Raw genomic sequence first — 72,089 nt, 5'->3', positions numbered from 1 at the left:
TTTGATTGCACAGTAAGAACACTCGAAGCACAAAACATATATATCCATACAATCCAGTCAAATCCAAAAATTTTTAATTTAACAAAATATTAATGCAATACAGAAAAATTAAATTAAATTATGGCAAACTTAGAAACCCGAGATAACTACAAGTTAAAACGCAGTCTAAATATCAATTGAGTAAGAAGCCATATAAATATATATAAGCTAGCAAGAAACAGGAGATTTGGAATCTTTCAATCGCAAGATATCGGATTCACACTAAAGTCATCCTGTGATCGGAGAATTTTAAATCTTATATAAAGACGTCATTCCTTACGAGTCTTCCGATCTTGAGGCAGTTAGGTAGCTATCTACCTAGGAAGCGGGAATCCGGCAGCTGGTGGCGGAGAGGCTGCAGTGATCGTCGTCGGAAAATGCGACGGAGGAGGAGGAAGAAGAAGGGAAGGCGGAGAGGCCGTAGTTCCCACACTTGGCGACGGTTCTCACGCTCTCAATCAGCTCTTGGGTAGAAGCCTCTCGGGACAAAATCTGCAGCAGTTGTTCTGGGCTTATCACCAGCTTCACCTTCCAAATTCCGCCGCCATTGAAAACATTATTAGTGTTCTCGCTTTTGTTATTAATAATTTTGTTGTTATACAGAGACGAAGAAGATCGGGAAGCAGAGACCACTTCCGTCTGAGACCTTTTCAGCTGCATCAGTCCTTGGCGGTGGCTGGGATGGTCGAACGACATCCTGTACGGAGCATTCCCCCCAAACGACGTCGTTGTTGGTATGCTGTTTGATCTCACGTGCCCCACCTGTGCTCCAATACTGTGGTCTTCCCCTACCCCTATAATATATGAAGGGTAATTTTTTAGCCACCCTAAGTATAAGTGTAAAGAAATTTTTTTTTTATATTATAATATAAATATTATATTTAATTACCAAATATTATACCATTTTTACCTACTCATTTAAATAATATTTCTTTTGATGACGTGGCAACTCCAGCCACCAATGAACCCTTTAATTTGAACCCCCGGTGCGGCACTAAACTCACGAGGGTGGAAATGTTTTGGCTTGTCCATTAATGGATTCCTAATAATTGACCGAACAAATCACAAATGGGGAATCGAACTCGTAACCTTGTAGTTATCAAAATCATAAGTTTGCCCAACAAGTCCGACTGAACCATTCTTTTAAATAATTATAAAATATATATATAATACAATACCCATAAAGCAGTAAATAAATAAACGGATGACATTTATGATAATATAAAAGTCTATGTAAAACATTTGGATTGATTTATGGGAAGACATTCTTCACAAAAATTGAATACTTCTTAATATGTAATCCAAATTCGAGTTAGTCAATAGAATGAAAATAGACATATATATATATATATATATATATATATATATATAAATAACATTAATTCATCATATTATGTTAGTATTCTTTTTTTCTTAAGTAATATTTACTTGCCTTTTAAGTACATATATAATAAGCTCCACCTGAACTTAAATGATTTGATTTGCAAATATCATTACTCTTTATTTGAGAGTATTGAATTCAAATTATAAATTTAAATTTGTATTGATTGAAAGTATAAGCCTAACTAAAAAATTGTATTGAATTTCTTTCAAATTTATGCAAATCTAAATTCAAATCTTGAAATTTATTTTCCTAAACACTACTTTGAAAAGATATAAAAAAAAAACACTTATGTTGTAATACAATTTATAATATAAAGTATATAATACAAGAATATATATTCAATATTGCCATAAACATATTCCAACTAGCGCCATAACAAAATACAAAAGAGATGCAATTAAGACACCACTTAAGATGCATTTCTCAATATTTTAATTATTTTTTAGTAAAATATAATATTCTTCTATCCTAAACTTAAATTTGTTTCAAAATCTATAGTTATGTAATGAATCCTATTTGTACGAAAGAGGGAAAAAGCTGATGGGACACAATGAATTAATTATGTATCAAAATTAATTTAGAATTTGTTACAGTAAAAGAGTTCTTTAAGAAGAAGAAGAGACATTCCAACAATTATAGCATGAGACGATTCAATATTTCATATTAGTGTAAGGGTCGCATTGTAGATTTCAAATTAATTTTGAAAAAGGTGTAGCCATAAACAATTATTATAAGACTGGTTGGGAGAATGAAATTTGGATTTTAAATTTGAATTTGAAAAAAAATTCAAGTTCATGACGCTACCAAACAAACATGGAATAAGCGATTAATTAATCAAATATGGTGTTCACCTGTGCCGTGGGAGGAAAGGTCGAGGACGAGGGGGAGGAGGTAGTAGGAGTGGCCGGGGAGGAGGTGGTGGTGGTGGGGGAGCGGTTTCCAGAAGAGGTCGTGGCTTCTGAAAATGCCGTGCCCGGGAAACTCCGCCGTGATGCATTCCGCCGTGATGGGCGCTCCCAGCTCCATCACGCCGCCGTTCCACGTCACCACTCTTATTGGTTCTTCTTCTTCGCCGCCCATTCCCAGTCCTCCGAACAGACAGTTCCCCATCGCCTAGCTAGCTGCTAGCCTGATTAATTGCTCCTATACATGCATATACCTAATTTAAACACTACCCATCGACCGAGCGAGCTCTCCTTCCTCCGGCGCGCGCTAGCTACCCCCTTGCTGCTTGATCGTATGTGGGTGTTGCGCGCTTTTATGTTTGTTTGGAGGGAAAGAAAAAGGAGACGGAAAGTAAAGTTTAGGATATAAGTGCCCAAAGAGTGATCAGGAGTATCATACATGTACGCATAATGTATATATGTCTGTATATCGTCGGTGGGTTCTTCTTTTTGCTGTTGATCATCGACGAATTGAAGATCGAGTCTCCTCAACCCGGCGTCCAACACGTGAAAAGAAAAGAAAAGAAAGGAAAAGAAAAGAAAAGAAAGGAAAAAAGGACTGTGTCCCCGATGGACGGCCCTGCATTCCTGCGGTATATATGGGTTGGGAGATTAATTCATGCAGGACAAGATCTCAGAGAGAGAGAGAGAGAGAGAGAGAGAGAGAGAGAGAGAGATTAATTTTGGGTTGGGAGGAGAAATAATGGATCATGATGGATATCGAGCATGCATGCGAATGCCATGCATCGCTGGGAATTATGGCTGTTCCTATATAGAGCTGGCTAGGCTAGTGAGCTAGCTCTACTATTATAGCTCTACTTTTCATTAAGTTTCACGTACGATTTTTTTAAAGGTTGGTGGGGATGGATAAAAAGCACAGTCAAAAATTAATCGGTTCGTTTTTTTGGTCGGTCAAATATTAATGGACCAAAAGCAAAGCCCACTTAATGATGCACACGGGACCACTTGCCCCCTTTAATTTTCTTCTTTTACTTTATTCCACGGTTTTCAAAATCGAACCGACCGGCCGACACGGTCCGACTTGATCATAACCGGTCAACCACTTGGTTCAGGTGAAACTGAAAATTTGAAAATGCACCGATCTAGTTTAGAATGGGACGATTCAGTTTACGACTAAATGAGTTCAATTTAATTTATTTTAGTTTAAAATATACATATTTTTAAAATATTATTATCGAAAGAGTAAACACATAAAATGGTAGAAATTAAATTTTGAGTTCTAAAGTATGTATTTTTAAAATATTAATATTGAAAGAGTAAATACATAAAACGGTAGAGGTTAAATTTTGAGTTCTTAGATATTTTTTAATTTTTTTTATTTATAATTACAAATTTATACATGGATAATTGATTTTACACCATAAATATGATGATGTCACGAGTTCAACAATCGAGTTGACTCATTGGTCTGCCTACTCGATGGCCTTGTTGGGTTGGTTGTCGAATGTGATTTTTAATTAAAATCGTACCTTATTCTATCATGAAGAGTGAAAAAAATTAAGAATGATTTGGGAGTTGGATTGTTGATCTTTGCATGTCTGAATTACCAAATTATCCTCCTTGAGATCTCATTAATTCAATTAATGATTAGGACATAATTAATATAGAAGCTTGCACGGCACTACATAGAATTTATTAATGAGTGAATGTGGAATAGAATAAACAAAAAAAATTATAAAATGAATATATAAAATTATACTAGTCTTTAATTCTAGTATATATTCAAATTCCAATCTATTTAACATACTAAACAAATTAACTCATATATAATTTTATTTCATTAGCCTAACATTTTTTTTTCACCAGTGAAGATCACTTATCAAAGAATTCTACCTCCTTTGCTTGCAGTAAATATTGTAAGTCTAAAATCTCACTCGTTAGAAAAACATTAATCTAGAATAATAAAATTTTCCCTTACCTCAAAGTGAAAAATGAATTTTAGATTTGTGGGGCTCAAGTTTCTATATATATATATATATGAAATTTAAACCAATTATCAATAAATATTATAAATGAGTCGAACTTTAAGCCTAATCTTCATTGGTCACGGCTCCAAATTAAGGAGTTTGAGATTTCTTGTCACTATAGAGGAGAAAGGTGTCGCAACGTCCCAAAAAAGGGTCTGAAATTGCAAGAAATAATAATAATATAGGCTCGATGGAGTTGTTACTAACCTGTTATTTTTCTAATTAAGTATGGTTAGTTTATCTCATTACTACTTATAGATTGGTCTCTAGACTAATCTTAGTCAAGGAACCAAATAGTCTCGACTTACATTTACCAGAATTGCGATTAGGAGTTTAGTTATGTGAGGGGAAGGTACTAGCACCCCCTACATACCCGTTCTATAAATGGTACCTAATTAACCATGAATTATCTCTAAATTGAATCTAATGATTTTAATTAACTTCTTAAAAAGTAAATAAATATTAAAATTTTAAAAGAAAATGTAAATTAAGGTGCAATTTAGGAATGTATAATAAGACCTCTAAAGGAGAGGATCTTATTAGATAAACTCCCCTCAGAACTAATGTAAGTGAGGTTTAAAATACCTATTTATCTTTGTTTATTTTTCATTTTTTTGTTATCTAAGTAAAAAAAAATGACTCAAATAATTTTTATTTATATTTTTCCTATTTTTTGATAATTTTTTTCTGATTTTTCCTAAATTTTTTTTTTACTATTTTTCTAATTTTTAAATTAAAAATTAAACTAGGCGATCGAAATGGTCAAACCAATTCAACTGATCTGAACCGAATCAATGGGCCAACTTTGGTTGACACAAGTCAAATTGAGTTAATTAACTCGATTGGGAAAGAGGGCTATTACGTGTCTGCCTACGGTGACAACATATGGCACAAACTGGAGGAAAGTATGGAGGTTCTTGAGGCTCAGCTTCAGGAAGGGTATTCGCCCAAAACTGAGGAAGATTTCTTCCTTACTAAACTTGAGTTGGAAGCATGAGAAAAGAGGGAGGAGATTCATATTTCTCAGCAAGCTAAAAAGAAGTGGTTGGAGGTGGGGGATAATAATACAAAGTTCTTTCATGCATTTGTAAACCAAAAGGGGAAGAAGGCTATGATTCATTCGTTGAAGCTTCAGAATGGAGAAGTGTTGGATTCTATGGAGGCTGTTCATGAGGGTGTTGTAAGGTATTTTCAATCTTTCTTAACAGGTTTAGGACCCAGTCGAATAGCTTACCTTGATGATATTATATCTCCTATGGTTTCTGAAGAGGAGAATATTGCTCTTTGTCGTGCACTGCCCGAGGTGGAGGTAAGGGATGCTATTCTTTCTATCCCAAGAAATAGTAGCCTAGGTCCGGATGGTTTTGGTTCGACTTTTTTTTCATGATTGTTGAAATATTGTAAAAGAAGAGGTGATCGATGTAGCTGGAGATTTTTTTGCTGGGTCTCCTCTTCCTAGATTTTATTCTGTATCTTATATTGTTCTAATCCCAAAAGTTCAAAATCCCAGAGTTTTGACAAGTTTAGACCTATAAGTCTTTGTAGTGTTATCTACAAAAAAATTTCAAAAAATATTGTTGCAAGGATGACAGGTTTATTGTCTTCATTGATTTCTCTGGAGCAGTGAGCTTTCATTCCCGGTAGAAGTATATTTGAAAATATTACATTGGCACAAGAAATGGTTCATTCACTGCATAAGAAGTCTAATGGTAGAAATGTAATGATCAAAGTTGACAGGCTACGGCATATGATCAGGAGCGATTGTGATTTTGTAAACTTGGGTCTAAGCGTTGGATTCTCCCAGATATTCTGTGGTTTTAGTGGCAGAATGTGTTTTCTCTCCTTGGTTCTCCATATAATGAATGACACTTATAAAGGTTTTTTTTAAAAACTTTGTGTTTTTGAGGCTTCGCGAAGGGAGACCGTTCTAATCTCTTATCGGTTTATTTATTTTGCATGAAGTTCTTTTCTCGCTTATAAAGAAAATTGTATGGAAAATAAGTTAAGAAGGCTTTACTTATTATTGTGTTAACCGTGAAAAAAAAATATAATAATAAAATAATGAAAATTAACATAATTAATTCATTAATAGTAAAATGAACATAATATAAGGAACAAATATAATATATAATAGATATATCAATATTAAAGCATTGTATATTATCTATAATATATATGATATGTGTGTTGTGTGTGTGCTGTTGGTGTGTGTGTGTGTATATATATATATATATTATACTATATAGCTATATAATATATAAAAGTATGAAAAGCTCTTAAGTACCTTTACTTTAACTTTACTTTATTTAAGGTTTATATATATATATATCTATATTATTAATTAGCACAAGCTTCTTACATACGCTTGGAAAATCAATTTTGGATATTGTTTGCAGTGCTCTCTCTCTCTCTCTACTAACTGACACGGACTCTCTCTCTCTTCGATTCCGTGCTATTTTACGTTTAACGCCGATCGACAAAACCGAGCCAACCACGACGCGCCTGCAAAGTTCTCTACAAGTCTGCTGGAACGGATCATCAGCGAAACGAGTTGGATTTCCATCCCCAATCCATGGTAAGGCTTTATATCATATTTAGATTTTTACAGTTGAAGAAGTGAGTATGCATAAAATATTGAATTGTAATACTGGAAATTTGCAAGTTCCAGGGTATTTGATTGGAACGTTGGAAATTATCCCTAATTTGATGTAAGACCTTTTTAAGTCGATTTGACTTAGTGGTAGTTAAGAAAATGTTGTCCGTACGAAAATACTAAACTTTAATTCTGTGAGTTTTCATTTTCAGGGTCTTGATTAGACCTGTGGGTACGGGGAAGATTTTCTTGGGGCTTTTCCGGAATCAGGTAAGGGGAGAACTAAGCTAGTTTTGTGTTTTGAGAAAATGTATGTCTATATCTAATAGAGCATCTGTTTCAGGAAAATAAATATATTTATATATATGATAGTATATTTGGAAATACTGTTTTAAATTATGATATGTTGAATAGCGTAGAAAATGTGGTTTATGTGGCATGATTCTAATAAAAATTTTGTGAAATACTGTTTTTTTGGAATGGGGACGATATGGTTGTCTAATGATGGAAAACCACGGCGTACGGGACGAGATATTTGTTTATAGTATATGTGATTTGCCGGCGTACGGGCTTTGCTATGTGATTTCCAGCGTACGGGCTGTGCTATGTGATTTTGCCGGCGTACGCCGTGCTATGTGGTTTGTTTTTTTTCCAGCGTACTGTGCTGTGCTCATGTGATTTGCCGTCGTATGGGCCGTGCTATGTTAAAATGTGTCTCCGGCGTAACGGGCCGATGATTTTCATGATACATTAAATATTAAAATGATATGATTGATGTGTAAATAAATTATATGAGATATTTATGTATCACGGTTTTAGTATATGTTATATGATTCAGAACTTGTTGGCTTGGTCTAGGCTAGCCTTGCACGGTACCCGTTGCTCTGTTTTCCATGGTCTTCGTGATCATGAGATCTGGTTAACGGCCGCTGTACGGAGTGGGTGTGAGTTGGATGGTCGATGTGGTATATTTTTTCAAGAAGTGTGCTGTTATCCGCCCCTGGTGTACGGACCAGTCTGGGGAACCCATGACATACAGACTAACTGTTTGTGACGTGGCATGTGGTCGTCCACCATTATCAGGGTCCCGCCTTCGGGCCACACAACCCAGTCAGTGGGGGTAATACATGACAACAAGCCAGCTACCTACCCAGGATTGTTTTATGTTATATTAGTAGTGTATGAGAGGAAGATATTTTTTGAAAATGCGTATATCTGTTATGTGTTGGTATATATGTATGTTTTTCCCAATTTGGATAACAGTATTGAATATGTTATGTATGGTATTTTAACCCATAATCACTCATGTTGCCACACACTGTTTAGTTTATTCCCTTAACTGAGAGGTGTCTCACCCCGAAATCTTACCATTTTTCAGGAGCCCCTAATAGGAGAGCGGGAAAAGCCCCCGCTGATCTAGAGCAGTTGTTTGCCTTTTGAAGGGTACGTTTTTGGTAGGGACAGTTGTTTTGTGGGATGTCCCTATATTTCATATTTTGAGAATGTTATACTGTGAGATAGTAATTGTATGACTTTGGTATGTGGTATGGCACTTTTTATGATGAGATGTATATGATTTTATACTTTCTGCTTGCGTAGGCTTCTGCTGTATGTATTTGTTATATCCCTGGTAGCCACGGCCCAGGTGGATTGTGACCTGCTGACTGGGATGTAATGATGTTATGATAATTTATTTATATATATAAAAAAAATATGTGAAAAGGAGCAGGTCGTACAGTTGGTATCAGAGCCTGGTTGCTAGGTTCTGTAGACGTTAGAGTGCAGCGGAACAATACCGAGTTTTAGGACATGATTTTGAATTATGTTCTACAGTATGAGGCAGGACCTGCCGTGGTAGTTTCTGTGTTTTTTCTGGGTGACGATTTAATCAGGAACCATAGTAAGCTATTGTCGGGTTGTGTTCCTAGAATGTAGGATTGGGGATTCGCAAGAGTAGAAATTTGAGATAAGTGGTGACGGGATAGGTGGGTAAATTCCTCAGGATAGGATACTGAATTCAACTGCTATTTTCTAGGATGGATCCCGAAGGAAATAGTGCCCGGCTAGTGCAGTGATGAGGCATGACGCATCAGGTGCAGCTATGACCTGACCTGAATGGCGGTGTTACGGTGCGTGGCTCATCAGTTGTGGCTGAGATTGCTAGGAGCTCGAGGGCAGGTGGTCCATCTATAGGCCATGGTGTGTACTATAGAGAACTTTACGAAGATGAATCCTCCGCATTCTCATAGTTGAGTTGATCCTGTAGGCCGCTGAGAAACATGTGTTGCAACAGTGATTGAAAATCTTGGGCTGTGTCGGCAATGTACTGTGAACGGTCCTCTTTGCCACCTATAAATTGACAGGGGGGGGGGGCTAAGTTGGTGGACCTGGCGGTGAGAACTATTAAGCAGCAAGGGTGACTCCAATAGCTATGACATTGGTACCACGTTTTTAAAGATCTGTTCTTTGTACAGATAATTTTTCCACTACTGTGAGGGAGGCTAAAGATAGAAGATTTCACGAGGTCTGAAGCAGGGCCAACGCTATCCATCCAGCTATGCAGCACGTTTTATTCGAGCTCTCTTCTATTCGCCCCATCATTGTTCCTGATGAGGTAAGAAGGCGGCAAGTTTGAGAAAGGCTTGAGGCGAGTATTTTAGCAGGTGGTGGTGCTGCGGATTCAGGAACTTCGCTGAGTTGGCGACAGGGCGGCCTTGCAGAGATTGGTTATCGTCTTGAATGCGATGGCAGGGACCGAGGAAGAGATCTTTCATCTACAACCCCCATGCAGGTCACAGGCCCGTGCAGTGGATGAGAGGGTATCCTGGTAGAGGCGGAGACAGGAAACGGGAGGCGTCCAGTTCATACATGGCAGGTCCTCCGGTTTGTCAGACTTGTGGTATGAGACACTGGAGAGATTGTCCCGAGCTGGGTGGTTTAAGTGTGCTACTGCTGCGGTAGATCTGGCATATATGGAGAGATTGTCCTACCCCGCTCAATATGCAGCTTCCGGTGTGCTATCGCGCGGTAGATCGGGTCACTGGTACGAACTGTCCTACTCCACCAGATGCAGTTCCAGCTCTAAGACATACCGTGGAGGTGTATAGCAGGCACCACGAGGGGCCAGCAGAGTATACGGCTCTCAGCCAGGGTGTTTCCTCTGACCGCCGGGTGAGGCCGGAGGTATCAGGTGACGTGGGTGACAGGTATGGTCATGATGCTTTCGTTTAAAGTTTTTTGCTATTATTTGATTCGGAGCTACAACACTCGTTTGTTGTCCTTTGGGGTGTATAAATGTATTTGAGGCGAAACCAATCATTAGATGTTGATTGTGGTATCTACACTGATTGGGTCAGTAGTGCGGTTGGTAGGGTACTTCCGCACTGCCCAGTAGAGATTCAGGGGGAAGACATGTCTGTTGATTTGATAGTGTTAGACATGCATGGGTTTGACGTTATATTGGCATGGATTGGCTAGCGCTAATTTTGCCAGCATAGATTGTCGTGCACGAGAGTTGCTATTTAGGACCCCCGTGGGAGCAGAATTCAAGTTTGTAGGGTCCCATGTACATCCCCCCCGCCTCAGCTAGTTTCAGCTATTCAGGCCCGGAACTTACTGCTGAGTTGTTGTCATTGGTTTGTTGGCGGTTGTGAAATAGTATGTCAGAGTGAGTCGAAACTTGCCTAGCACGCTTTTAGTGAAGGAGTTTGTGGATTTTTTTCAGATGAGTTACCAGGCTTTGCCCACCCTACTTGAGTGATTCTCTATTGATCACCTCCCGATACGCGCCGATATTCTAAGTTACCTATCGAATGGCGCCAGCGGAGTTAGCAAATTGAAGAATCAGTTACAAATTTGCTAGTAAGGGCTTCATACGGCCCAGTGTATCTTCTCCGTGGGGACTCCCTTTTTATGTGTGAAAAGAAGACGGACCCTATGGAGGATGTGTAATACTTAGGAGATAAATAAAGTGACAATCAAAGATAGGTATCCTCTACCCCGTATCGATATTTTTTTGACCAGCTCCAAGGGTACAACGGGTGTATTCCGAATGATTGACCTCAATCTGGCTACCATCAGGTGAAGGTAAATCCGAAAACGTCCAAAGACGGCCCTTCAGACTAGGTATGGGCATTACGGAGTTTCTAGGATGCCGTTTGGTTTTGACGAATGCTCCTGTCCTGCGGTATTATGGACTTGATGAATAGAGTCTTCCACCAATACCTAGACCATTTGTGTGGGGGGGTTTTATTGATGATGTCTGGTCTCATTCTAGGAACTATGATGAGCATGAGACTCATTTGAGTCAGGTTTTTGCAGAATCTCTCGGGAAAAGATTGTACGGCCAAGTTCAGTAAATGTTAATTTTGGCTGGAGAAGGTCGTGTTCTTGGGGCATGTTGTATCTGGATGCGGTATTTTCTTTCTGTGGATCCTAGCAAGATTGAGGCTGTAGTGATTGGGCTAGACCGAGAAATTTCAGGAGATCAGGAGTTTTATTGGGGTCTAGCTGCTATTACCGTCGTTTTGTTGAGGGATTCTCAGTCTTTGTTTGTCAGTGGCCTTTGACACGACTGAACGAGGAGAAATGTTAGATTGAGGGGGACGAGAGTTGTGGAGTCAGAGTTTTCAGGGAGCTGAAGCAGAGACTAGTCACAATGGGGGGAAACCACCAGTGTTTGATCATCCTATGTGGGGGTGAAGGGTACTAACCATTTACAGTGATGCTCCTTGAAGGGACTTGACTTTTTCTAATGCAGCATGGAGGGTAGTGGTGCGTATGCATCCAGGAAATTGAAAGAATATGAGAAGAACTACCTACCCATGATCTTAGTTTGCTGCAGTGTACAACACACCACTGAAGATTTGGAGGCATTCCCTGTACTGTGAGCAGTGTGAGATCTCTCTTCTCGACCATAAAAGTTTGAAGTATTTCTTTACGCAAAGAACTGAATATGAGGCAGAGAAGGTGGTTGGAGCGGATTAAGGATTTTGATTGTACATCAGTTTATCACCCAGGAAAGCACGTGGTAGCGGATGCGTTGATTAGGAAATCCAGTCAGGCCAGTGTTGGCGCTAATGGGGATCCCCGCATCCGATCAAATGGATCTAGAGAGACTCGGCATAGAGTTGGTGGAGAGTGATCTCCCAGTATGTATTGCCAGCCTAGTGGTACAGCCTACCCTGCAGGAGAGAATTAAAGCTGCCCAGAAGGAAGATCCAGAGCTAGTGGAGGTGATAGACAAAGTACAGAGTGGGCAGGAGGAGGAGTTCAGTATCGCAGATGACGGAGCTTTGCAGTTCCATTCCAGATTATGTGTTCCTGCTGATACTGAGATCAGGAAGACTATTCTAGAGGAGGCTCACAGATCTTTGTATACAGTTCATCCCGGTAGTACGAAGATGTACAGAGGTCTGCGAGAGTCATACTGATGGAGTGGTATGAAGAGAGAGATTGCTGAGTATGTAGCACAGTGTTTGACGTGCCAGCAGGTAAAGGCTGAGCACCAGAGACTGGCAGGGCAGTTGCAGCCGTTATTCATCCCGGAGTGGAAGTGGGATCACATATCGATGGACTTCGTGTCAGGACTGCCGACGACGTTACATGGTCATAATGCCATCTGGGTGATTGTTGATCGATTGACGAAGACCGCCCACTTTATTCCCATCAAGATCAGCTACTCCCTCAGCCGTTTAGCGGAGATTTACATTCAGGAGATAGTACGTTCTCATGGGGTGCCTGTATCTATTGTATCGGATCGAGACCCACGATTCACATCATGATTTTAGAGGAGTTTGCAGGAGGCTCTGGGGTCTCAGTTATCGTTTAGTATGGCATTCCATCCTCAGTCAGACGGGCAGACTGAGAGGACGATATAGATATTAGAGGACATGCTCAGAGCGTGTGTACTAGACTTTGGGGGTAGTTGGACTCAGTTCATGCCATTAGTAGAATTTGCGTATAATAACAGTTATCAGTCTAGCATTGGCATGACACCATTTGAGGCTCTGTACGGTAGGAGATGTCGTTCTCCTTTGTTCTGGGATGAAGTGGGTGAGTGGCGAGTAGTGGGGCCAGAGCTGGTTCAGCAGGCATGTGATAAAGTTCGTCTTATCAGGGACAGAATCAGTGCAGCTTAGAGTCGACAGAAGAGTTATGTCGACCATCGCCGCAGGAATTTAGAGTTTGACGTAGGTGATCACGTATTTTTGAAGATAGCTCCGATGAAAGGGGTTATGCGATTTGAGAGGAAGGGTAAACTTAGTCCTAGGTTTATCAGTCCATTTGAGATTCTAGATAAAGTGGGACCGGTAGCCTACAGGCTAGCTTTGCCACCTGTATTGTCCAGGATTCACAACGTATTTCATGTTGCTATGTTGAGGAAATACGTCCCAGACCCTTCTCATGTCATCAATTATGATGAGTTGGAGCTTAGTGATTCGCTGGGATATGAGGAGGTACCAGTACAGATTCTGGATAGGAAAGTGCAAAAGCTACGTAACAGGACGATTCCTCAAATAAAAGTCTTGTGGAGGAATCATGCAGTAGAAGAGGCTTCTTGGGAGTCTGAGGAGCAGATGAAGCAGAGGTATCCGCATTTATTTCAAGAAGTCTGAGTGAATAAATGTAAATAGTTAAGTAGTTTTCTGTTGTAGGTACATGTAATAGTTGAATAGTGTAGTACTTTAGTTTTGGGAGAATGGCTTTTCTTTTGTATATGTAATCTTCCAAGACTCGAGATGTAACCACGGTATTCTTCCGCCATAAGTGAGGGTAGGTAATAAAATGAGTAGACCCTTTTTCCTGATTAAAGGATGGCGAGTATGGAAACAGTAAATTTCGAGGACGAAATTCTTTTAAGGGGGGAGGAATGTAGTAACCGGAAAAAAAAAATATAATAATAATAATAATAAAATAATAAAATAAATTAAATTAATTAAATTAATAAGTAAAATGAACAGTATGATAAGGAACAAATATATATATATATATATATATATATATATTAAAGCATGTATATATATATATATATATATATGTGTGTGTGTGTGTGTGTGTGTGTGTTTCTATATATATATATATATATATATACATATATATATAAAAGGTATGAAAGCTTCTTAAAGAAGCTTTACTTTACTTTACTTTACTTTATTTAAGGTTTATTATATATATATATATATATATATATTATTAAATTAGCACAAGCTTATTTAAGAAGCTTTGGAAATCAAATTTTGGATATTTTTTTGGAAGTGCTCTCTCTCTCTCTCCTACGACTCTCTCTCTCTTCGATTCCGGGCTAGTTTTACGCCGGATCGACAAACCGAAGCCACCACGACGCTCCTGGCAAAGTTCTCTACAAGTCTGCTGGAACGGATCATCAGCGAAACGAAGTTGGATTTCATCCCAAATCCAAGGTAAGGCTTTATATTCAATATTTAGATTTTTAACAGTTGAAGAAAGTGATATACGCATAAAAATATTGAACTTTAATACTGGAAATTTTCAGTTCCAGGGTATTGATTGGGAACGTTGGGAATTATCCCTAAGTTGAGGTAAGACTTTTTAAGTCGAATTTGACTTAGTGGTAGTTATAGAAAATGTTGTACGTACGAAAATACTAAACTTTAATTCTGTGAGTTTTCATTTTCAGGGTATTGAGTTGAAAACCTTGTGGGTACGGGGAAGATTTTTTTAGGGGCTTTTCAGGAATCAGGTAAGGGGATAAACTAAACTAGTTTTGTTTTGAGAAAATGTATGTATATATATATAGCATCTGGTTTCAGGAAAAATAAATATATTTATATATATGATATATATTTGGAAAATACTGTTTAAATGATGATATGTTGAATACGTAGAAAATTTGTTTAGTGTGGCATGAGTATAAAAATGTTGTGAAATACTGTTTTTTTTGGAATGGGGACGATATGGATTTCTATGATGGAAAATCGGCGTACGGGCCGAGATATTTTTATATGTATATGTGATTTGCCGGCGTATGGGCCGTGCTATGTGGATGAGATTTGCCGGCGTACGGGCTGTGCTATGTGATTTGCCAGCGTACGGGCTGTGCTATGTGATTTGCCGGCGTATGGGCCGTGCTATGTTAAAATGTGTAATACCGGCGTACGGGCCGATGATTTTCATGATACACGTATATATGTAAAATGATATGATTGATGTGAAAATAAATGATATGAGATATTTATGTATCACGGTTTTAGTATATGTATATGATATCAGAACTTGGTTGGCTTGGTCTATGCTAGCACTTGCACGGTACCGTTGCTATGTGTCCATGGTCTTCGTGATCATGATATCTGTGTTAACGCCGCTGTACGGAGTGGTGTGAGATTGGATGGTCGATGTGGTTATTTTCAAGAAGTGTGCTGTTATCGCCCCTGGTGTACGGACCAGTCTGGGTAGACCCATCGGACCTACAGACTACTGTTTGACTTGGCAGTGGTCGGCCAACCATTATCAGGTCCCGCCTTCGGGCCACACAACCCAGTCATGTGGGGGTAATACATGACAACAGCCAGCTAACCTACCAGGATTGTTTTATGTTATTATTAGTGTATGAGATGAGATATGTTTATGAAAATGCAGTATATTCTGTTATGTGTTGGTATATATGTATGTTTTCCCAGATTTGATAAACAGTATTGAATATGTTATGTATGGTATATGTAGAACACATAATACTCATGTTGCCACACACTGGTATTAGTTTATTTCCCTTACTGAGAGGTGTCTCACCCCTAAATCTTATACATTTTTCAGGAGCCCCTAATAGGAGAGCGGGAAAAGCCCCGCTGATCTAGATCAGTTGTTTGCCCTTTTTGGAAGGGTAAGTTTTTGGTAGGGACAGTTAGGTTTTGTGGGGATTGTCCCTAGATTTCATTTTTGAGATGTATATACTGTGAGATAGTAATTGTAGTGACTTTGGTATGTGTTATGCACTTTATGATGAGATGTATATGATTTTATACTTTCTGCTGCGTAGGCTTCTGCTGTATGTTTTGTTATATCCCTGGTGCCCACGGGCCCAGGTGGATTGTGACCTGCTGAGCTGGGATGTATGATGTGATGATAATTTATTTTTATATATAAAAAAAAAAATATGTAAAAAAGGAGCAGGTCGTTACAATTATCCTCGTGGGGCGCCTTTGGTATCTCATCTACGTTATGCAGATGACATTCTTATTTTTTTCCAATGGTAAGAGAAGTTTCATTCGAATGCTTATCAAAACTCTTAAGAAATATGAGCATTGGTCTTGTCAAATGATAAATAAAGACAAATTAAGTATTTTTTTTGTCAAGGAGAATTGCTTATGCTCGGAAGCGATCCTTGTTAAGGATGACTGGCTTTGCGAAAGGAGGGTTCCCTGCTACATACTTGGCTGTTCCATTGGTATGGGGTCGTCTTACGGCCCGTATTTTAGAGTCTCTATTGCTAAATTGAGGAAAAAGATAGCGAGTTGGAAATTTAAGATTTTAGCTCAAGGGGGCCGCTTAACTTTAATTAAGCATATATTATCATCAATGGTGCTTCATCAATTGGCGTTAATTGACATTCCTAATATTGTCTTCACAAAAATAAATTCTCTGTTATCAAATTTTTTTTAGAGTGGAGTAAATGATAAAAGGAAAAGGAAATGGTATTCCTGGCTTGATATATGTAAGCTTGTTTGTGAGGGTGGTTTGGGTATTAGGGATTTTGAGGAAGTAAAAAGGTCATTGCATATGAAGTTTGTGTGGAAATTGTTAACTATGGATAATTTGTGGACTCAATTCTTTAAAGCCAAGTATTTGAATAATAGACACCACTAGAGAGAAATGAAGCTAGATAAAGGAACTAGATTTTGGAGATCGATTGCACGTGTGATACCTGAAGTATTAGAGCATGTTTGGGTTCAAATTAAAGAAGGGTCGGCCTTTTTCTGATTTGATCGTTGGTTAGCCTCCGGTCCCCTTTGTACTAAGGTTCAGGAACCATAAGCTACAATCATGAGATTGTTGGGATAGAGATGGGTGGAATGTAATGACCCGGAGAATTTTAATTATTTAAAATAATAAGAAAGATAATAAGAAATAAAATGGGAAATAGAAGAAAGGGAAAAGAAATTGTAAAAAAGGGTAACAAGCAGGTGCTCGTCGACGAGCAGGATTTTCTCGTTGACGAGATACCTTCTAAGTCTCGTCGCCGAGTATGCATGTCTTGTCAACGAGGATTAACTGAGAGGGTTTGAGATGTCCTGAAACTCATTGACGAGCTCACGGCCTTGTTGACGAGTGTTCTTCAAGGGTTCATCGACGAGTCCTATCTTCTCGTCGACGAGCCCACGTGGCAAGGTCGAATATAATAAGGTTTGTGGAAGCTTCCACGCGAAGGAAACTTATTTTCCTTCGTTTCTTTCTCTCTCTAAAAGTTCCTTTGCCTTCTCTCTAGATTTTTGGCCCAGATTCAATTCGAATTGACAATTGGAGGCTGCTAGGTGTTCTAGGGAAGATTCTTTACACATCTAGCGGACCAATTTTCTAAACTGAGCTTTTCGAGAAACGCTCCTAAGTTGAGGTAAGGGTTAGAATTCCTAATTTTTGTGTTTTTAAAGGTTTAATTAAAGTTTATAAGTTGAGAAAATATAGAAATAGTAGTTTATTTGGGATTTATTTAATTAAACTAGGTTTTTGAACCAGGGTCCGGGTGAGCATCATAGGCATCAGTTTGGGATACCTGTTGGTGTAGTTCAAGGATTTAAGTAAAGGATAATTTATATATTAAATCACGTTTTCGTAAAGTAAATAAAAATGGACTATGTTATATATATATATATAATGTCAACCATGTAAATTATTTTTTCTGAACTAAGGGCTGCTTATTTGGCTACGTATATGTGAAAATGAACCGATGAAAGTGGAAAATATTTTTAGGATAATTATGTAAGAAATGAAGGTATATTTTCAGTATATAAATGTTAAATGTTGGTTGGCTTATTTTATAGGCAATGTATGAATTTTACTGCAAAATTGTGTGGCATGAGTGGATAGTAATGTAATGTAAACATATGTTATATGTATGAGATGCAAGCTATGTAAGAAATGCATTGATAATGAAATGTTATAAGAATTATGTTGCATGTGTTTTTTAATGCAACCATGTATACAATGACAGCTGAAAGGAGCTGTAGACTAATTGATGACAGTTAAAAGAAGTTGTGTTAGCAGGCTAGCGCATATCTATGTGGACTAACTGATGTACAACTAAAAGGAGTTGTAGTACAAATGAATGAAATGAAAATGAAATGAGATGGAAATGTGAATGAAATGGATATGAAATTTGAAATGTGAACGATGTAAAACATGAAAGGTTACGCAAAGTGAAATGCTATAAAATATTAAAGTTATGAACATGAACAGTTATGGATGGTTGAATAACGATAGGGAGAATAATGTATTAGAGTATTATCAGTATTTATGTTAGTAGAACAAGTTACGTTAGGGCGAGGCAAACTCTTCTCCTGAGGGCTTGTTGAGAAAGGCGAGGACACTAGTAGTATCAGATGTAGCAGTAGGCTGCATAACGCACTAGGACAAAGGGAAACTATTTGTATGGGCAGGTAGATTTCCCTATTCTCGGGGGTCTTCGCTGGTAAACTTTTGTATGAACTGTGAGAGTATGAGATTAATCTATCACTTGAGGGCTTACTGAGTAAGGTGAGTGTCCTAGTATGCTTCAGTTGTGACCTTTGAGTTACCTAATGTATCAGAGCAGGGGGGGTGCTACTTGTATGGGCGGGTAATCACCCCTATCCATGGGTAGTCTCGTGGGTAAATACTTTGCATGTGTATGATTAGGTTCAATAAATGATTTCAAGAATTTATGTTAATGGTCTTCAAATGATATTAATATGTTATTTATGAATCTTGTAGCGACCCTCAATAAAATATAACATAATAAATCAAAAGTCAATCTGAACACGTGGGTAACGGGGACACCTATCAAACGCAGCGGAAATCTACGCAGCAGTAAACATAAAATCCAAACATCCATCATAAAACATAATACCAGAGTTATTTATATTCCCAAAATACTGTATTTATTTACAATCTTCAAAAAGTCAAAAATGATACTAGGACCTTACAACAAAAAGTCTCCTAGTCCTAGTTCAACGCTTACCCTTCTAGTAGGGAAGCTCCACTCACTCAACGGCGGCCTTGACCCACCGGTTTCTCTGGGTTTCCTGAAAAATGTGTTAATGTTGGGGGTGAGACACTTCTTAGTAAGGGAAAATAAACTAAATACAGTCGTATGGCAACATGAACATTTAAAGTGCTTATACACATACAGTACATTTCATAACTCTAGAAATAATCATACTATCATACTGGATAATCATGTACTTTTATATTTTTCAATAAATCATAACATACATAAGCATCTGTTATAACTGTAATACTGAAAATATACCCAGGATGAATAGCTAGCTGGTGTTATGTATTACCCCCCATGACGGGTTGTGCAGCCCAAAGGCGGGACCCGACAATGGCTGGCTGACCACTGCCGAATTAAATATGTTTGTAAGTACGATGGGCCCGCCACACCCTGATTCGGACTGCCAGGTGGACGTTCACACTCTACTGAAAGCCACATCGACTATCCATCTCCCATCCCCTCGAGGGATGGTTAGCACTAATTTGAACGTAGATATCTGATCTACATATAGCTACGGTATCGAGCTCTGAACTGAACTAAACTAACATCCTGGTTGTAATAACATATCATACATGAACATACATAACATCATCACGGCCTCGTGCCGAAAACATAGATACGGTCTCACGCCGAAATCATAAATACAGTCTCGTGCTGATAGCATAAATATGGCATTGTGCCGATAACATAAATACATGGCCTCGCGCCAAAATCATAAATATGGCCTCGTGTTGATAATATAAATACATGGCCTCGCGCTAGATACGTTTCAGGTATTTACATTCTGAAAATAACTCATTTATTATATATTCGTCAAACTCAGTATAACATAACTCGTCTTTCAAAATACTTGAAAATATGCTTTGATCGTAAAATCCTTCATATCATGATTCACTTCATATAAAAATAATGTTCATGCCACACATATGCCGTTTAAAGTCATGTTTCATATTCTAAAATCATCATTTCTGACATCTCATACATACATATACATTTTCATCATAATAGCAGTATTTTCCAAACATACATTTCATATGTAATATACAAAGATAGCATAGGCTTTTCTGAAAATAAATATGCTCATAATTAATAATAACATGCATGGAAAATAACTGCTTTAGTTTATTCCCTTACCTGGCTACTGAGAAAGCCCCCAAAATATCCTAAGCTAACCCCTGTATGACTTCCTGATCAACACCCTGAAACTCAAAACCCCCAGTACTAAACATCAGTATTTTCATGCGTACATCAATTTCTATAACTACCATAAAGTCTAATTTGACTTAAAAAACCTTACCTCAACCCAGGGATGATTTCCAACTTCGTTTTCCCAACGATCGGCTCTGGCAAACTCGCAGAGAACTTCGCCAGGACCGTTGTGGTAGCCTCAAATCTTCGATTCGGCATAAAACTAGCCCAAAATCAAAGAGAGAGAGTGAGAGAGCCGAAGAGGAGAGAGAGAGAGAGTGAGAGAGGAAGCTTAATTGGAAAGTAAGAATCGGATTTTTCATATATATATAGGTAGCAAAATTTGTCGATGAAATCTCTAGTCTTCGTCGACGAAATTCAGTCGGCTTAAAACTCCCTTCTCGGTATTTTCTCGTCGACGAAATCCTTAAAGCCTTCGTCGACGAAACCCTGTGTTCGTCGATGAAACCCTATGTTCGTCGACGAAGCTTGGCAGCTTCCTTCTTTATTTTTGTTTCCATTCCCCTTTCTTTTCCTTCCAAAATGCAATGTCGTCGATGAACACGGAGCGATCGTCGACGAAGTCTACGGCCTCCTTCTGCTTCTGTTTCTATTCCTCTCAATCTTAATTATTCAAATTCTATTTTATTTGGGTTGTCACAAATCTTATGTTGGTCACACACTATTTTAATGTATATTGTTTCTTCCCTTACTGAGATATGTCTCACTCGAATGCTAATTTATCTTTTTCAGGACCTCCGCGTGCTCGAGGTTGATAGCATTTTTGGTTTATAGAAAGAGAATAGGGTATAGATGATATTTTGGGATGTATAAAAATTATGTTTTATGTTTTATGTTTTAAGTCTTCTGAGAAATGGATGGTTATGAATACTAGAAGTGTTGGTTATGTTTTGGAGATATGTATATATATGAGAATACGGGTGATGAATTGTTATTATGGATTATGGACAGAAATAGTAAACTCTGATATTATTTTTATGATTAAGGATCTTAGTTATGTTTTCCGCTGCGTGCATGGTATTTATTTATGGAATATCAGGATTTAATCTGGTATAACGCATCGGACCGGGTTTAAGGGTTCGGGGCATTACATTTTGGTATCAAAGCAATAGATTTTGGGTTCTGTAAACCTAGGAATGATTTATATTAGAGTATAGGAATTAGTTGGGATAAGGATACTAGATGGATAGGTTAGATTAGGTGTTGAGAAGTAGGTATGGTGTAGGGAAGTATAGGATTTTGTTTTGTAGTTTAGAGGGGAAAATACGTCAACGATTTCCTGTGATTTTTCTGAAGTAGTCGACGGCCTTAGAAAAGCTACGGTAAACCTTAGATGATTTCGTTTTTGAATTGTGAGACTGGTCCTTATATGGAGAACTTGGATGTATGTTGGATTTAAATTGAATAGTTATGTTATTAGGGTTATGATATGGAATTCTTATCTCTTTTCTATCCTATTTTCAAGATGGATCCTGGAGATGAGGACGTAGAGGCTGAAGGAAGGGAAGGTTCAGATACTTCCAGTGAAGAGGACATTGATACCTCCAAGGTGTTGTGGGGTATAGTCCGTTAGGTTAGGGTAGAGATGAAGAAGGATCCCAAAGAACAGAACTGTCCACCTATAGGTCAGGGCTGTAGCATTAAAAAGTTTATGAGGATGAACCCTCCGGCCTTTGTAGGAGGACCTAATCCAGTGGCTGTAGAGAATTGGGTACAGGAAATAGAGGAGATCATGGTTGTACTCAATTGCACGGACGAACAGAAGGTCCGTTATGCTGCTTTCAAGATGACTGGGGAGGCGAAACGTTGGTGGCTTTCTGCAAAGTTGCCAAAGGAATAGAAGTTGGTAAAGATAACTTTTACTTGGGAGAGATTCAAGGAGTTGTTTTTGATAGGTATTTTCCTTCATCTATCAGAGAGGAAAAGATTGAGGAATTTACTAATCTGACCTAGGGGGATATAACTGTTGCGAAGTATGCAGAAAAATTTGTGGAGCTATCACGCTTTGCACCATTTTTGATCCCGAATGAGCCAAGGAAGACCAGGAAATTTGAAAAAGGCCTAAGACGCAGAATATATGAATAGGTGGTGGGGTTTTAGGTTCAGAATTTTTCAAATCTAATTGATAAGGCTTCGGTGCTAGAAAAGAGTATTCAGAGCAGCATAAAGACTTCAAAGTAGAAGAAGAGGCCTACACCATCTAATTTTCAGTTTGAGGTCAATCAAGGATCAGGGAAGAAGGGAAAAGAGGCAATTGACTCTGTATGCCAAAAATGTAATAAAAGGCATAGGGGCGAATGCTGGTTTGACACTCCTAATTGTTTCAGGTGCGGTAAGCTGGGGCATATTAAGAAAAATTGTTGGGAACCGTTGCCTATGGTATCTATACCGAACTAGGATCGAGGAAAATAACAGGTACCACTTGGAAGAGGTGCTCCAGCACGAGTCTACTCATTGATTTAGGTTGAAGCTGATGCCATCAGAGACGTAAGTATGAGATTATATTTAAGATAATGATAATTTTATTTAGTAATAGATGATGTAAAGTTTATTATGATGATTATATCATTGATGATGCAAAAGTATATGGTGATATATATATTAAACTATAACGACCTGCTTAATTTAAAATTATTATTTTTTCCATAATATAATAAAACCAACATGACAAACCTAGCAGATCATAATCAACCTGAACCTATGGGTGCCAGGGATACATCAGAAATATAGTACGGAAGCCTAAGCAGAAGGAAACATAAAATCATATAATATCATAAACCCAACATCACTCATCACAATACTAGAGTTACTACATCCATCATATTTAGGTATATACATCCCATAAGAAAGTCTTAGGGACATTTCCTACAAAATTCATCTGTTCCCACCAAAACTTACCCTTCAAAGAGGGCAAATCCATAGTACTATCTCAGCAAAGCTTTATCTGCTCTTCTATCAAGGGCTCTTGAAAATTTCATGTAATTCAGGGTGAGACACCTCTAAGTAAGGGAAATAAACTAATACTAGTGTGTGGCAACATGAGTATTTCCGTGTTCTATATAAAATCATATATAAACATATCAGTATAACTGTCTGTATCATATATGGGAAACATGTATTCTCATATCATGGTAGAACATACATGATTTTCATAAACATAATTCATCTCATATAATATAATACGAAAAACAACTCTGGTAGGTTAGTTGGTTGTTGTCATGTATTACCCCCATATGACTGAGTTGTGTGACTCGAAGGCGGGACCTAACAATGGTTGTCCGACCATTGCCAAGTCAAAAGTATAGTTTGTAAGTCCGATGGGTCTGCCAGACCTAGTCCATACACCAGGGGCGCTCACACTTCTTAAAACCACATCGACTATCCAACCTTACGCTACTCTGTACAGCAGCGTTAACACAATATCGTGATGATCACGAACATATAGCAGCGATATCGTGCAAGTGTTAGCCTAAACCAAGCCAACCAGGTTCTGATAACATATAGCATATAATGAAACTGTGATATCTGAATATTTCATACCATTAATTACCAAATCAATATCATCATGTCATTTTGCATATATACATATATCATGAAAATTATCGGCCCGTATGCTGGTATTTCATATTTTACTGTAGCTCGGCCCATACGCCGGCAAATCATATCCATAGCTCGGCCCGTATGCTGGCAAACATATCTATAGTTCGGCCCATACGTCAGAAAATCATATCCATAGCTCGACCCATACGCCAGCAAATCATATCCATAGCTCGGCCTGTACGCCGGCAAACATATTCATATCTCGGCCTGTACGCCAGCAAACATATAAAAATTTCGGTCCATATGTCGATTTTTCATTATAAAAATCCATATCTTTATCATATCCCTAGAAAATAGTATTTCATTATAAATTCTACTCATGTCACACGAAATAGGTTTCATATATATATAAACATATCATCTTTTACAACAGTATTTCCCAAACATAAAGCATATATAAGTATATTTGTAGAGACCCAAACCTGTATAAGCTGGGTTCGTCGACGAAGGGTCATGTTCATCAATGAAGTCCTTCAGATCCTCGTCGATGAAATTCAGAGCCTCGTCGATGAGCAAATACTGAGCAGATCAGAGAAATATCCAGAACTTGAACTCGGTGACGAAGGGATGGCCTCGTCGATGAGCTGCATGGCGGATTCGTCGATGAAGACGCCGCCTCGTCGACGAATTGGACTTGGTCAAAGGCCCTATAAATATCCAATTTGAGTTGCTTAAGAGCTAAGTTTCTCCCAAAAGCTCTCTCTCTCTCTCTCTCTAACGTGCGAATCTCTCTCTCTCTCCAAGATTCTTCGCTGTTCGTCGTCCGTTTCCAAAAAACAGAGGGTACTACGTGGATCAGAAGAGAAAACTCTACAATTTTACCGGATCAGATTGTCGTTTCAGAGATTTTCGGGTTTTTCCAAAAAATCGAGGTAGGGATCTGATATTAGTTTTGATTGGATATATGGATAGTAGTAGAAAATAGAGCAAGATTATATTCTATGGTGTTTAGGTTTTGAGAGTCCCAGGTTGTCGATTTGGACCGTGTTCGTACGAAGTTTCGTTTCGAGTGTAAGGTAAGGGGAATTTGATTACAACAACATTTTTTGGAAAAACCAAACTGCTAAAAAGCTAATTTATGTTATTATGTATGATTTAACTGCTTATTTGCTAAATTCTACTGAGTAGAAATGCCGATTTTATGATTTTATGATTTTTGGTAAAAATGAGGATTTCGACGTATGATCTCCAAACTTTACAAAAATCATTTATTTGTATTTACACTATAGTAGGAGATGCTCGAATCCTTTACTTATTCATTTAAAGGATGTTTAAAGGATTTCTATCAGTTAGCGGGTTTTGGGATTAAACTTGTGTGATATATGTTGAAATGGAAATGTATGAATTTTCTATACTATTGATATAGATTATGGGAACGAAGTTCCAATTTGTTATACTGAATATGTTGAAATGGAAATGTATAAATTTTCTATACTATTGATATAGATATGGGAACAAAGTTCCAATTTGTTATACTGAGAATGTGAAAAACGGAGGCCGATGATACACCGAACTGAATCAGTAAACAAAAGGGGTAAATTGAGTGGAAAAGCGCCGGTTTGAACCCAATGTGATTATCTGAATTTGTGAAAAATACTAGAATTGCACAGGTTACTGTTTTGCCATAAATTGTATATATGATACTAGAACCATAGCTTGTGACCAAAATAAGTTGAAAGAAACTTCAGAAAAAGGGGTTGAAATATACTCCAGTTCAGGGGTTGAAATAAACTCCTTGGGTTAGGTACCGATGCTGGCAGTGCAACCATACATGAGAAAATCAGTATGGGTATATTAGATGGTCGACCTACGAGGAGTTAGTAAGCTATTGGTAAAAATAAACCAGGGGATGATCAGATCATAAAAGATGCTCAGCTTTGTCTGCACGAACAGGACACTGTCAGAGGTAATCAGTGCACAACCCGTGCCACATGGTAAATAGGCAAATTGTCATATCAAGCTGGAGGTGTTCTAATAATCATATGCATAATTTAAATACTTGATGTGCAGATAAATGTTATATGATACAGTATTATAAACAAATGTTTCAAATATATGAGTTCGTATGAAAATGTGCATATATGCAGTCACACACTGTTGTAACTCTTTATTCTTTACTAAGAAGTGTCTCACCCTATCATATAACCTTTGTTTTCAGGTCCATTAGTATGTCGATCCTAGTAGCTAAAGGGACTGTGAAAATTATTTTTTGTTAGCTTACATAAGCATTTGAATCTTGTATTAAACCTAGATGAAAGTCCTTTTTGGAGGGTTGTAATAACAAGATTTATTCTATGTCTGGTTTTATGTAATTGTGGATGTATTAGTAAACTCTGGTATAAGAATGATAGAAATCCCAATGGATGTTTATGTTTTTCCGCAACATTTACATCGAAGATATGTATGATTTATACCCTTATGTCCCTGTTTAGGGCGGCTTGTTTACGTATCTTGAACAGGTACAGGTATTTGATATAAGTGAGTGACACTTGGGTCCATATAAAGGGTCGAGCCGTTACAATATTTATTTTCTTGAAATCAGATTCTGTAATAACATATATACATTTTCATAAAATAACTAGCTTAGTTTATCCCCTTACCTGATTTCTGAAAAAGCCCCTAAAACAATCAACTCAACACCCGATGGGTTCCCTAGTCAACACCCTGAAAATAATATTTCCCATAACTAAACTTCAGTATTTCTACGCGTACTACGTTTTCTACAACTGTCGTAAAGTCAAAAACTGAGTAGAAAGTCTTACCCTGGATTTGGGATGGATTCTGAACTAGCCCGACCAACGATCTACTCCGGCAGATATGCAGAGAACTTCCCCAGGAGTGTCGTGGTGGCTTCGGATCGTCGAACTAGCGAGAATCCGACTCAAGATCTTAGAGAGAAGGAAGGAGGGAGAAAATATAGAGAGAGAAGGAGTTCCTCACATAAATTCTACTAAAAAATCTGGTTTTAGCATACTTATACACTGGCCTTCGTTGACGAACTCTTACCTCGTCGATGAAATTCAGAATCACCCAAATCCTCTCTTGATATTTTCTCATTGACGAACCACACCTTTATCGATGAGCCCAATATGCCACATCGTCGATGAAGACCTGCTTTGCCTCCTTTTTAATTTCTTTTTCTCCCTTTCTTTTATTATTTAAATATTATAAATTCTCTGGGTCGCTACATTCTCCCCTCCTTATAAAATTTCGTCCTCGAAATTTACTGTCCATGTAACTCATCATCCCTTAAAACAAATTGGTCTACTTATTTTATTACTTACCCTCACTTATGGTGGAGGAATACCGTGATTACATTCCGAGTCCTGAGAGATTACATAAACAAAATAAAATTCTGCCAAAACTAAAATGTTACTTACTAACTATGACATCTACCTGCAAAAGAAATATTACCTATCTTCTTAAACTTTATTTGCTCATCGAATTCCCAAGAAGCCTCTTCCACTACATGATTCCTCCACAAAACTTTTACTAGAGGAATATTTTTATTATGTAACTTTTGCACTTTCCTATCCAGAATCTGTACTGCTACCTCCTCATACACTAGTGAATCACTGAGCTTTAATTCACCATAACTGATAATATGAGAAGGGTCTGGGACGTACTTCCTCAACATGAAAACGTGGAATACGTCGTGAATTATGGATAATACAAGTGGTAAAGTTAGACTGTAGGCCACCGGCTCCACTTTATCTAAAATAAGCTATACGTCGTCGAGTATGCATGTCTTATCGACGAGGATTTACCGAGAGGGTTTGAGATATTTTGAAACTCGTCAACGAGCTCATGACCTTGTCGACAAGTGTTCTTTAGGGGTTTGTCGACGAGTCCTATCTTCTCGTCAACGAGTCCACGTGGCAAGGTCGAATATAAGAAGGTTTAGGGAAGCTTCCATGCGAAGGAAACTTATTTTCCTTCGTTTCTTACTCTCTCTAAAAGTTCCTCTACCTTCTCTCTGGCTTTCCGACTAAGATTCAACCCAAATTGACGATCGGAGGTCGTTGTGGTGTTCTAGAGAAGATTCTCTACACATTTAGCAAATCATTTTTCTAAACTGGGCTTTTCACTCCTAAGTTGAGGTAAGGGTTAAGGTTCCTAGTTTTTGGGTTTTTAAAGGTTTAATTAAAGTTTATAAGTTGAGAAAATGTAGAAATAGTAGTTTATTTGGGATTTATTTAATTAAACTAGGGTTTTTGAACCAGGGTCCTGGTGGGCATCACAAACATTAGTTTAAGATACCTGTTGGTGTAGTTCAAGGATTCAAGTAAGGGAGAATTTATATATTAAAATAGGTTTTCATTAATTAAATGAAAATGGACTATGTTATATATATGTATATATGTATTCATGTGAGTATAAAATGTCAACCATGTAAATTATGTTTTCTGAGTTTAGTGCTGCTTATTTAGCTACGTATATGTGAAAATGAACTGATGAAAAATGTAAGAAATGAAGGTATATTTTTAGTATATAAATGTTAAATGTTGGTTGGCTTATTTTACAGACAATGTATGAATTTTACTATAAAATTGTGTGGCATGAGTGGATAGTAATGCAATGTAAACATATGTTATATATATGAGATGCAGGCTATGTAAGAAATGCATTGATGATGAAATGTTATAAGGATTATGTTGCTTGTGTTTTTTAATGCAACCATGTATACAATGACAACTGAAAGGAGTTGTAGACTAATTGATGACAGCTAAAAGGAGCTATGTTAGCAGGCTAACGCATATCTATGTGGACTAACTAATGTACAACTTAAAGGAGATGTAGAACGAATGAATGAAATGAAAATGAAATGAGATGGAAATGTGAATGAAATGGATATGAAATTTGAAATGTGAACGATGTAAAACATGAAAAGTTACGTAAAGTGAAATGCTATGAAATGTTAAAGTTATGGACATGAACAATTATGGCTGGTTGAATAATGATAGGCAGAATAATGTATTATAGTATTATCCGTATTTATGTTAGTAGAACAAGTTACGTTAGGGCGGGGCAAACTCTTCGCTTGAGAGCTTACTGAGAAAGGCGAGTGCACTAGTAGTATCAGATGTAGCAATAGGCTGCATAACGCACTAGGCCAAAGGGAAACTATTTGTAAGGGGGGGTAGATTTCCCTATTCTCGGGGGCCTTCGCTAGTAAACTTTTGTATGAACTGTGTGAGTACGAGATTAATCTATCATTTGAGGGCTTACTGAGTAAGGTGAATGCCCTGGTATGCTTCAGTTGTGACCTTTGGGTTACCTAATGTATCAGAGCAGAGGGGTGCTACTTGTATAGGCAGGTAATCACCCCTATCCTTGAGTAGTCTTGTGGGTAAATACTTTGCATGTGTACGATTAGGTTCAGAAAATGATTTCAAGAATTCATGTTAATTGTTTGCAAAAGATATTAATATGTTATTTATGAATCTCATGTTGGCCACACGTTATTTTAATGGATATTGTTTCTTCCATTACTAAGATGTGTCTCACCCAAATGCGAATTTATCTTTTTCAGACCTCCGCGTGATCGAGCTTAGAGAGCTCGACGTTGATAGCATTTTTGGTTTATAGAAAGAGAAAGGGGTATAAACATTTTATGATATTTTGGTATGTACAAAAGTTATGTTTTATGTTTTATGTTTTAGGTCTTCTGAGAAATGGATGGTTGTGAATACTGGAAGTGTTAGTTATGTTTTGGAGATTTGTATATATGTGAGAATACAGGTGATGAATGGTTATTATGGATTATGGACAGAAATAGTAAACTCTGGTATTATTTTTATGATTGAGGATCATAGTTATATTTTTCGCTGCATACATAGTATTTATTTATGGAATATCAGGATTTAATCTGGTATAACGCACCGGACCGGGTTTAAGGGTTCAGGACATTACATGGAATGTTGATTTATTAGTGGATCTATTGGGTGAAGAACAGGCTGAGGAAGTAATGAACTCTACTATTTCTGGCAAGGAGGGTCCAGATATAGTAATTTGGGAACCTTTAACAGATGGAAAATTTACCATGGGGCAAGTGCTTGGGAAATAAGGGAGCCTAAAGAGGAATTCCTAGTTTCAAAATGGATCTGACAACCTATGTTGCCAAAACAAGTGTCAATTTGTATATGTAAGTCTTGGTCCGTTTATCATCCGGTCGATACTTGTATTCAAGAAGTTGGTGTTCAGATGGCCTCTCGGTGTGATTGTTGTTCAAGTGCCAAGATTGAATCTTTAGACCATGTGTTTTGCACGGGATCTTTTGCTCAGGAGGTTTGGAATCAAGCAGCAGTGGCGTTGGGTGTTAGTTGTATGGCAATGAATACATGGCAAGCTAGAGTTAATTTCTGGTCTAGTTGTGCAAAACAGACCTCATAGTTAGGCATTTTGGTAGGTCTCATAACTAGTCTCATCATTTGGAGACTTTGGACTTGTCGATATAGAGTCAGGATGCAATCAATTCATGATTTGGTGAGAACTGTGTGGCTTCATATTAAATATTGGATGAGATCCATTTCGAACAAGTTATATAAATGTGCATTTACTTCTTGCACGGATATTGTAGTCCTTTGTGCTTTGGCTATTGAAGTAAAAAATGTGAGGGTTTGTCACTCCCCAAACCCGCAGATGGGCCCCACGGTGTGATTTAGTAACCTAACATGTCTCTGTATCATTTAAAACATACATGATACTGCAATGAATGAGGGTCCGACCCCGTGGGATACACGTATACCCTATACACATTCACATACACATACATACACATCATATATGTAGCGGAAATGTTATTTCTAATACATACAACGCACCATACCAGAGTCTATACATAACTAGAGTCTACGCTCCAAAATACAGTACATACCTCGGGTGTCTACAAAACCCAACAATGACAACCCGGTTACAAAAATCAGTACTTACTTAAGTACTACACGCAACTAACCGACACCCACACTCCCGAATGCTAGGACGCTAGTTTCGGCTACTCGAAGGACCTGAAATGCATTTGTATATTCGGGGTGAGACACCTCTCAGTAAGGAAGAAACATGTTATATCAGTGTGTGGCACATAAGTGTTATTTCAACATAAAACATAACACAATACAGTTCCAGTACATACGATACAAAACATACGGTCAGTGTCGTCACACTCTTTGACCGAAACTGGCCGCATTACACGGAGCATCCCATAACCTGACATTAGCCGAAGCCCCACAGCAATATCGTTGCTAATGCGGTGTCAACTCACACCCATCGGTGACCAACTGGAACAAACATATGATATTTCACACCCTAGGATATAGAGCTTGTAGTGACCCGAAGAATAATAGTATTTTAATAATAAAGAGGGAGGAAAATGGAAACAGGAACCGAAGGAGGCAGTAGACTTCATCGACGAATGCAGAGCGTTTGTCGACGACATCGCACTTTGGAGGTAATAATAATTTCAAGAAATTTCCAAGCCTCGTCGACGAATACAGGGGTTTCGTCGACGAGGGTTCTTCAGGTGCTCGTCGACGAGATTCTGTCTCATAGACGAGAAAATACCGAGAGAAGAATTTAGGTGTAACACCCCAACCTCGAAGGGTCTGGGATAATTACTTTTCACTATTGATTTACAGCGGAAGCAAATAAACTCAATTATTATTAAACCAGAGCGCTAATTATCCATATTAGAATCATTTATTTCAAAAGAAGAAAATTACACAAATATAAATATCTGACATCATACTATTATTTCTAATCATTCTTTATTTTTCTAACCCCACCCGCATGCTTACTAAGCTTGATTTCCGACATGCCTTTCAAAGTTATCTGAAATAAAAATATGATTGGGGTGAGACGACGCTTTGTAAGTAAATAAGATCATTATTAGTGTGTGGCCAAAATTAGTTTTAAAAAAATTGCGTAGAATAATATTTAATACTATAAATTCAAAACTGCTTCTAGAATAAATATAAATTTAAAAATTTCTGCATAAAACTTTTACCATCAACTATAACATTAAAATTTAATAACCATATACTGTGACCGTTAAATTAAACTTTTAACTTTAAAACTATAAAAATATTTAACTATATACATACATATATTTTTCCTTATACGTTTCCTTTAAATCGTCATTTAGGCACAAAAATGACCCTTTTCATATAAACTTATACTTTTCATTCAATTCATTAATAACTCTGTACACGTAATTAAATATGTATAAACATATATTGTAAAAAAACCACCCTTAGGCCTGTTTGCCATAAGTCATGTTTACCCCCATGACTGGGTTGTGCGGTCCGAAGACTAGACTTAGCTGGCTGGCTGACCAAACTAAATCAACGTACGTAAACTTTAAGTGAGATTTTCCTTATTAAGTCTTTGTCCGGAACCAGGTGTGCACTCAGGAGAAATCCACTAACATAAATAACGACTCTGTAAACAGTGTGGGTATACTCTGATCCGTTTAAACTTTAAGCTGCAGTACCGAGCATCTGTAACTTTGAACTTGCTTTGCCATAAGGGGTTTTAAAACCATATTATTATAATGCAATTTAAAATAATCTCGTGAAAATCTCATCTTTACTCATATTTTCATAAAAAAATGTAACGTGGAAATAAACTCATGCCACACAATTTTTGTGTTAAAAATATATATGATTTTATTTTTGAATAGAAAGAAATGCTGAAAATTTATCTGAGGGGATTAGAACATTTCTTAACCCAAAAATAGATGCAAGTATATTAAAGATAGAACTGATATAATTAAATATGCGTAAAAATAAACTCATGAAAATTTTGTGGAACTAATTAACATAATTATAATTTACTTATAAAATAAACTCGGGTATGAATTTTAAATAAAAAAAAACTAACATAATCAAAATTTACTTACCTTCTTCTTTTACCTTGTGCTACGAATACAATAACTATCTCTAAGAAATGAGATTAGAAAGAGTGGGTGAGTGAGAACTTACTCAAAAATTCTCTCTCCACCACAAATTCTTTCACTCACTAATCCTTCTCTTTCTTGGAAAAATTGTTGTGAAAAATGAAGGTTGAGAGCTTCCTATTTATAGGAAAATTTTGGGGAAGAAATGAAATTTATAAAAGTGTGGGGAGATTGGTGAAATTATAATTTTTGAAAATTAAAGAATGGGTAAGAGATGGGCAAGGTATGGGTTGAGTATGGGATGGGGATGGAGGCCATGTGGGAGTGCTTGCCATCATTCCCATTAAATAATTTTTTAATTAATCACTTACCTAATTAATTAGTTAATTAATTATTTTATTATTTTATTATTTTTCTTAATCATTATTATCATTATTATTATTATTGTTATAACTTTTAAACTATTTTTAGTATTTATTTATTTTTGAACAAGAATTAAATTTAAATTTTGAAAACTCATATGAGCCCCACATGGTCTTGTGGGCCCCACACAACTTTGAGACCCAAATGGATCCTATGTAATTCCAATAATCCTCATACGATTTTATGAGCCCTATACAGTTTCAAGACTCGTGTAAACCTCCACACGGCTTCGAGACTCATGTGGGCCCCACACAGTCTTGTGGGCCCCACATAGGATACTTATATTATTATTATTTTATCATATATTTCTACAAATTATATCAGTCAAAACATCATTTTATGTACTTATTTACGTATATAAATAGTGGCTACTCTGTTTTATCCTATGAAATTCCATTTTGACCAGGCCGACCTCTAGGGAGTGACTGAGCCGCAATGGTCTCTAAGCACTCGCTTAGACAAGGTCTTTCTTAGGCATCAAACATGGAATCAAGGATCCTAACAGAGAAACATTTTCATTTTGATACTAACTAAATGACCATTATTATAATTTATTGATTTATTTTTATTTTTTTGGGTTATTACATCGGGCTACTCTGAATTTTGTCGATGAAAGGTAAGGTTCGTTGACGAAATTACTTAAGGACTCGTCGACGAGATGACGTGGCTCGTCGACGAAACCTGCAGTATAAATAGCCCTAAACTCATTTTTTATCACAGAAAATCAGCGTCGCTCTCTTCTCTCTCTCTCTCTCTCTCTCTCTCTCTCTCTCTCTCTCTCTCCTACTGCCTCTCCCTCTTCTCTCTTCGATTCTGGCCTCGTTAGTCGCCGGATCGACGATCTGAGGCCACCACCACGCTCCTGGTGGAGTTCTCTTCAAGTCTACCAGAGCGGATCATCGGTGGGGCAAAGTTGGAATTCATCCCAAATCCAGGGTAAGGTCTTTCATTCGGAATATGGCTTTCTAGCAGTTGTAGAAAATGTTGTAGACGTAAAAATAGTGACATTTTGTTCTGACAAAAATTATTTTCAGGGTGTCGAGTAGGAAACCCTGCGGGTGTAGGAACTGTCTCAGTAGGGGATTTTAGCGAGAGTCAAGTAAGGAAAATATGCTATGCTAGGCAATTTTACTATGTTTCAGTATAAACCATACGTTTTTATCAAATGATTATTCACGCTAGAAATTTATACAGCTTATCATTTATGTATAATATGTTTAAAATTACTGTGTGGCTTGAGAATAGGGGTATAGTAAAGAAACATGTTTTATAGTATTTTCAGGATATGTTTTACAGAATAAATAGCCAGTGGTTATATTTTATAGTAATTATAGAATACCATGATTATACAGTTTTCAGTACCATGATTATACAGTTTTCAGTATCATGATCATATAATTTTCAGTACTATGACTTATAGATTACAGTTCAGTTCAGAAATATATATGATACAATTACAGTTTATTACAGTGTCATGATTAATACAGTTATTACAGAATCATGTTAAAACAGTTAGTTGTATACAGAAATATATTATATAGTATCAAACCCTGTTGGACTATACAGCAGAACACGGTATCGTAACTACAAATATTTAGTTCAGAGTGCAACCATTCAGATAATACGTGGTAGTAGGTCGATCGTATAGTGCCCTGACGTGGATAGACTCCCCATCAGATATGGGTTGAGGAGGGCAAATCAGACTGAGGGAATATAGTGGTTTACCCTGGTCGGCCAGCTAGGGTAGATCCCGCCTACGGGCCGCACAACCCTATCATGAGGGGTTAAATCATGACACACGGTTATCAATAGGGAAGTTTTCAGTTATTATCATGTATATACAGATTTGCAGAGACAGAGAATATACTTATGTACATTAGAAGTATTTTGACTAGTAACCGAAAATTTCAGATATGTTAAGTAATATGGAATTGGTGGTGGTTTCTATTATTTGTATATTATTCATAGATCTAGTTAAATTTTCATAGTATTGTAACTCATTTGTCACACACTAGCAATAACATATTTTGTCTTACTGAGCGTTGGCCCATCCCAATTACTTTAACATTTTTTAGGTGACCTAGGTAAACGAGCAAACCAGGCTCGCAGATAGAGGGGCTTCAGTACTGCCCTATCAGTAGATAGTGAGTATGTTTTTGGAGTATTTTTATATAGCCCTAACCCAGTTGAGGGTATTTTGGGGAATAGTCGTATATGTATATTTGAGAAACCTTTTAGCACTCTGGTATTGTATATAATTACATATGGTTATGTTTATTTGATTTTTGCTTCTTTCTGCTTAGGTTGATGATTGAGTTTAATCTAGTGTGGTATCAACGCATTTTAAATGTTATACTATAAAATAAAATAAAAAAAAAAAAAAAACCTAGTTAAATAGCAGGTCGTTACAGAGCCGGACACTCTTACCCACGGTATTTAGCCGAGACATGGCTTTTGCCCACGGTAATTAGCCGAGACGTGGCAATTTCACAAAACCTGAAACAATTTTGGAACTCATGTTTCTATACCTCTCAGCTTACGGTAATTAGTCGTCACGACTATTTTCACAAACTTGGAACATTTTACATACAACAGTTCATTCCACACTTCTTTGGGTATACAACAAAACATATCGTTTTCAATTCGAGAATATAGTTTAATACAAATACAGGTATGGTCATCTCAATACCACAATTTAAACAAATATACAATTTTTCAACAGAAACATAGATGTTATCCAAGACCCCTAATTTTCTCCAAAAACTATAACCCGAAAATTCCGTATTTTCACTCGATAGATTTTCCCAAATAAGTAGCCAAAATATACATACAATCGTAAATTACAGGTTTACCGATTCCAATTTTAAAAATAACTGATATAAACAGAATCCCCTTACCTTAACCCGAATACCAAAACACGAACTCTACGGCTCCAAAACTATGAACCGAGTTCCCAAAACCAAAATGTTGATCCTATGAGTCATTTCCAGTTTTGATAATGATAAATACTCTTGGTATTTAATGTTTTCCAAGTTTGTGTGCAAGTTCATATTGGCAAAATCAGTTAATGGCACATGAAGACTTGAAGAAAATAAAGACCATGAAGCTTTCTCATTATTGTACTTTATATTATTACTTTATTTGGGTCTCTAATAGTAACATCGGGCAAAGGTCTGTAATAATCTGCATTGCGTGCATGTAGGAAATTATAAGTTCAAGACCTTAGAGGGACCTTAGGGAACGGCTGACCGACACCGGATTTTTCGGTGTCCTAAAGAAGACCTAGACTAACCTTAGGACTCCCTATAATTTATAAAAATATGCCCTATCTTCTTAAATTTAATCATCATATGAATAGGGTTTATATACAAAGTGATTAGAATCGAAATGCGTTAAAAATGCATGTTCGGTCGATTGTACTTTCACAGTGTAAATTTGTTGGTCGACCAAACCGGTCACCAGGTCAACAATTTGACCATGGCTCGGTTGATTGAACAAGACCAGTTTAATTATGTTGGTCGATCGAACTTCCCTTGGTCAACGCTTTGACCTTCGGTCAATCAACCAAGAAAGTACTTCAATGTCGTGGTCGAACAAAGGTCATCGGGAGATGCCACAACTTCCCGGTCGACCGAACCACTCAGTTCAAATTCACCTGGTCGACCGAATCGTGCTAGAATGAAAAGTCATCCTTGGGACACTTTGTCCGGTCGACCGAACTCTCAATTCAAATTTCTCCCGATCGACCGAACTTGGTCAATTGGTCCACCGAATCTCGCGTCTGGTCGACCGGTGCTCTCGGGTTGGACATTATTTTTATCGCAGTTAATTTTTTTAAATAGAGTTAATTTTCTTAATGATTTTTAAAACAAATTTAATAATACCCTTGGTGTCCCCAATGGTCATAATTTTGCCTATGCCTATATATATCTCATCATTTGCAAATTAAGGTAAGATTAGCAAATAGTATTAAGCCAAAATTTTCTAAAAAATTTTAAATCCCATTTTCTCCTACTAAGTCCATAACACTCAAATACCTTCATTCCTTTGAGAAATCTTACCTTGTGAATGTTTATTGTATGTTATATTGTGCTAGAAACCCTCACTTGTATATTACATATTTGATTTTCATATTGAGGGTTGAGCTAGATTTTTCCCCCAATTTCATTTGATAAATCTTTGGTTGAGAAAAATCATATAGCTAGATTTTTTTTTCCCAAGATTCTTGTTTTTAGACTAACTGAGGTTGTTGATAAGTTGGTCTTGCATGAACAAGGCGCTTTTATTCCTGGGCAAAGTATTTTTGAAAATATTATACTAGCTTAAGAAATAGTTCAGTCTTTGCACAAAAAAAAAGTTGGCGGCAATGTGATGATAAAACTTGATATGGCTAAGGCTTACGATAAAGTGAATTGGAATTTTCTTCTGAAGGTACTTAAGGTTTTTGGTTTCTCTGAGAGGTTTTGCAAGCTCATAAAAAATTATGTGGAGTCTCCATGGTTTTCTGTCTTGATGAACGGAACCTTTAAGGGGTTTTTTCAATCTACGAGAGGCTTGCGGCAAGGGGATCCACTATCTCCTTATTTATTCATCATAATGGAGGAGGTTTTGATAAGGTTGCTTACGAAAAACTATGAGACTGGTCGAATTGGTAAATTTAATCATCCGATTGGGACCCCATTAGTTTCGCATTTGTTATATGCGGATGATATTCTTATTTTTATGAATGGTGGGAAGAGGTCTATGAGAAATTTAGTTTACGCTTTGGAAAGGTATGAGAAGTGGTCAGGTCAAAAAATCAGTAAGACGAAGTCAACGTTATTCCTCTCAAAATACATCGCTCCTGCTAGGGAGCGTGGTTTATTAAGAATCACAGGTCATGGAAGGTAAATTCCCTGTTTCATATTTGGGTGCGCCTTTGGTGTTTGGGAAATTGTCTTCCAGGACATTGGAGCCTCTTATGGAGAAGATTAGAAAGAAAATTCTAGGGTGGAAATCTAAGTTGCTCTCGCAAGGTGGAAAATTGATTTTATTAAGACATGCGTTGTCTAGCATGCCTATTCATTTGATGTTTGTTATTAAGATTTCGCTGGTCACATATTCTCGCATTAACTCTCTTTTTTCAAATTTTTTTTATAGGGAGAGGTGAAAGATAAAAGGAAGATTCATTGGCGCTCTTGGGGGAAAATTTGTAAACCTACCTCGGAAGGGGGTCTGGGCCTGAGAGATCTTAAGGAAATTCAAAAATCTCTTTTCACTTCTAACAATTTGTGGGCAGATTTTTTCAGAGCGAAATATTGCAGAAATGATCATTTACTAATAAGGAAGGGGAGACCAAATGAATCTTGGTTTTGGAAATCAATTATGACCACAATTCCAGAAGTTATGGATAATGTAAAAATTTTGGTGAGAGGTGGGAACTCTTCTTTTTGGTTCGACAGGTGGCTGTCATTAGAATCATTATTTGTGAGCACTGAGAATATTTTGAACAAGAAACTATGTATTAAGGATTGCTGGCTAAATAATAATTAGAACTCTAATTTAATACGGGAATTGGTTAGTGTTGATAAAACAAGGGAAATTTTGCAACAGGTGTCGGCGGGTAAAAGTGGGCAGGATATTCTTTTCTGGAAGCCTGCCTCGGACGGTAATTTTTCTACAAAAATAACTTGGGAGGTAATGAGGAGCAGAAGTGATAATTTTTTTGTGGAATGACTGTTTTTGGCATTCTTTATTGCCCAGAAGAATATCAATGTGTTTATGGAGAGCCTGGTTTAGATGCTTGACTGTAGATGATAGAATTCAGATCAAAAGAATATCGATGGCTTCGACTTGTGATTGTTGCGTTCAGAGAAGTCAGGAAAACATTAATCATATTCTTTCTTTAGGAGAGGTGGCTTCAGAGGTTTGGCATCGGGATAGTGTGGCATTGGGGATTCCTTTCCAACGATCTCTTCCTTGGAAAAATAAAATGACAAATTGTTTCCACTATGTAAAAAAAATAGTCTATTAAAGGTATTTAATCGGGCTGATTCCATGTTTGATTACATGGTGCCTCTGGAATCGAAAATGTAAAGCGAGAATGGAATAAGTTTATCAAAGTGCAGATCAGATATGGAGAAGTGTTTGATTCTGGGTTAGTTTTATTGCTGAGAGCATCATTTCTTTTCAAAAATTGAAGAAGTCGGACATTAAGATTTTGAATGAGTTTCAAATTAAGCATCAGGGAGTTTGTGATAGGCCTGGAAAAATTATTTCATGGGTTAAACCTCCAGTAGGGTGGATAAAACTTAATTGTGATGGGAGTTGTAGGGGCAATCTGGGTACTTTAGGAGGTGGAGGAATTATTCGGGATTGCCATGGCATGGTAAAAGCGGCTTTTTCAAGTTATTTTGGCAATGATACGAATAATAGTGTGGAATTAAAAGCAATCAGGGAAGGAATTCGTTTGTGTAAATGTTTGCATTATGTTAATGTGATTGTTGAAAGTGACTCGCGAATTGTAGTTGATTGGCTTTGGAAAGGTAGATGTACTTTGTGGTATCTTTGGAAATTTTGGGAGGAGCTCGTGGTAGAGTTAGAAGGAGTGAATGTCATGGTGATGCATCAATATAGGGAAGGCAATAGTGTGGCTAATTTTCTTACTAAAGTAGGAGAAATGGAAAACAATGTAATCTACGAAGAACAACACCTTCTACCACGTTATCTGAAAGGTATCCTTCGGATGGATAAGTAGGGTCTCGTTTCCGTTCGTTGTTAGTTCATCTCTAGAGTTTCGTTTGGTGTATTTCGTTTTGTTTTTAGTTGTTTTTATGTTTTTATCTTCTTTGTTAGTTATGTTTAATTTTGTTTGTCCTAATTTCGTTGGTTGGTTTTAACTTGTAACCACGGTATTCCTCCGCCCAAAGTGAGGGTTTATTAATTAATGAATGAAGGTGCTACCCTCTTTTACCCAAAAAAAAAAAAATTGGGATACTTTTGTGTGCAAAAATATTTTACAAAGCTAGATTTCAAAAAACTCTTGTGCTAGATACATTTGAGAAAATATTTTTGAGGTTGTTTGAACACTTTGATTGGCATCTTTGAAACCCTAAGCTTGCATTGAGATATTTTATATTGTGTTTCAAAGAAAACCTTGTTTATACACTCTTGTACATATTTGAGATTATCCATAATATTGAGTGTTGACACGTAGAGCACCGAGCTTATAGTTCATACATCATTGAGATGCATTGATTATATTGTGCGTAGTGGTACATATCAGCTTATGTAAGAAGCATTTGTTTGTACATAAAATTTTAAATCCGTTGTATTCCAGGCGTGGGCCTGAAGAGGGAGACTAGCCCTGTTAAATAGTGTTAAGTTGGCTTAGACCCGGTTAGGAAAGCTAAGTGCGTCATCTTGGTAAGGCATGTTGGTTGAGGTCAACCCCTTGAATTGACGTAGTTGTAATCGGTGTCACTCCACCCGTTAAGTGAGCTTTAGTGGAATCCTCAGGCTTACGAGCTAGAGGCGAGGATGTAGGCACAGTTGGTCGAACCCTGATAACATATCGTGCGTGTTCTTTATATTTCTGCAAATTTATTTTTCGCACTTTTATTTTCAACACATGTATATTGTATGCTTGATTCATTATATGTAGTACATGTGTTGATTGAGTTTATAATTAAATAAAAAAACCCTAGGTTTGTGTAATGTTGCTGCTAGATTGGTTGACCTAGGGATAAATTTTTAAATACCCAATTCACCCCTCTTGGGAATACACCAAAGCTAACACTAAACATCAAACTATAATTCTTACTACTATATATATGCCGAAACGAAAACAAAATTAGACCCTTACCTCGATTTTGGATCAAAACCCAAAAATCCTTAAAACGAAATTCTGATCCACTATAAACATAGAGATTCTTCTCCTGATCCACGTAGCAACGTCAAATCGTTGATTCTAGCAACAGACGACTTGAAATATTAGAGAAAGACAGATTTCTAGAGAGAGCAAGATAGAGAATTTTGGTTTCTTCCTCATTAAGTAAGTGATTTAGACATTTCTAACTTGATTGACTCGACTAGACTCGTCAACAAGACGGCGTCCTCATCAACGGGCCGCTGAAGGAAGTTCGTTGATGCCAAGGTGGACTCGTCAACGAGCTTGAGATTTTAAGATTTCCCAAAATCTCTCGGTATCTCCTCATCGACGAACCACCGAAACTCGTCATTGAGTTGTACAAGAGACCTCGTCGACGAGAAAAGAAGCCTCTTCGATGAACCCTGCTAATTTTTACCTTTTTAATTTTCCTTCTCTTTTCTTATTTATTTAATACACCTATCTCGAGTTGAATTCTAAGAGGGTTCGTATTCCTCGTGTAGTCAAATGGTGTAAACCTATGATAGGTTAGGTTAAGTTGAATGTGGATGGAAACTGTAGAGGAAACCTAGGTAATTGTGGTGGTGGAGGTGTGATAAGAGATGAAAGGAAATTATTTAAAGCAGTTTTTTCCTCATTACTGGGTTATAGAACCAATAGTATGGCTGAATTGAAAGCGATTATTATAGGGATTAATCTGTGCAAAAAATCTTAGATTTGATCAAGTGGAGATTGTCTGTGACTCTAGTTTGTTGGTTCAATGGATTAATTCTGGGAAGTGTTCGACTTGGAACTTATGGGAATTGTGGGAAGAGCTTGTGTTAGCTTTGAGAGGCATACATTACAAAGTGGAACATATGTACAGAGAGGCGAATCAAAGTGCGAATTTCTTTGCCAAGCAGGGTGAATCTGGTATATCTCGATCATATAGTTGCCAGGATGATCTTCCACAGCAAGTCAGGGGAATGATTCGATTGGATTTGTTAGGATTTCCTTCCTTGCACTCGTGATGCTTTGTTCTGGTGTTTGGGAAGGTTGTAGTGGATGGTTTATTTCTCGAGATCTTCCAGAGTTTTGTTTGTTTTCCACTTATAGTTGTTTAGTTTTTATTATTTGTTTGATTGTTGGTCATTAGTTTATTGGTTTTGATTAAGTTGGTTAAGTCAATTTTAAATTCTTGGGATTTGATTTTGTTATCCCCAAGTCTCAAGGTTGGAACCATGGTATTCCTCCACCATAAGTGAGAGGTTTTCTAATAAAGAAAGGAGGTGCTACCCTCTTTTACCAAAAAAAAAAAATTCATCACTTACTAGTAAAATACACTTTGGTATAACCTAATTCATCATTTCATATATTCAAATCCCAAAACATTACAATTCATTATGACTCATATGCCACACAATTTTAGTTGATATTCGTATCATAATAATTTCAGACAAAATATCATATTCTCATTTTCACGTGTTAATTCAATCAGAAATTTTCAAAATAATTGTTATAATTTATTCCCCTTACTTAACTTACTGAGAAGTCCGTAAAAATCCAAATCCTACGTCCGCAGTGTCCGAAATTTAAAATCCTAAAATTCACATTTTTTCTAGATCAATCAACTCATCTCCCATAATATTTCTCATTTAACACTTCTTAGGCCTCATATATTTCAAATAAATAATTAAACCCTAAAATGTCTTACTTATCTTGATTTTAGAGTGGTGTCCAAGGACTCCAAATCAACAATCTGCTCCAACTAAATTGTAGATAATCTCCCCACAAACCTCATGGTAACTTCTGATCATCAAAATGGGTTTTGACGGAGCGAAAATCGAAGTGAAAGAGAGAGAGAGAGAGAGAGAGAGAGAGAGAGAGAGTTAGAACCATAGGGTAAAGCCACGTACTCCAACACAGAACATGATGTAAGAAAATTTATTTTGTCATGGACATACAAAGCAATGTGACTATTCTTTTGTCCATTAATTCTTTTATATCTTTGTATTATAGTTTTATTTGATTAAATATTTGTGACATTGTTTCTCTGTGTAATTGGCCTAGTGGGTTTTCATTGCTGACCAAAAATTCATGATTAATTTAGGCATTATGACAATGTAGAATTGTAACGTTTTGAATATCTTAAAGAATGTTGGTCAATTTATGACTCGTTGGTTTTTGGACTATTAATTTTCAAGGTTGGTTTTAGTGTATGTGTCAATTTATGTTATTGTTTGAACATGAATGCATGTGTGTGTGTTTGTGCGGTGCTCAAAATTTTTTAGTTTTTTATTTTGGGCAAGTGGGATGGTTTTGAAATTTTTTTTTGGGAAAAGCAAGGGTGTATTTAAAAGATCAGGATAAGTTTTATTACGAGTGGTGAATCTAGAAGACTTCTATAGTGGTAACGACAATCATATAAAACAAAGTGAAAAACTTAAAAATATCTAAACTTAATCCTCCAAAACTTATATTGCATTTAAGAGTATGGATTTTGAGTCATAAATCTAGATTTGAGTGAATTAAAATAAAATTTAAAATAATGTTATATTACATTTTATATAAATTTATATATTACATTTTGTTTAAATTTGCATAAATTCAAATCTAATCCTATGTTGGAAAGACTTTGAATTTCGATTTGTACTAGATTCGAATAAGATTTAATAGAAAATTGTATTGAAATTTATTCAAATTCAATCAAATCCAAATTCAGATATAAAATTCATATTCCCGAATGCAGCAGAAGTAGGGGTGGCAAAACAAGTTAACGGGTCGGGGTTAAACGATTTCTGACTCGAGTTGACTCGTTTATTAACGGGTGACTATTATGTAAGCTCAAACCCGTCCGTTTAATAAATGGGCCATAAACGGGTCACCCGTTTAAAAAATATAATTTATTTATTTTAAAAATTTTTAAACATTTCATATAAAATGACATTTAAAAAAAAAATACTCTATTTTTTTTTTTAAACGAGTCATAAGATTCGTTTATAAATGGGTCACCTTGTATTAAACCCAAATCTAGCTTAAACAGGTGGGTCACAAGTCACCCCGTCAGGTTTCGACCCATTTTACCACCCTCAAGCACAAGACTAGGTAGTATTTGAGAACATAAATTAAAAAATAAATAAATACTCCTTCATTTTATTTTTAAACGGGTCATAAGATCAGTTTATAAATGGGTCACGTTATATTAAACTCAAATCTAGTTTAAACGGGTGGGTCACGAGTCAACCCGTCAAGTTTCGACCCATTTTACCACCCCCAAGCACAAGACTAGGTAGTGTTTGAGAATATAAATTTCAAACCTTAGATTTGAATTTGGATGGATTTGGATAAATTTTAATATAATTTTATATTACATCTTATTAAAATCTAATACAATTTCAAATCCTAAAAGCTTTCCAAATATATTATTAATGAATTTCTATTCAACAAATAAGCTTTACTTTGAAACAACATTATTATATATTATAGCCATATTATTTTATAATTTTAACCACAACATTTTTACTTGATTTTTTTTATAATTGAGGTGTTATATCATTTTTTAAATTTTAAATCAGGACAAATGGTGTACACGTGGATCTGCTTTTTATGGTCAGAATTGTTTAAGGCGCAACAGTGTTCTGTTTTTTAATATATTATACGTATTAGCTAAGAGCTAATCTAGTTTTAAATTAATTTTTATATATGTTAAACGAATACTATTGCATTTAAAGAATATCAACATTATTTTTTTTTGTTTTCGTATAAATTGATTTACAGATTTTCATGGCAAATTAAGTCATGTTACTTCTTAGAAATTTAATGTAGTTTAAGAACGTGTGCGTATATATTTATCTGGACGTTGTCTCAATTTATAATCCTCAAATTAATCAGCCAAATTGAATTAAAATTTTAGTAAATAAGTTCAATTATAATTATCATATTAAAATCTACTTTATAATCGAACCCAAACCTATTGTATCATTCATAGTCCCTCATTTTCCAAAATTTAATTTCAACAAAAATAATTAAATTCTTATACACACTAAATCATTAATCATGAACTCCACACAAATTTATTTTTGGGACAACAATGAATTGAAACAAGCATTCAAAAAGTATAGGAAGCTTTATTAAAAAAAAAAAAACAAAATAAAAATTATATTTTAGTAATGAGCTATAAGTTATATTAAGAAGGTTAATTTAATTACATGTCTTTACCCTTTTAAAAAATTAAAAAGACAAAAAAAAAAACTCTGCGTATACATAAATTTAATTACCCCTGCCATCGCTTTCTTCAGGTATGTATGGTCAATCTCAATTCTCGAGTTGAGAAAATTACACGACCAGTTTATGTATCAGATTAATTCCTAGATGGGTATGGCAAATCCCTACAGGTGAGTTTCCTCAGGGATGGTTGCCAGCACCGGCCGCCAGTTCCCTCTGCAAGAGTCCTCGCTGTACTCTGACGCGTCTCTCCTGAGCTCCAACAGCATCCCCTCCACCGACGTTGTCTGCGACACCAATTCCCGGAGCTGTTGCTTCGTTATTATCACCTTTATTCTCCTAATCCCAACCTCCGCCGGATCCGCGGGGGCCGCCGGAGACCCGCATCCGCAGATATTTAATTCGGGATTACACGTGCCTACGCCGTTGCCGGAGGAACGAACTCCTTCCGCCAGCAGGGGCTTTGTGTACTCTGAAATCTCGGGGACGGAGTTGGCGACAGGGGAGACCCTTCTGGTGGCGCCCGGAGAGGGTTGCGGGCGAGGCTTTGCTCGGGGTCTCTTGGTTAAGCAGTTGCCCATGGGCGTCGGAGAGTGAGGTGGCGAGGGAGATGGTCGGAGGTTGCAGAGAGAACAGGGACAAAAGGAGAGACGTTATGAATTGGGAACTGAGGCGAGAATTGAGTGAATGGTTTTATAGAAATGTGAAGGGGTTTAACGGATGATGGGAGAGAGGAGAGGGGGGAGGTTTCTTCATGCGTAGGCTGCTAGCTTTTTCTGTTGCAGCTCGCAGAAGGGAAATCCGGGGGGAACTGAAAAGCAGAGTGAACAAGAGAAATTCCTGGTTTTGAAAAATTATTATTTTTTAAGAAAGTGGAAGGGTTAAAATTGTCAACACGCATGCTGGAGAGTGGGAGGGTCGGTTAATGGAGTTCAGTTGGGGTGGCAAAAAAGTTAAGGGGTTGGGCTTGAACATTATAAATGGGTCGGAATTAAATGAGTTTGGTTCAAATTCAGGTTGACTAATCTGCCCGTTTAATAAATAGGTCATCCGTTTAAAATATATAATTTATTTATTTTAAAATATTTTAAAATTTTTATATAAAATGACATTTTTTTTATAAAAAAAAATACTCACTCATTTTATTTTTAAATGGGCCATAAATCAGGTGACTTGACTCGAACCCGCATAATCCATTTAATAAACAGGGTCAAGTCAACTTATATTAAACCCAAACCCGATTTAAACTAACGAGTCATCGGTCAACCGTCGGGTTTCGATCCGTTTTGCCACTCCTAGAATTCAAGAAGTGCCATCTTAGCCTCCTTCATTTTCGAGAAGTCGAGAAGGGTTAGGACTTGTTTGGTTCTTAACATCTTTTAACAATGTTTTGAGATTATGATACTTTAAAACTTATCTATTATTTAGTAATGGGAGATTTCAATATTGAAATTTCATTTTGGTAACATATGAGTTTGGTAGAAATTTTACTTTAAAACTATTATTTTTGGGCGTTATTACATAGTACTATTACGCATTTATTTGAGCTTGGTTCGGTAATGACTAGGATTAGTTCATTAATACTTGTTTAGGTCATTTACGAGGAGCCGAACATGAACATAAATAAAATTGAGCTCGTTCATTTAATTAATGAGCCTAGCTAGAGCTCGATTAACTTATTTATTAAACAAGTCAAGATTAAACATATTAAAGTTGACAGATTGCAGACTTAAATCTCAATTATTCTATTTTTAAAAGACAAATTAGATAGTTTTCAAAATAAATTAAGAAAGGGTTACCTATAGCTATTGAAATAGTTAAATTGGACATTAGATTTTTTTTGAATGCCATTACATGGTTTTGAATATATGTCATTTACATTTCTACGTAATATTCACTATAGCCCACTTATAATAATCTTTACTTTAGATGAAAAAGGGTGTCGTGTTGCTATTGAAATAGTTTTATTGGACGCTAGATTGTTTTGAATACCGTCTTCCGGTTTTGTACATGGTAAGGTCTGCCAGGAAACAAAAATAGGCATAGATTCATGTCACTATCCTTTACGCAAGAAATTTTTTTCTCCTCCACGCATCATAGCTTCTTTATATGTAATTTTTTTATTTTACAAAAGTAATAGGGTTGTCAACACCTAAGTGTATTCCTACAAGACATTAGTAAAGGGCCCCACACGAGCAAAAATGCATTTACAAGATTTATGTGTGCCGGTCTCACTCGCTTGTCTTCCCAACATAATAGTTAAGATAAATGTGTCACTATACGTACGAAAACCTTTTTACCTTTGAAAAGTTTGAGCAGATGCATTCATGTGGCCGCCATTAATATTTTTATTTTTGTTAATTACCTTATTATCTAGCCAGTGTGAAATCAAGAGTTTTACTAATATCTTTAATGACTCTCATACCCGTAATAGAAACCTCTATTTGAATCTTAGGATCGGCTTTTGGGTAGATATATATATATATTTGAAAGTTAGAGTAGTGAAATCTAAAAAATGATGCAATATCAAAGGTGTTTTAATCTTGATTGAATTTTATTTTGAACTCTAATCTTTTGGAAAAAAAAAATACATATGGAAAAAATACAATTAGAAAATTAAATTAAGTCGGTCAATACTAATGTTAATTAAGCAAACAAACTATAATAATAATAATAATAATAATAATAATAATAATAATAATAATTGAACAAAATTAAACAAACTATAATAGAGCGAGATTTTATACTACACATTTAGAAAGTTTAGTGTAAAAGATGTGAGATTAGATTCTGTAATTGCTTACTAGTCTCTCAAACTTTATAAACCTTGATATAAGGGCACTTTTGAGAAAGGTAGGATTCAAATTCTCGAAGTAGAAATTTATTCGAACGGTGGAAGAGGACAAAAGATTAACGGGTAAGACTTATAAATAATTGTAAATAGTCGCATTTCGAAATGAAAAAATAAATGTGTTAGTGAACCATGTTTGAGCCTTGAGGCACAACTAATTGCAAGAGTCAAATGCAAAAAAGTAGTGCTTGAAAATGATTCTTGTAGGTTAAAGGCAATCGATGGGCTGTAGAAAAATCAGGGGGTCCTCATAGTCCTACCTCAATTTTTAAAATAAATTTTTTTATAAATTAAAAAATCATTTAACATTACCCAAATTTGCAATCACAATTTAAATATCCCTGCCTTAAAAAAATGTAATCAAAATTTTATTCAATTTTAGGTCAACAAAAGATTTACGTTGTGTTTGGAAGCAAAAATTTCAGATCTTGAAACTAAACTTGAATAGATTTGGACAAATTTTAATATAATTTTATATTACATTTTATGTAAATCCAATACAATTCTAAATCTAATGAATTCCCAAACATAGGGTTAGTTTAAATTTAAATTTGTTAGAAAATATATATGATTTTTTGTACCATGTTAATTTTTACTAAATAAAAAGTAGGTATAAATAATTAATATCATTCTTTCCTTATTTGAGTACATTAGAATTTCATATGTGTGAAAAACGTGCTTAATTTGTAAATCATATAAAATAAGAAAAAAAGATGCGCTTAAGTTAACATATTTTCTATTCTAATTTCTTTAGGGTCCATTTGGATTAAAGATTTTATTTGGGGAAAGGAAAGAAAAGCAAATTAAGGAAAAAACATATTTTCCCTTGTATTTTCCTTCTATATAAAATACTATAAAAAATAAAAATTTGTTTTACCATGACTAAAAATTAGAAAAAACAAAATATCAATGATGTATAAAATAATTTTTTTGTTTATAGATTCGATATACTTTTTATTTTCTTTCTCACTTTCTTTGATAACTAAACATGAAAATGTAGATTCCTTGATATTTTTCTTTCTTTCCTTTTTCTAATATTTTCTGAGTTTCAAACGAGTCAACTTGGATAAAGAATTTTGCTTAAGAAAATGAAAGGATAAGAAAATTAGGAGAAAACTCCTTTTTTATTGTATTTCATTCTATATTTCATTTCTTGCTTTCCTCGTTAACCAAATATGAAAACATGAATTCTTTGATATTTTCCTAATATTTTCCAAGTTCCAACAGGGGCTTAAGAGACATTTCCATAGAATCTAGCTTAGGTCATTCAGCAGCCAAAGAAAAAAATATATAAAAATAAAACAGCAACAAATGTTGCGTTTGAGAGCATGAGTGTCAAACCTTGAATTTGAATTTTTACGTGAATTTAGATAAATTTCAATACAAATTTATATTACATTTTGTCTAAATCCAATAAAATTTCAAATCCAAGACCCATCAAATATAGGGTAAAAGGAAACAAATTCTCAAAAATTACTCCACATGAAGCTTAAGACTAGAGTCATCTAGCATAGAAACAAAGAAACCAAAAAGACCCTCCAATATAAGTTCCAAACAAATATTACCTCCTCTTCCACATTATCCTTCTTGAATAATAATCACTGCACACAATTTTGCCTCTTCAAAGGCATGCTTGGAGATGAAATGTGAGATAGACTAAATCTCAAGTCATTGTGAGCTTCCAATGACTAAATCTCAAGTCATTGGGAGCTCCCAATTGACACCAAAAGAAGAAAAACAAACAAAAAACAAAACAAAAGCATAAAAAAAAACACCACCATTACAAAATGTTAGTAAAAATAAAATTTTAAAAGAACTACTACCATGAAACTATCTAGACAGAATAGAGATTTTGAAACAGCTAAGGGGGTTCAATTTGCAGACAAACAATACCAAAGTTTGGTACCATAAACATATATTTTTTTATCCATAGCCTCGAAGTTCCATTCACCTCTATACTCACTAGAATAAACATAACTCCTACAAATACCAAGTTTCATGGCATGGAAGCCAAGAACACAACATATGTGTGTGTGTATATATATTTATATATGAAATGGACAGACCATGATTATGGTAAAGCATCTTTACATGGGCGTTTATACACTCTCGGAGCTGCATAGACAGTTCAATGAATAGGCAACCGAGGAGCACGCGGCCGAACAGGTGTCTTTGATGGGCTTACCCTGATTATGCATAACAAAACAGATTATATTATAATAAATAAGCAGAACACAGCAAGCTGAAAACAGAAAAAAGTAGAAGCAGCATGGCCTTCGACCTTATTGGTAATGAACCCAAAATCACCCCACTACAGTTGAGAGCAGCAATAGCACTTTCAGCCTGCACGAGCAATGGAAGAAAATAAGACAATGGAGATAACATTCATACATATATGTTAAACTCGTCAATGTATAGATCAACCACAAACTGTCATACCCCCATACACATAAATGATCCAATAAAGTTTTTCAAAAATATGTAGAAAAGATGCTAAAATGGCATATCTCACGGGAGCAAGAACCACCACAAACATACGGGTTGGCAGTATACTTTTCATGAATGTGAATCAAAATAAGTTCACTATAGAAGATTTTCAACTCATAGACCTAATGGCACCTAGTTTACAAACATGAACGTAATTCACATGCAAATTCAGTAACACATGAAACCATTAAGCAGCTCAGCTAAAGTTCAACTTGCACCATGCACAATTAGTCGGTCCAAGTGGAGAAGGAATTTCAGTACTAGTACCACAATGTATTAACCCAGCCATTAGTGAATTAGAAATTTTATTCAAAAGGCCATCAAGAACAAAAAACAACGAGGATTAATCTGGATTCCAGGAGAACATCAATTCTAGATTGATGTTTCATAGCTCTGAAGCCAAAGGCCAAAATCCGGCAGAATCTTATCATTGGCCTTAAATTCAAGATTGCAGTTTTCAAAGTTTCAGAACAAAATCTCTCTTTGGAGTTTTACTAGCGCTTATAATAAACAATCTTAACCTAAAGAGAACACATAAAAAAACAGTAAACTTCATTTCAAAAGATTAGACACAAACTCATGTGGCATAAAGGCTTTGTCTAGAAGTCAAATGACAATGTTTGTTGTATAGGAATGATAAAAATTACCCCATGTGAAAATATTACACAGAATAAAAAAATTCAATGGGCAAAGTGAACATCTGAAAACCATTGACTGAAAACATCACTGGCAACCAAACTCAAACGGAGTACAGGTGAGCATAATTTGGCCAAAACCGAATTAACCGAGTAAATTCGGTCTATTCGGTTCAATTAAAAATTTATTCGGTTTGGTTCTGTATTCATTTTCACTGAATTTCAGTTTTCGATTTTCAGTTCAGTTTTGGGGTTTAATATGTTAGGTTAACCAAATTAACCAAAAAAATAAAAAAGCATAGCCTAGTGCACAAAACTCCTGCGGGGGTACAGGGAAGGAGCGGACCAACGATGGGTCTATAGTACGCAGCCTTGCCTTATATTTTCACAAGAGACTGCTATCATGTAAGGGGAATAACCAAACACACGGAAGTTCCTAGAACACAAAACCTGTGAGAAACAAGATAGAGACAAGCACACGCCAAAGAAAAATAAGCATGCGCACACACAAGACAACATTTACGTGGTTCGGCAATTTTGCCTACGTCCACGGAGTTGCAGGGATTTCACTATTATCAGGGAAGTATACAAAGTGTAGCAATTACAGTTTCTCTCACTCTCAACAAGGAAGAAACAATGTGCACACACCTTTAATACCAAAGCAAACACCTTTGGATCATGCACACAAGAGTCTCACACTTTCTCCACACTTCTATAGCACTCTATACCGCTCTACACACATAAACGAACTCTAGAAATATATATCTTAGGGTGTACAAGATCATAACTTTTGAAATAGGAAAGTTCTGCCGAAATCTCGCACAAAAGATCGTCGCCGTCGACCTAGTCGCACCTCTATTCCTCATGGTCACAACCTAGTCGAGCCTCGCGGGAAATCAGGAATCTTGAACTTTAGCATTCTCGACCTAGTCACACCATGAAGTCTTGCTGGTCGAGATGATGGTCGAGCCTCTCGGGATTTCATCCTTCAGGATATCTCAGAATCTCGACTTGGTCGCCCTTCAAGGTCTTTATGGTCGAGCACTTGGGTGAGACTCTTAGTATTTCTGGCCGATAGGCCCAGGCCTTCGCTCCATGGATTAAACATAACTAGGCTCCACAAAGCCCAACATATCACGCCTCAAACCCGTGACCTCGAGGTCACACGACGACGACTTTACCGTTGCACCTAGGCTCCCCTTCAGGTTAATTGAATCAACCTGTATACATTAAAATTTTAAATATCTTATACATATTATATATATTAATTCAGTTAAAATCGGTTAACTGATTTAACTAAAATTCGGTTTGGCTGGTTTTGGGGTTCAGTTAATATGGAATATTGGTTTGGTTTGGTTTGGTTAACAAGATTCTTGAACCAAAATTTTTTAGTTAATTTGATTAATTAATCGAATTACTGTACCAACCCAATACTCACCAAGGAGGTTTTCAAAACTGCAATGCAACATCTAAAAATCATTTAAAAGGCAAAATGTATGTCTTATCTGGCAATTGCCCAGAATAAACCATACAGCAATATTTGGGAAATTCTCCAAATGACTTGCTGGTCATATAATATAACACACAAAAAATTTAAATTTAAAGTTCTATATAAAGAAGTAAGCTGATTCCAAGATTTTCTCAGCCCTCCTAACCTTGGGTAATAACTGCTTTTCCAAGATCTTGACATTTATCTGACAACAAATTTTATTCTCTCAATAAAAATTGATGTGCAGTATAGCTTCTTGTTTGTGCCATCTTTGAGCACCTCCGAGAAGGCCACATGGCTGAAGAAGGAACAACCACGTGGTAAAAGCCCATTCAGCCAAAAGATATTTTTGGAGATGATCGTGGTGATTACAATGGCGGAGAATCAAGGACAAGAAGTTGTCCACTCCAAAATGACACAGTGAGGGTTCAGCCACAATCAGAGTGAAGGATATCCCAACATTAGCGGCCAAAAGGAAGCAAGAGAAGGGCACATGGCTGAGCTCTCCAGTTCTATGCCGTAGGCTATAGTAAAAGCCAGCCATATGAAGTTAAAAAGGCAAACTGACTCCAAAATAATAGGACACAGGACATTATCAGGTTTAATTTCAAGTTCAAACAAATCCTTTCCAGATAAGGAGGTTTGGAACATGCCCAGATAAAGGGAATTTGAATATAAGGATGAGGATAGAGACTGGGATAAGTTTTAGCCACCATGCTTCTAGGAATATAAATGCAGAGTTAGTCGAGTAAAAGCAGCATAGATAGCCTTGTAACGGTTGGTAGAGGCTCTTCACCACAATCACAAAAAATATACCGGTTGTATTTTTCCTATCTTCTCACTCTCTCCCTCTCTCTCTCTCTCTCTCATATTCTAAACTTCAACAATTATAACAAATTCCCAAGCAAGGGAACCTGCCTTCCTAACACTACTAATTGTAATACAAATAGTCAAGATAATAAATTCATACTTCTGCTATAAAGCAGACCAATGCCACCATTGCCACTGCCACCCCTGCCTTGCACCACTTTAAGACTGATTTTTTTTTTTTTCCAAATTAATATCCATGATATCTAAAAAGCAGGTTTTAATTTTTTTTGGCAGTGGGATAACTTCAGCTGCTCAATAAGTGGGAATGATTCAAAGACATCTGCAGAAGATTCAGGCATAAACAGGCCTGAATAAGAAGGATGTAAGCAGTGCTTTTAAAAGAACTAGGCACACTTGAGCACCATGGACTCTTAGAACTCAAGCACAAAGCAAAAAGCACAGGCACGCACCCAAGTGATAAACTGCACGTCATTAAAAACAAGTGTACAATAATTTGGCTTGAAAGATTTAACACATAATAGGAAAACAGGAGACCCAAAAAAAAACAAAATCAAGACTTTGCTTGGCAGGAAAAACAGATTAGAAAAAAAACAGTGAGGTGGTAGGCAACTGTTTTTGCTTTTATTATGTATTGATTTTTTTTTTAACAAAAGATAATTTCATGAAGGAAGAAAGAATGTACAAAAAGGAGAATAAGAGATCCTCATAATCAGAGCAGACAAAACAAAAAAGGTAGGGAAAAACATCAATCAAGCCAACAAAGAAAACAAAACTCTTTTATGTTAGAAAAGCTCATTCCCTTGAAGCACCCCAAGCTAACAGCCCAAAGCGAGGCTACGTAATGAATTATCCCAAAGCAAGGAAACATTCAGCTTCTTCCCAAAAAAATTATGCATATGCTCCAAGCCTCCAACCATAAACCTCACAACACTGCAGAAAATGCACATCTCCATAATACTGCAGCATCTTAATAAAAGGGCTACCCAACAAATTCTCCACCAAGTTTGGGCAAATGGCAAATCTAACTTTCTCCCAATAAACCAAAAAGCTTTCTTCCACATTTCCAAGCAAAATCACAGTGCAAAAACAAATGAGAAGCTGTTTCTGAAATGTTAAAGCATAAAAGCACACATATGGAGAGTGGTGTTAACCCTATTAAGCACAGCCAACCAAATAAAAGCCTCAACCTTCGCAGGTGCTTTCACTTTCCAAATTTTTTTATGCAGCGAAAAGGAAAAATTAGCGGTAGTCAAAAGATCAGAAAAGGATTTACAAGAATAAACCCCCAAAGAATCCTTAAGATAGTCCAAAATTCCCAATCAAAGTTATCATCCCAACCAATTTTAACTTACCAACACACCTTCTGTATGGTTCTTCCTAAAATCCTCCCTACAATCTATCAAAATGGTATCCCTCTGATGCTTCCCTTTGAAGAAAGATCTATGTTATGAGAAATGATGTACTCTAGAACAAATATATCCCTCAAAACAAAAGATTGGTAATTATTCATAGTATGCTTTAAAGATCTAACATCTCTCCATCATGCTAGCTAGGTCCCTCTTGACATGACTTTGGAGGTCGTGCCCTTCTTGCAATGATTCATCATTCAAGTGGGTTGTAATACAAATATACAATTGAAGGATCGTCAAATTGCATTTCTGAACATAATAAAGTTGGAAGGAGGGGGGGGTGGGTCTGGAATTTTACGGAATTAAACAAAAAATTCCAAACAACTACAAATATAAGGCTCCAACATGATGTTCCCAAGTGCAGTCTTTGGATCATTTTAATAAAATGAATATACACAACAAAATCTATCATGATTTCTCCTATACATTTCTATTGCAAAGTAGCATCACAGAATAACCTGTAAGTATTTGGAAGATTCGCTTGGCAATGGTGAAGTTGAAACTCAACTTTTATAGCCCTCCCTTGATCAAAATTATTCAATAAGAATCAGTCTTCCTTTGACTATCATTTTTTCAGTACCCATGTATTTCTTTTCCTTTCTCTTTAGGCATTTGACATCTACACATTCACATGTTGTGAGCTCTAAATCCTTCAAAACAACCCTTGGAAGTTCAAACACAACCTAAAAGATTCCATACAAGTCTGAAACTTCAATAAATAATGTCACAGGCCAAACACTTTGCATTTTGCGAAGGGTCGTGCAGCACTAGCTAAAGCACTCTTGCTTAGCCACTCAGCCAAAGAATACCATGGTTTACCACAGGAACACGTTCATAGCAATTGATGAAAAGCAAGCGAAAGCAATAAGCAATTTATGAAAGCAAATGATAAACACGCAATAAATATTGAAGCAACGTAATTTATTAACAACACCACCATAAGCAGCGTGCGTTTAGCGAGGGAGGCAAGTGGGCTAAATATGTTTACAAAATGCTAGTAAATTTTACAAGATTGATGGACACTCACCTTTGCTTAAAGAGTTTTATATGCTATTTTATTTTTGACACTAGGAAACATCAAAATGACTGAGGAGTCATACTCCGACTTTACACTAAAGACATAAATATACTCAAAAGCATAAAACCTATACTGTTATCACATAATGGGAACCTATCAAATGCACACAAGGCAAGCAGTCACAGGCAAGCATAATGCCTTGAAAAAGCTTGGCTCGTGACAACTAAGCACATGTTTAATTTTGAGTGACACTCGCACAGTCAAGAAAATTTGGGGGAAAAAAAAAACAGATATGGTATAGAAATTCCTGAATGACATCAGAACTAATCCCTCCCATCCAAGAAAGACCAAGAAGCCATCCATCCAGCAACATGCTACCAATCCTGAATATTGAGAAACATATTAAGACATCCATGTGGAGAGACAACAGATAAAATCATTCAAACCCTTCACATAGTTCATAATTATCGTAGTTGTATTTTAGGCATTGACATGTGAATCACTGTTGAAAAACAGCATAAGTTCTTGGACCTTTTCAATTACTAGAGAATTAATAACAACAAAGAAGTCCCAAACATTCCATTGAACACTCAATCACTCAAAACTTTGAATAATAAAAGGAATCTAGAAGTAGAAGGAAGCACCACTCATGCTTATAAACAAACCAAGTAGTTTTTTAATTAAATGGCCCAAGTAAGTTTAACAAAGAATGACAGCATGAAGGTTAAGCAATATATGGCCTTAAAAAATCTCAGTAGTTGACCTCATCTTTTTGCGTGACATTACCTGATTTTCCAAATAAAGATTCATGAAAACAATTCCCTGATACCCTAGAGCATTCCTAGAGTTTGACATAACCATGGTTCATGGAACACGCTACTGCATATTTCCCTCTTTCTTCAATAACTAACTGAGAAAACCTATATATCTTACTATCTTTAAGAGAAAAAACCAGTCTACTAAACCTATATATCTTACTATCTTTGAGATAAAACCAGTCTACTTAAAAATTTTCATCCCTCAGCTTAAAAATTTTCATCCCTCAGCTTAGTCTTAAAACTTTTCATTCACCCCCTACCTCCACTCCACTGATCCCCCTTATTTTTACAGATTTGGGCATTTTAAAAAGAAAGACCAGCAACACAAAATAAATAACTAAATAAAACTCATTATAAGAAACAGGGAATTTGACATGCATAAATTAGAAAATGGAATTACCATTACGAACTCAACAAAAGCAATCCGAGTAGAATGGTGATAGTCTCCAAGAAGCCTTATGCGATTAACCTGCATTAGACAAAATGCACCAATGAATATATTCATTAATAGAATAGTCAAAGCTTTACCCCCCCAAAAAAAAAAAAACAGTATTTTAACAATTGTGGCAAATGTTTTTCCCTTTTTTTTCCTGATAAAAAGTGACATGAATTATCACAAACCTCTCCACAAACTGATTCAAAAAATATCTTCACATCTCCTTGTGTAATCTGTAAAGAACAATAGTATATAATAAAAAGGGAGTTTTGCAATCCTTGTTCTAAATAAATTCAGTGATACAGAGTCTGAAAATTACCTTCTTATCAATATTTGTGCAGTAAATGGTTCTTGCACACATCTCTCGTTCATCTTCAGACTGCAGTCCAAAGTCCAATAGATAACCAGCTCAAAGAGATAAAATAAGAAGAAAAGATATCGTGATAACCAAAATTACAAATTTCTAGGGATAACAGCTAGCATTTCTCACCCTAGGCAAAAATGTTGGGTTAACTGGTGCAATTGCTGTTTTAGAGGGCAGCACCCTTACAGGATAATATCCAAGCATAGTTCCTGCTAGATTCAAAGCAGCCCGTGCACCTTCTGCAACCACAAAGTTTCACCAGGAAAATAATCATCACATACAGTACAACAAAACCAAAAAAATGCATTGAGCACTAGCTAAAAACCCTAGCAAAGCAATGTTAGCATTACCCTCATCAGTAAACTCAACAAAAGCAAAACGCAGGACAGAATTCGGGTCACCACATACACGGCAATCAACGACCTTTGTGTGCATAAAAAGGAATTGGTTCAGCAGAAAATTTCAATCTGCATACTAAAAATCACACCCACAAAGTAACCAGAAACATCATAACCTGCCCACAACTGATAAATAGAGCTGCAAGCTGCTCTTCAGTGACCTGTGACAGAAGAATCAAGCACATAAGTCCAAGTAATTTAAGCCATCGCCCCATAGGAACCATAACAAGTGCTGTATTTACCTGTTGATCAATGTCAGACACGTATACAGTCCTCCGAATTATTTCTTCCCGCTGAGCCATACTTGTCCGACTGTTCATCCTCCGCTTTCCTGGAACATAGCCATTCCTCTTCTACACACAACAATCAAGGAAGATTAAACAAAAGAAATTCTTAAGATTGCGTTTGAAGGGGCAGATTTGGGGCTGTGACTTTGATATTGGATGGATTTGGACAAATTTTCATATAAAATTGTATGGAACTTGATCCAAATTCAACAAGAATTTCAAACTCGAGTACCAAATAAGCGTTTCCAAATGCTATGTTAAACAAGAAGCACAAGTATACATGGATTTCACATATGCAAAATACGGCTAGGGTATACCCGTCGACCAATGTTGCCATTAAAATATCCATTCCTCGTCAAATTTGGGTTGTCTGTGTAGAGGTGACCGTTTGATCCATGGTTAGATAATGATGGAGGCACAAATTCTTCAGCCATAGGATTCAACTTCGAGAATAGCTCCTCCAAGTCCCTCATGTCTGCTTTGAAGTTCCCAGAATCCCCATTCATATGCAATTCATCGCCGTTGGAACGATGATGAGCATGCAGATTCTGCTGATGGTGCTGCTGGAACTGCTGCATCTTCACGTAGAGAGCCTGATCGTGCGTCGGAAGAATGGGGACATTGTTATTCTGCTGGTGAAAGCTGGGATCAGCAAGACGAGCCCTAACGTGGTTTTGCTTGGTCTGGCCCTGATCACTGGAAATGCTAGATTCCACAGCTGCGGTACTTTCGAGGTTTCTACTCGATGAGCCCATGCTCATCCCCAAATCGACTCCGGCATTCTCAACCACCGCCATCGACTCCCAGTCTCCAGAATCTCAGCCACTCCTCTCAAAATACCCCTGTGGTTTCATGTCAAAAAATGGACGGATCATCGATCGATCGAGCGAGCTCCCGATGGCTCATAACAATTTAACATTAACAAATGAAAGAGGATAATGAATAAAAATAGTTTCGACTTTCGAAGACATACCTTTGCCGAGTCTAAATCGTTTCCATTTCCTACAGATCGCCCTGGAGGAAGTGAACAAAAGAGAGAGAACAAGAACGGATGTTTTGAAAAGGTCGAGAGAAACAGAAACCAGTGTGTGTATTCTTACACAGTAACAAATACCAAATTCTCTTCCTCCTCCTCCTCCTCCTCCTCCTCTTCCTCTTCTTCTTCCTCTTCCTCTTTCTCTTCTTCCTCTTCTTCTCTCCTTGTTTGGCAGCAGTGAATCAGCAAGAAAATCGAAGGAGTTCTTCGGATCGAGGCTTGGACCTTCACATCGCTCTGAACGGTGAAGACTGTTCAACCCACGCCACTCTCACCTGAGTCACTTTCCCCCTCGTCTCAGTATATACAGATTACCGTATACCATGAAATGTACATACATATGCACATACATATACATACATACATACATGCGTGAGTTGATCGCGAATAGATACGCACGCGTGCAATGAGTTAGTTGACTGCTTTTGTCTACTAGTAGTAGTGGTGTATTTGCACGTGCAATGCACGTGAATGCTTCCAAAAATAAACAGAAAAATATTGTTTTATTTGCGGAATAATTTTTATTTAACAATTTATTTTACATTATAAATGCAAAAATTCTTGCTAATATTGATTAATTTGAGCGTGCGACTGGCCGAAAATTATATTTTCAGTTATTCATTTTGTAATTGCAATATTTAATGATAAATATAGATTTAAAATATATTTAAACAACTTAATTACATTTAAAATCAGCCTATATTTCAACAATTAATATGATGTAAATTATGACCCTTTCATTATAAAAATCAGCCACGCAAGTTTCCATCTACCTAATTCTAATAATATAAATGCAATTATATAAAATTTCAAATACTTAGATAAATAAATAAATAAATTATTAATTTATCACGCTTCATAAATTTAATTTTAAGAGTCTGTCAAAAAAATTAATTTTGTAAATAACTAGAAATACAAACCCACGCTCCACAGAAAACAAAAATTCTAACAGTATATTAAATTCCAAAAAATTGTTTGTATCATTTTATAAATATAACATGGTATACATTTTTTTTAATAATTTAAATTTAGATTAAATTTATTATTTTTTAATAAATGTAAATATAAATGTAATATGGTAAATATATTTTTATATTTTTTAATAAATTGTAATTAAATAAATTATATAATTTGAATGTATGTAAAGAATAAAGAAAGTGATAGTTAATAATTCATTAGTTTTATGTCTTTATTTGTGTAAATATAATATAAAGTTATTGGGGAGAAAAGTTGTTGAGGTGAATCAATCCCACGAAAAAAATGGAGATAAAAGTAGAAAACAAAATAAATTAATTTTTGTGGACCTCTCACATGGGGGGAGAGAGAGAGAGAGTTAACAAAATATATATTAAAAAAAGTAAAATTTAGTGGGGAGCTTGGCAAATTATTAAAAAAAATAAAATTTAGTGGGGTCATAAGAGCTTTCCTACTACCTCCACTCGAGTGTACGTAGAAAGAGGGAGAAAGAGAACGAAAGAAAGAATACATAAAACGGCACATGGAAAAAAAAACAATTATTAAAATATGTATGTGTGTGTATATATATATATATATATATATATATATATATATAAACATTTTGTTGGTCTAAAAATACACCCCAAGGGGAGTAATTGGATGGTTTAAATTTTCCTTTTTTTTTTTTTTACATTGAATGTCATGCCCCAAACTTGGTAATACTTACCTTTTATAAATATTTCGACAGAGAAAGTAAATAAACCTCAAATATTTTTATTATCAGAATATTAATTAGTTTTATTACAAATATATCTTAAATATTAAAATTAACATTCCTAAAAATTTTAAAATACACAAACATAACCAATTGTCATTATACTATTTTTTAATCTAAGTTATTCTTTTTCTTCCCATCCACACACTTGTTATGCCTGAATTTTGGTACACTCTTAAAAATTATCTCTAATGTAAAATAATATTTGGGGTGAGACGACGCTTAGTAAATAAAAAATATTATTATTAGTGTGTGGCTAAGATGAGCTTTCATAGTATTATAATTTCATAAAATAACATTTAATATTGAAACTCCAAAACTGCATTTAAAATAAAAGTAAATTTAAAATTTTATGTGTAAAATTTTTATGATCAATGATAGCAGTAAAATTTTATAATCATACCTCCCTTAGACCTATTAACTGTAAGTCATATTTACTCTCATGACTGGATTGTGCAATTCAAATACTGAACTTAGCTAGCTAGCCAATCAAATTAAATCAAATTGTAACTATAAGTGAGATATCAAGTTCTGAACGACCCAGGTGTGCACTTAGGAGAATTTCACTGTCATATAAAACCACTCTATAAACAGTGTGGGTACATTATGATTTCTGTAAATTTTAAGTTACGGTACCGAACATTTGTAATTTTGAACTTTCTTAGTTATAAGGGTTTTTTTTAAACATACTATTATATAATTTGTACATATCAAAGCACTCTCTGAAATGGTCGTCAAATACTCATTTGCCAAACTAGTAAACCCCAGAGTTAAAGTCCGAGGATTGGGGCCGTTAAAGAATCATTTGTCCCTTTGCTCTTATACCAACAAATTTACTAAAACAAACATCCTTGTATATATACTTAATGCAATTAAAACAACATCATAGAAATTATATATATAATTTATGCAATAAAATGAACAACACCATAAAGATGTTGTATATAATTTATGCAATAAAATAACGCCACGAAAATCTCATTTTAACTCATATTATCATAAAACATGCAACATGTAACGACCTGCTATTTCTTTTCCAGTTTTGATTTTTTTTTTTTTTTTATAGTGTAAGATTTATAATGCTCTGGTGCCTACTAAACTAAACCAAACCATTAACCTAAACAGCGGAAAGCGGAATCCATATAAACACAATCCAAAAAATATACAATACCAGAGTACTAAAATGTGTCTCCAATTATACATATATGATTGTTTCCCAAAATACCCTCAATTGGGCTAGGGCTATACATATATACTCTAAAAAATACTCACTCTACTGATAGGGCAGTTGTGACAACCTGAATAATAATGAGATTTAAATAATAAAGAGGAAGGGAAATGAAAATAGTAACAGAAGGAGATAGTCGACTTCGTCAGCGAATACAGGGGATTCGTCAACGAGGGTTTTAGAAAATTCGTCGATGAATACAAGGGATTTGTCGACAAAGAGATACCGAGAGAGGTTTTGAAACCGACTGAATTTCGTCAACGAGGACTAAATTTCATCGATGAAATTATTGAAGGACTCGTCAACGAATGACGTGGCTCGTCGACGAATCCAGTTCTATAAGTATCTAAAATCCAAATTTTTACTTCTAAACTAAGCAAACTCTCTCCTCCCTTCGGTCCTCTCTCTCTCTCTCTCTCTCTCTCTCTCTCTCTCTCTCTCTTCGATTTTGGGCCGGATTTACGCCGATTCGATGTTCTAAAGTCACCACGACGCTCCTGAGGAAGTTCTCTCCAAATCTGCCGAAGCGGCTCGTTGGTGAAAGTAAATTGGAAATCATTCTTCAGTTGAGGTAAGACTTTTTATGTCAAATTTGGTCTTATAGTAGTTATAGGAAATGATGTACATATGGAAATACTGAAGTTTAATACTGGAAGTTTTCAGTTTCAGGGTATTGATCAAGAAATCCTAGGGGGGGTAGACCAGAATATTTTAGGAGCTTTCTCAACAGTCAGGTAAGGGAATAAACTAAAACAGTTATCTTTCACTCAAATTGCTATCATTTATGACCAAACTGTTTTCCTGAAAATATGTACGATATTTGAATATTATGAAATTAATGCACATTTGGGGAAAAATACTGTTATTACGCTGAAACATGTATATATGTATGAGAAGCCAGAAATCATGATTTTCATAATACAATGTATAGTTTTATACAGTAAATGTGTGGCATGAATATTATTTTACATGGAGAAATATTATGATATGAATGCAGTATGATTTGAGAAGTTATGAAAGTATACAGTACATTATAATTATGATAAATGCATGATAAAATGATTATTTTCAGAACAACGTATTTATGTATGACATGTTCGGCACGAGGCCGTAATTATGTTATGTTCGGCACGAGACCGTAATTATGATATGTTCGGCACGAGGCCGTAATGATGTTATATATATATGATCATGTATTATATGTTATCAGAACCCGGATGTTAGTTTAGTTCAATTCAGGGGCTCGGTACCGTAGCTTATAGATCATATGTTTATGATCTAATTAGTGCTAACCATCCCACAAGGGGGAGGGAGATGGATAGTCGATGTGGCTTTCAGTAGAGTGTGGACGTCCACCTGGCAGTCCGAACCAGGGTGTGGTGGGCCCATCGTACTTACAGACATATTTGACTCGGCAGTGGTCGGCCAGCCATTGTCGGGTCCCGCTTTCGGGCTGCACAACCCGTCATGGGGAGTAATACATGACACCAGCTAGCTATTCATCCTGGGTATGTTTTTAGTATTATTAGTATAACAAATGTTTACGTACGATATGATTTATCAGCAATTATGAAAGTATATGATTATTCAGTATGTTATGATAAATGTCTACAGATATTTGAAATGTACTATATATGTATAATTACATTAAATATTCATGTTGCCACACAACTGTTGTAACGACCCAGAAAATATTGATATTTAAATATTAAAGAGAGGAAAAATAGAAACAGGAACAGAAGGAGGCAGTAGACTTCGTCGACGAAATTGCATTTTGGAGATAATAACGATAATAATAATTTCAAGAAATTGCCAGAATTCATGGACGAATATAGGGTTTCATCGACGAGTACATAAGCAAATTCGTCGACGAATACAGGGCTTCGTCGACGAGTACATAACGAAATTTATCGACAAATACAAGGCCTCGTCGACGAGAAAGTACCGAGAGGGGTTATGGGGCAGCCTGAATTTCGTCGACGAATATCGGGACTCGTCGACGAATTTATTGAAAGATTCATCGATGAGATGACATGTCTCGTCGACGAAGGCCGCAGTATAAAAATGGAAAAACTCATATTTTTATCATTTATCCGCTCCCCTCTCTTTCTCCTCTCTCTCTCTCTACGACTCTCTCTCACTTATCTCTTCGTTTCAGGGCCTGTTTCTCGCCGGATCGAAGATCTGAAGCTACCACGACGCTTCTGGCGAGATTCTCTGCAAGTCTGCAGAAGCTGATCGTTGGAAAAGTTGGGTTGAATTTCGTCTCAATCTCAGGGTAAGGCATTTTACTCAATATTTGTCTATCCCTCAGTTATGGGAAATGTTGTAGGTAAGAAAATACTGATGTTTTGTTATAGGGGATTTTGTTTTCACGATGCTGAGCTAGGAACCCTGTGGGTATGGAGCCAGAAATATACAGGGGCTTTTCAAAGCTAAGGTAAGGGAAATATGTTATGTTAGGGATTTTCAAAATGCTATCAGAGACTTCATAGATACATATTTATACCAGTTTATTAAACAGTATTTATATAATATGAGTTTAAATACATGTGTGGCCTAAGTAGATTTTTATGTAACGAAGAAATGTATACATCTTTCATGATGAATCATACTATACTAGATATACAGATATAGATATACATATATATATTCACAGAGAAATGTGCTTGCATATACAACTTTTATATGAATAGTTTCATGAAACAGATATATATATATATATATATATATATATATACGTATACATGGGTACAGTTTTGTCTAGATCAGTATTTATATCACAGCTTTATACAGCACAGTATATGCAGAGTTTAATATGCCATGTTTCCTATTACCATAACATACATAGTATACAAATAGAGAATATAGGTAGCATCAAGATGCTACAGATACAGCATACAAAGTTTATAGTAATTACAGTACAAAAAGATAACATTATGATAATTTGGGAAACATGGCGAAAACAGTAAAAGAGTATATATGTATATAGTATCAATTTCCTTTGGAAAGATTACAGATCGATACAGTACAGATATAGATTACAGAGCACGGTACCGTTGTTAGATACAGATAGAGTGCAACCACATATCTCAGATAGTGTGTGGGTACCGTCAGCCATGCTCGGAGAGTATGCAGCTTCCCAGTTCACTAGGTAGAGGAGGCCGGTTTTGACGAGGTAGTAGCCAGTCCCGAGCCTAGGAGAGGATGCAGTTTGGTCAGGCTGAGGTAGTGTAGAGTTTATTGACTTATTTAGAGGGCCGACATGATGAAGTCCCGCCTACGGGCTGCACAACCCTGTCATGAGGGGTCAAATCATGACGTACACAGTCCTAGGGATAAAGTATAAATATATAAATGTATACAATTTTACAGTATATGATGAGTATAGTATGATATTATCAGTATGAAAAGTTGAAAATACAGACAATACAGTATATCTTAAAGTGTGAAAGGAAAATATGCTTTACAGATGTTTTTATTGCATTACAGTTCAGTACTATTTTTAAGTATTCTTAACTTAGATGCCACACACTAGTAATAACATATTTCCACTTACCGAACGTCGACTCACCCCATTACTTTACCATTTTTCAGGTGAGCCAGTTAGGCGAGCAGATCAGGCTCGCGAATAGAAAGTTGTTTGATCACCCTAGTTATAGGGGGAGTTTTTGTCAGAACTGAGTATTTTTGAGTTAATGATGCTGGAGGGGTATTTTGTGTGACTATGGTCTGTATATATAGTATTCTAGTATTGCATTATAAATATGTAAATTGTTGCATGATATGTTTTTCCGCTGCTTAGGTTTGGATATGGATATATATTTATATATACAAAAAAATAATAAAAAATGGTATGAATCATAAGGTCGTTACAGCTGTATTTAGTTTATTTTCCCTTACGGAGAAGTGTCTCACCCCCGAACATTAAATGATTTTCAGGAAATCTAGAGAAACCGGCGGGTTAGGGCCGCCGTTGAGTGATTGAAGCTTCCCTAGTAGAAGGGTAAGCATTGAACTAAGATCGGGAGATTTTGTTGTATGATCCTAGTGTTATTTTGACTTTTTGGAGGTTGTATATAGTAACAATATTTTGATGATATAGTAAACTCTGGTATTATGTTTTATGGTTGGATGTTCGAGATTTTATGTTTGCTGCTGCTTAAGTTTCTACTGTGATTGACAAGTATCCCCGTTACCCACGGGTTCGGGTTGAATTTTTCATTTAATCTGTTACATTATATATTGAGAATTTGAGGTCGTTACAGTTTGATATCAGAGCCTAGGATACTAGGTTCTGTAGACTCTAGAGTGCAGCAGTAATAATACCAGAGTATAGGATAAGGGGATTTGAGGTCTGATTTTGTAGTCTAGATGTAGGACTTCCGTGGTGGTTTGTGTGATTTTCCTAGGGTGACGATTTCAGGAAAGTCATTGTAAACTATCGTCAGGTTGGGTATCTAGGTTGCAGGATTGAACCTTGAATTAAGATCAGGAGTGACGAGTTAATTAAGAAAATATACTATATAAGTTGAGTGATATGTATAGAGAAGGAGGTTTTGAGTTAAGTTACTTGTTTTTTAGGATGGACCCTGGTGGCAGTAGTGTCCACGCTAGTGGGAGTGAGGGTGTTGGACCCTCAGGCGCTGCGGGTAGTGATTCAGATGCTGTTTTACGTAGCGTGACATAGCAGGTTATGACAAAAATTGCCAGGAGTTCGAAGGAACAAGGTGGTCTATCAGCAGGCCACGGTAGTTCGATTGAGAAGTTTATTAACATGAGTCATTTGGCTTTCTCAGGAGGGACAGATCCAGCAGTTGCTGAAAATTGGGTGCAGGAGGTAGAGAAAATATTTGCAATGCTGCAGTGTTTAGAGGAGCAAAAGGTACTGTTTGCCACCTACAGACTGACTGGAGAGGCCGAGAGACGGTGGTCAGCAGTGAAACTTTTAGAGCAGCAGAAGACTATACCTATGGAGATGACGTGGGAGCGGTTTAAGGAAATATTCTTCGACAAGTATTTTCCAGCCTCGTATAGGGAGGCTAAGATTGAGGAGTTCCTGAATCTGAAGCAGGGACAGCTGTCAGTACAACAATATGCGGCGAGGTTCATCGAGCTATCTCGCTTCACCCTGTACATCATTCCAGATGAGGAGAATAAGGTACGACAGTTTGAAAGAGGCCTGAGGAGAGAAATATGCAAACAGGTATCGATTATGAAGTTACAGGATTTTTCTGAACTAGTGGATAGAGCCACTATAGCAGAGATTGGTGAGCGATTGGAGGCTGAGGAGCAGAGGTAGAATAAGAGATTCATACCTTCTGGTTCCTAGTAGGGGGTTGGACGTGGTTCATAGAAGAGAGGTGGCTATTATAGAGACTGGAGACAGGAGACCGGGAATCGCGGTTTCCAGGGTGTACAACCATCTCTAGCTTGCCCATCTTATGGGAAGAGACACTTGGGGGAGTGTCGTGCCGGGCGAGGTGTCTGCTACAGGTGCAGGGAGCCAGGACATATGATGAGGGAGTGCCCGACACAGATGGGTGCTGCTCCTACTCCTAGACTTGCACGAGGAGGTTGCCAGGCGCCACGAGGAGGCCAGCAAAGGAATATGGCCCCAGCCAGGGTTTTTGCTTTGACGTTGGGCGATGCTGAGGCGGCCGGAGATGTGGTAACAGGTACGGTGAATATGTTTTCATTTAAAGTTATTGCACTTTTTGATTCTGGTGCCACACATTCGTTTGTGTCTTGGGGTGTGTTAAATTATGAGGGGCAGAAACGCAATCATTAGATATCGGGTTATTAGTGACTACACCAACCGGGTCAGCGGTGAGATGTAGTAGGATGCTTCGTGGTTGTCCAATTGATGTTCAGGGGAGAATTTTATCTGCTGATTTGGTGGTGCTGGATATGCACAGGTTTGATATCATCTTTGGCATGGATTGGCTAGCAGCTAATTCTGCTATTATAGATTGTCGTGCAAGAGAAGTGATATTCATACCTCCAGGGAAACCAGAATTCAAATTTACAGGATCACAAGTGCAATCATTACCTCAGATGGTCTCAGCTTTTCAGGTGAGGAGACTGCATCAGAATGGTTGTCTGGGATTCGTGATTTTTGTGAAGGAAATGTCAGAAAATGAATTGAAACTTATCAATACACCTGTGGTGAAAGAATTTATAAATGTGTTCCCAGATGAATTACTAGGTTTGCCACTTGATCGTGAGGTAGATTTTCCTATTGATCTACTTCCAGGTACAGTGCCGATTTCTAAAGCACCATACCGAATGGCGCCAGTAGAGTTGGCAGAATTGAAAGATCAATTGCAGGATTTGCTTGATAAGGGCTTCATACAACCTAGTGTATCGCCGTGGGGAGCTCCAGTGCTGTTTGTAAAGAAGAAGGATGGGTCTATGAGGATGTGCATAACAGAGAGATTAATAAAGTGATAATCAAGAACAAGTATCCTCTACCCCGTATCGATGATTTGTTTAACCAGCTCCAAGGTACATGAGTGTATTCCAAGATCGATCTCAGGTCAGGCTACCATCAGGTAAAGGTGAGAGCGGAGGATGTATCGAAGACGGCTTTCAGGACCAGATATGGGCATTATGAGTTTCTAGTTATGCCATTTGGTCTGACGAATGCTCCTGCGATATTTATGGATTTGATGAATATGATTTTTCATCCAAACTTAGATTAGTTTGTAGTTGTTTTAATTGATGATGTACTAGTCCATTCGAGGAGCTATGAGGAGCACGAACGCATCTGAGCTACGAGTTGCACTTATCATGTTGGAGATTAGATAATTTAATAATATTAATAATAATAACCAAAGGTGGATGTGGTTTCATTTGATATGTAGATGGACGTATACCTTTATGTTAATGGATTTACCCAAAATTAATTAATTACCCAAATCAATCAAAGAGGAGATGGTGCTAGAATCAATTTATATATATATATATATGCATATATAATTTAAATTTTTTATTTTTATTTAATTTTTTTTTAAGTTATCAGTGTTTTCCTATATATATATATATATATATATATATATATTGTAACGCCCAAAATATTATTCCATTTAAAAAAAAAACAAATTATAAATTACTCCAATATCGGTATGTAATGGGCACCCCTATGCAAACATAAATCACATAACCATATACATATATATATACAATACTAGAATTCAGTATTTTATTATATCACATTTACATATACCACTACCATCTCCCCAAAAACTCAACTACCCTATACCAACTTACCCTACATACAGGCCAATAAAGTCTCTCTATCCACGAGCCTGATCTGCTCGCCTAACCGGCTCACTTGAAAAATGTTAGAATAATGGGGCGAGTCGACTCTTAGTATGTGGAAATATGCTATTACTAGTATGTGACGACCAAGTTGCATAACTATAATAATAACATTCAAAACTGTATAACTGACAAATCAGTAAAAATATATTTTACATTTATCATTGCTTAAAATATAACTGTATCATCTGAGCTTTCTATCTTTCATACTTTTAATATCATATTATATTCATCAGATGCTATAAAACTGTATACATATAAATAACTGTGCTTTTTCCTAAAACTCTATACGTTATGATTTAACCCTTCATGACAGGGTTGTGCGGCTCGTAGGTGGGACTTAACTCTGGTTGGCCTACCAGGTAAGTCACTATACTCTACATTACCTCAGCTCGGCCAAACTGCATCCTCTCCTAGGCACGGGACTAGACTGTTGCCTCATCAAACCGGCCCCCTCCACCCAGCAAACTGGGGAGCTGCATCCACTCCGAGCATGGTTTGACGGTACCCACACACTATCTGAGATATATGGTTGCACTTTATTTCGTAAATAGCAACGGTACCGTGCTCTGTAAACTGTATCTGTCTATAATATTTCACAGGGATCTGATACTGTATAAATATATATATATATATATATATATTTATACTATAATTATCTTTACTGTTTTGATCATGTTTCCAAAATAACCATAACACTATAATTCTGTACTGTAAATACTGTATTGTCTGAATAACATAACTATAGCGTCTTGATGCTATAACTGTATAAACTGAGTGTTATGGCATTAGGAAAACATGACCTTCTGTAAATACTATATTATACTAAACTGGATAAAATCTATTTATATCTATCTGTTAAATATTTTTGAATATCTATTTATACACTATATAATTTCTATATCAGGTAAACATCTACTCAGGCCACACATTTATTAAAAACTCTCATTTTATAGAAACTGAATAATAAACTGGCATATATAAATATACATAAAATCTCTGATAGTACAATTAAAACTCCTAGCATAGCATATTTCCCTGACCTAATTTCTGAAAAGCCTCCACTGTACTCTAGCTCTATACCCGTAGGGTTCCCCGCTTAACACCCTTAAAACAACATCCTTCAGAACAAAATATCATTATTTATTCGTATACTATCTATAATCAACCTCTACCCGCGAGCCTGATCTGCTCGCCTAACTGGATCTCCTGAAAAACATTAAGTCACTGAGATGAGACAACGCTCAGTAAGTGGAAATATGCTATTACTAGTGTGTGGCAGCTGAGTTGATCATTTAAAAATACTGAAATAATACTGATACTCTAATTTGAGAAAACTGGAAAATTGTATAGAATATCTAGAATATAATTTAAAACATATCTGTGTATCTGAATTTTCTATCTGAAGGTACTGCCAATATAATAATATAATTTACTGTTGTGTGATATATCTATACATAGAAACTATTGTTATACCCTGAAAACTGTATATAATGATATATCCCTTCATGATAGGGTTGTGCGGTCCGTAGGCTGGACTTACTCTAGTTGGCCTACCAGGCAAGTCAATCTACATCTGTACATTCGCCAATTTATATCAATCTAGCTCACTACAATCACTCCGGGCCATCTTAAACCTCTATCATCATCTAACCGGCTACCTCAACCCAGCATGTTGAGGAGATTGCAATCTCTCCTCGCACGGTTAGATGGAATCCACATACTATCTAAGTTATGTGGTTGCACATGTCTGAAAATAGCAACGGTACCATGCTCTGCTGTATATATTTGTCTGTAATCTCCACAAGGATCTGATATCATGTAATACTGTATATATATAATCATCTTGCTGCTTTTAACATGATTTCAAAAACAACCAAAACACTATAGTTCTGAACTGTATTATCTAAAATATCTGACTAAAATATATATATAATATCTGTTTATATCATATGTGATTTCTATCTGTACTATCTGTAATAACTGTATGAAATATCTGTATATAATATCTGTATAATCTGTGTATAATATCTGTCATCTCTGTATAATCTTACTATAACATCTTAATGCTATAACTGAATAATCTGTCTGTAATATCTGTAAAAGTTGTCTGAGTGTTATGGTTTAGAAATCATGTTATTCTGAGAAATACTATAAGTCTCATTCATTGTTAATAATCGGAAATATCTGAATATCTGTAATACTGTAAAATCTACTTACTATACTGTAATAACTCATGCCACACATTTGAGTAAACACAATCTCATGCTCAATTTCTGTAATATTGCTATAAAGATATTATTCATAATTCTCTGGAAAAATAATTTGATCTGCATGCTTGTAAATATACATTCATAATATTCTATATACATATTAAAATT

General features: G+C 36.3%; 2 protein-coding genes across 3 annotated transcripts; both read right to left on the bottom strand.

Annotated features, from left to right (window-relative positions):
• Positions 1-26: 26 nt before the first annotated feature.
• LOC131157655 (uncharacterized) lies at positions 27-2,936 on the bottom strand. The gene is made up of 2 exons (XM_058111968.1): positions 2,275-2,936; positions 27-833 (listed from the first exon to the last, which is right to left on the bottom strand). The coding sequence occupies exons 1-2, from the start codon at positions 2,531-2,533 to the stop codon at positions 358-360; spliced, it is 735 nt and encodes a 244-aa protein (XP_057967951.1). The 5' UTR covers positions 2,534-2,936; the 3' UTR covers positions 27-357.
• A 47,131-nt stretch (positions 2,937-50,067) lies between these two features.
• On the bottom strand, positions 50,068-59,711 carry LOC131157479 (polyadenylate-binding protein-interacting protein 11). 2 transcript variants are annotated; one of them, XM_058111669.1, is made up of 11 exons: positions 59,363-59,705; positions 58,707-59,231; positions 58,345-58,455; positions 58,219-58,263; positions 58,055-58,127; positions 57,831-57,943; positions 57,660-57,719; positions 57,526-57,573; positions 57,305-57,373; positions 50,499-50,560; positions 50,068-50,403 (listed from the first exon to the last, which is right to left on the bottom strand). In XM_058111669.1, exons 2-11 carry the CDS (start codon positions 59,184-59,186, stop codon positions 50,346-50,348), a joined length of 1,119 nt encoding a protein of 372 aa, XP_057967652.1. In that variant the 5' UTR covers positions 59,187-59,231; positions 59,363-59,705; the 3' UTR covers positions 50,068-50,345. The 2 variants fall into 2 exon arrangements, with proteins under 2 accessions (XP_057967652.1, XP_057967651.1); XM_058111668.1 differs by having other exon boundaries at positions 50,068-50,560; positions 59,363-59,711.
• Positions 59,712-72,089: the final 12,378 nt, after the last annotated feature.

The sequence above is a fragment of the Malania oleifera genome, chromosome 6 (genome assembly GCF_029873635.1).
Source record: "Malania oleifera isolate guangnan ecotype guangnan chromosome 6, ASM2987363v1, whole genome shotgun sequence".
NCBI classification, from domain to species: Eukaryota; Viridiplantae; Streptophyta; class Magnoliopsida; order Santalales; family Ximeniaceae; genus Malania; species Malania oleifera.
Note: the sequence above shows the minus strand (reverse complement) of the source record. Positions and strands in the feature narration are given on the sequence as shown.

Bases quoted from the DNA above. Each gene is read 5' to 3' on its own strand.
- LOC131157479 (XM_058111668.1), bottom strand. From the start codon at position 59,186: ATGGCGGTGGTTGAGAATGCCGGAGTCGATTTGGGGATGAGCATGGGC. The intron at 58,128-58,218 runs GTTATGATGTTT...ATGCACACAAAG, and splicing joins TATTTATCAGTTGTGGGCAG to GTCGTTGATTGCCGTGTATG. The intron at 50,561-57,304 runs GTAATTCCATTT...TTGCTCGTGCAG, and splicing joins CTTTTGTTGAGTTCGTAATG to GCTGAAAGTGCTATTGCTGC.
- LOC131157655 (XM_058111968.1), bottom strand. From the start codon at position 2,533: ATGGGGAACTGTCTGTTCGGAGGACTGGGAATGGGCGGCGAAGAAGAA. The intron at 834-2,274 runs GTGAACACCATA...CATATATTATAG, and splicing joins CCTTTCCTCCCACGGCACAG to GGGTAGGGGAAGACCACAGT.